The sequence below is a fragment of the Nicotiana sylvestris genome, chromosome 3 (genome assembly GCF_000393655.2).
Source record: "Nicotiana sylvestris chromosome 3, ASM39365v2, whole genome shotgun sequence".
NCBI classification, from domain to species: Eukaryota; Viridiplantae; Streptophyta; class Magnoliopsida; order Solanales; family Solanaceae; genus Nicotiana; species Nicotiana sylvestris.
The window spans coordinates 165,898,504-165,970,592 of record NC_091059.1 but is presented as its reverse complement, the minus strand read 5'-3'; the positions used below and the strand labels follow the sequence as shown (position 1 = coordinate 165,970,592).

Sequence of the window (72,089 nt, the reverse complement as noted above, 5' to 3'; positions counted from 1 at the left end):
TGTGCTTGTGTCCGTAGCTTATAGCGCTATATGTCTCCCCAGAGATGGTATTATGCACTTAGCCTACTTGTGACCGACATTCGGTATTTTGTTGTAGTGAGCAATCTAGCCCGGTGTGTATCTCCTTATGTGAATTTTATATGTGGATCGGGTGGCACGCCGCCATGGGTATGTTGTTTGGATCGGGTTGCGTGCCGTAACAGTGTGATGTTGAGTACAGTTTTCTAGATGTTATTTTTGTATTCCTTGTTTCCTGTTTTCTAAGGAAAGTCCATATTAATGCATGAGTTAAGTAGTTCCTTCCAGAGTTCGTTTTCCTTGTGTCACGTTCGAGTTCATAGCGTATTGGCACATTGTGGCATCATATGAGACTTTTGATCATGTCCGGGGTGGCTTATCGCCTGAGCGGTTCGTGCTGGGTGAGACGAGATTATTGGATCTAGGATTAGTGCAGTTGGATTATATGAAGTATATTAAAGATCAAGACCATTATTTAGTTCAAAATGAGGTGATGGCTCTTGTCAGGAGTATATAACCAATGAATTGTTGATTCGGCAGTTGGTTATGAATTTCTACACATCTCTTCTGTCGTGGCGGTATTGTAAGAGTTAGAGCAAGAGCTATGTATGTCATGAGGTGCAATGGGAGCATCAGATTCATGGAATTTCGACTAAATGGATCAGAGAATGTTATTGTGGTCCTGTGAGTAAAGTGGTGCAAGGTGTGAATTCAGCTAAGGTATGCAGTCATGTTTTGGTGCTACGTGTAGTTATTGATTCGGTGAGCGTATGTTGGAACAAGCCTGGCAGAGAATTTCGGATGTTGGAATTGGGCTCTAAGGCTTATTTACCTAAGTGAAAAATGGTATATTCATATTGATCGATCTAGGGTGTCCAGCTGAGGTGGGGTAGCACGGGTAGGTGCTCGAGGTGTTAAACAGTGATTTCGGGCAACTCCAGCGCAGTTATTAGCACGTTCGAGGACGAACGTATGTTTAAGTGGGAGAGAATGCAACGACCCGATCGGTCGTTTTGGGATCTAGCACGTCGTTTAGCAATTTGAGGCCATGAGAAGCTTCACTTCAGGTATTATGACTTGTGCGCACGGTCGGAATTGAATTCAGGGAAGTTTGGAGTTGATTTGGAAAGAGAATTCTCATTTCGGAAGCTTTAAGTTGAAAGAATTGACTAAGGTTGGATTTTTGAGTAAACGATCTCGGAATCAGGATTCGAAGGTTCCAGTAGGTTCGTATGATGATTTCGGACGTGGGCATATGCTGGGATCGGTTTTTGGATGACCCAGGAGTGTTTTGGAGCCTATTATGGAAGTTAGCATTTTGGAAGAAATTTCATAAGTTTGGGTTGAAGTACATTTCAGTGTTATCGATGTCCGTTTGGGATTCCGAGTCTGGGAGTAGCTCCGTATGGTGATTCTGGAGTTGGGGGCACGATCGGAAGTGAATTTGGAGGTCCGTATGACATTTTGGAGTCATTTGGCTAAAGATAGAAATTTGAAGGTTTTTGGGAAGTTTGACCGAGAGTTGACTTTTTGATATCGGGGTCGGATTCCGATTCCAAAAGTTGGAGTAGGTCCGTAATGGAGAATATGACTTGTGTGCAAAATTTGAGGTCAATCGGATGTGATTTGATGGGTTTAAACACCGAAAGTAGAATTTTGAAATTTTAGAGTTCATTAAGCTTTAATTGGAGTGCGATTTATGGTTTTAGCATTGTTTGATATGATTTGAGGCCTCGAGCAAGTCTGTAATGTGTTTTGGGACTAGTCGGTATGATTGGTTGGGATTGTTACGCCCCGCAATATTATGTCGATATTTCTTTCTGCAGTACTATATTACGGTGATGTTACACTTCACAGTATTAAATTACGACGATGTTGAACCCTGTAGTATTGTACGCTGAATTTGTCGTAAGGTAATTGATATCAGTCCAAGAAAAAGATTATTTGGAGATTATAAGGATGATATTTCAAACAAGTGATGAGTAAATTCATGAAGGTGAGAGGGGAAGCAAGTCAAAGAAAATAAAGTTTCGCCCAAGTTTGGCATGTTGAGATGAAATACCGGCCAAGCATTAATACCCGATATTTACGGACTAGTACTATACAAGGTACCATATGACCATGATAGTAGAATGTATAAAGTGTATTAAAAATAAGTAGAATTTTAAGTAATTTGAGACAATTCTTAATTATCGGGTAACGAAATACTACTTAATTAAATTAATTGAATACTTTGGATAAATATCAAAATAAAAAAACGTGGCAGCTAAGAAAAGAGAATCGAATGACTTTTGATTTAGGTTCTACATTAACAAGACACTTGGACTATTTATTTAACCTACAAAAACGTTGAAGGCTTATATTAGTCATCTTTACCCATTGTTTATTTTTCTATTAATATAACATCTGAGTCCCCACACCTAGATTTCATGAAAGGTAGGTTGCACCACCTCATAATAGGAAATAAATAAATGATGGAAAGAAAGATATAAAACAGTACGAGGAAAAGAACAAATAAATGTCATACATGGTATATTTATGCTCATTTTGGCATCAAAATTCCATTTTGAAGATGATTTCAAAAGTTCATATCAGATTTTCATAGTACAATAAGCAACGGCAATTCTTAGGTTGGTAAAGAAATTCATACGAAACTATACTGCGTAATAACAATGAGATTTTGCAATTCTAAGGGAGTAAGGCGCAACCTTTTCCAAGAATATCATACAGATTTTCCCATACTCCAGGTATGTTAAGGTTAAGCTCTTCTTTCATTTGGCATGATCTTGTCATTACATTCATATCCCGGAATTTACGTATATTTTGCTAGTCTCGCAAATTATGTATATTTTCATAGTGTTGTAAGTTATAATATTCTCCTTATCGGGACTTCATATTCAGTCGAATGTTTCCTTCTTCCAGTCAAGAGAGCAGAGAAGTTTATATATACAGTATTAAAAGTATTTTCATTACCATCGAGCTATAATCAATGGGAAGGCCCCTATTGGGCAACCTCTGATCAGATGGTAAGTTATATACCGATCCTACTGTGGTCGAGTATGTCTGGGTGAGCCCAGTTGGTCGAGGTACAGAGCCTAGTATGGCCGAGCGCTTATGAGGCGCCTACTATGGCAAAGCAGTTATATATATACCGAGCCTACTGTGGTCGAGCGCTTATGAGCGAGCCCAGTTGGTCGTGATACAGAGCCTAGTATGGCCGAGTGCTTATGAGCGAGCCTACTACGGCAGAGCAGATATATATGTATACCGATCCTTATAGGGCCGGACAACTATTTTACTTACTATATTGAGAGAATTGAGTCAGTATCAGCAGGTAAGCATATCTTCAGATTATCTTTGACTTCCAGCTACTTTCAGTTATTATATTATTAGTTAAGTTTCAGCTTTTAGTATATTGCCTTACATACTCAGTACATTATTTCATACTGACGTTCCTTTTCTGGGGGCGTTGCATTTCATGCGTGCAGGTCAGACAGACAGATGAGTAGGCCTCTTCAATAAGTGTTGCCCAAGTTTAGCTTGATCGGTAAGCTCCATACCTTTCGGAGTTTCGGGTCTAGAGCCTTATGTACATCTTGTATATATATGTATATATGTTATGAGTAGGTCAGGGAGATGTTCCGATCATAGTATATCCATCAGTAGAGGCTTGTAGACATATCCTGTCAGTTAGTGCAATATGTTGGGCTTGCAGTCCTTGTATGTTTATTTGGTTGGTTTGTCAGCTGTAATAGTTATGATGGCCTTGTCGGCCTAGTTTTATATTGACATTTAGTCAGCATTCGCAGTTATCTTGCAATGTGGCCCATGGACAAATTATGACATCATATGGTCAGAGTCCCTTAGTTGCAAGTTGGTACACAAGGATAAGTGAGGCACTGAGTGCCGGTCTCGCCCCCAGGTTCGGGGCATGACAAAAGTGGTATCAGAGCAGTTCTGTCCTAGGGAGTATACAAGCTGTGTCTAGTAGTGTCTTGTTTATGGGTGTGTCGTGCACCACACTTATAAGCAGGAGGCTACAGGGCATTTAGGACTGTCACTCTTTCTTCTTACTCCAGATCGTGTGGTAGAGCTCAGTTGTAAGAACGAAATTTTCTAAACTCTATCTTATTCGTAATACGACGATGCCTATACTTAGAAAGATGGTTTGTAAGGGATTGAATGTGGATGTGAAAGAGTTGAGTTAGAAGAACCCGGTGATCTTCTGGAAGTGGAGCCTTAAGGCAAGAATATCTATCCACCTTTATGGTGAAAGGCAATTAGAGATTCAGAAGGTAAATACAAGTTTCAACAAGTAAAGGAACCAAGGTGAAAGAGGGTATGAGGTACCCAGCTAATGAAGATTATCCTTGTTTACCATTTAGGAAGAGAGAGATATAAGCATTTTGGGTTACATTCAACAGTAACAGTGGTATGTATCATTGACCACACCGATCTAAGTTATGCTCTATGGGAGCTAACAAATATGGTTTAAGAGAAAGAAATAATAGCAGGTCCGGATGGGGTTAGAGTAACCAAAATGATGAATGGATGATTTGCGTTAGTTGATATTTCCAAAGGATATTACAAAGGTACTAATAGATCTCCTTGTGAGACACCCATGTGATGCACTCTAGAATATTACAATTAGATATGAATACTAGCATGATAAAAAAAATCTTAAGACAGGCATTGAAAGCCTGAAAGGGATAAATATTACCTTAGTGTGATTCTTGTCCCTAGTAGATCAAGGACGTTGAGCAACCCGAAGAGCCGATGAATGAAGCAAGGAGAGCTAAAAGCGAACGAATGTCTTTGTTGAAGTTTTCACAAGAAAGAGATAGGCAGGAGTATTAGCAAAGGAATGAGAAGAGAGATAAGGAAGAATTACGAGTGAGATGTGATACATGGACGACAACAGTATTACTGGATCCATAGTCAGGTGAAGGAAGAGATAAGAGGTGATAGGCCCTAAGACAACAAAAGAGTATAGGCCATAAAGTATCCTCATTTCGAGAAATAATTTCGTGACCCGAACGTGATGTCCAGATGGAAAAGTTAGACCCCAGAGTAATAGAAATCAGTATGGACTGGTGAATAAGATAAAATAAACATTGAATTAGGAACCGAGTGATTTGATGATAGTCAGCATCATGAGAATTTCAGATTGCATTCTGGCAATAATAGAATGGACAACAAAAGAAGATCCATGATGAATTAAGAACATGGTCATTCAGGGAGACGCTTCCCTAAAGCAAGCAATATGAGCAAAGTTAAGTTTAAGGGACTATATGTGCCAGTTACACTACGTGTTGTCACCATCGTGAGTGAGGAAATTTGTCATCCTTTTTACAGGAGAATTGTCGCAAGGCGAGTAAGGATCATTGATGTTGTGAAACGACGCCAAGGATGAAGAGGGAAAACATCTATAGGTAGATCCTCATGGCTTCAGCTTTTAGTACACCTCTAAAGGGGGAATATGGAGTGATGTGACATTAAGTCAGAATTAAGTGGTTCTAGTGACTATGGAATGGTAAATGAAGTAAAGGTTCCTACTCGAGCTATTATTAATAAATAAGGAGCCAGTGCGAGACGTAAGTTAAGACAAAGGAAGTAACCCAAGAAAGATTAAACATTGATATGAGAATGGGCTAACGAGTAGTTAGTAATTGGTCAGGAAGATCCTAGTTATGGCTAAATAGGAGGTTACAAACGAGTCATCAAATCGTGTAAGATAAACATAGTAGAACCCAACATGGAGAATTCAACCTCGAAGAATATCATTATAATACTTGAAGTATATTCAAACAAGCGTCGGGGTAGTTAAAAGTACCGTATGAGTGTTGCGGGGATAAAGAAAGTGACACTGGGAAGGCAGTTAAAATATTAGTTCAAAAGCAACTATACAAGCACAAGGGCATGGAAGTAAGCAACTACGGATGATTATAGGCAAGTAAGGACATCAAAAAGGTCCATAATAAGCTCACAGCTTTACGGGAGTCAAGGGTTCTCCCTAAGTACTACAACAAAAGACTAGCTGAGGAAATAAGGAAGAAGGCTTCAACCTAAGCACAATGACCTATAGAGAAAATGGTTGTTTAACAACAGTTTCACAACAATATTGTAAGCACTCCAAAAGAAAGTGGCACCTATCGTGGCTAATGAATGGGAAGTAAGAATTAAAAGTAATATTCGAGATCATATGAGTTGTATGAAAACTCTGGCAAGTGCGGGCGCTAAGATAAGCTAAGTACGGATGCAACAATGGGCAGAAAGACCAGGAAAAGTAATTGCACACGTTTAAAGAAAGCTGAGATAGAACGAAAGAATTATTTGATCAATGATCTAGAGTTAGTACGTTATGGATACACTCAAGATTTTGGAGCATTATGTTTGTTGACAATCATACAGCCATAGAAGACTCCAGTATAAATTAAAAGAAAGAATTGAGACCAGGGCATAGACAAAGGATTGAATTGTTAAAAGATTGTATCAAGGATATTCCATAATGCCCATGAAAGGCTAAGGTAATAACTAATACCATGAGCCACGAATCGGAAGATAGCTTAAGCCTACGTAAATACTGATCAGAAGGAAGAGGAAACTAAAGAATTACATCACCTAAGTGAATCAAGAGTCTGACTATTGGACCTAGGAAAAAATTATAGAAGTTGTGCTTGAGAACATGACAGAATCGCTATTTGTATCAGACGTTCAAGAGAAATAACACAACAACCATAATCTATAAGGGCTCTACAAGGAAGCCAGTTAGAAGAAGTACCAACCTCATAAGAAGTCAGTACGAAGCTCCCACCGGATTGTGTGTGTACCAGAGGTTCGAGTATTATAATAGAGCTTCAAGTTATGGACGTGAATTACACCTAGATGGAAGGGAGGTTATGAAAGAGATAGAAGATATGATACGAGATTTTAAGTAAGTAAGGTAAAAGTGAACAACGTATGAGATACTAAAATGTAGAAAGTTGTGAATAGTCAATACTTCGGATAGAAGGTTATAAGCACGGGGATTCAAAATCCAGGAATGATAGCGGCATTGTTAGTGGCATATCTTCCAACCTATGGTTTCTACATATCAAGAGGTATAGTTAAAAGAGTATAAAAGAGTTAGAGACGAGGTGACGTCTCGCTTGATATTCCAGAATAACATAAGGAAATCTATGGTGCCAGCAAGTTGAAGAAAGGTTGCAAGTAGTATAAATGGATATGTGTAGGTTGCAAAATAAAGTATGGTAGAGCGACAAGATGGTAGGAAGACATGAGTATGGATAAGAAAGGTCGAGTGAGAAGGTGATGAGAATGGATAAGCCCTCAGGATTAAGTCCACAAAAATGAGAGAAAGTTGATGGGTTCTCTAAATTATATAAAGCTCAGTATAGCCTGAATGAGCTCAAAGGATCATATGACTAGTAGCATTTAGAAGAAATAGAATACTGCCCTGGTAGTACAATGTGGGGGTGATTGTGATAGATAAAGGATGACGTTTGGACCTTCGATTGAGTAATAACTTGAAGAGGATTTAATGAATTGTACGGGTTAAGATACCCACGTAAGTGAATCACATTGGGATACTATAAAATACAGTTATTGAAGTACATTATCGCCGCTAAGTGGATCAGGAAAATCACTTCAAATATTCCTCGATGCAACATAAGCCCTAGTGGCAAGGAAATATGTAAGAGATTTCAAGTTATCAGTGGTATATTGTAGATCAATATTAAGGTGAATCAACAATAAATGAACAAAAGTTACAAAGTATGAGACGAGATTAGGTCGTCATACTTAAGATGATCAGTAACGAGGAAGCATTAAAGGACTTAGATTTATACATATGGGATAAGCAACGAGGGTAAACTGGAATTTGGTAGTAGACCTTAGCAACAATAAATCAAAGTAAGAGTTATGGTATAGTATGAACCACCTAGATAAGGTAAAAATCACGCGGTTAGATAATCGGTTCTATGAAACAAAATGTTGCAATAATCATAATTTCAACAAAATACCAAGCAAAGAACTTTAGTATGCCTACAAATGCCCAGAGGGGCATTTCATTAAGCTCTGTATATGTTTGCGAAGTGAAGTTTAATGATTGGCTAGAAGCTAGAGGAAAAAGGGGAGAAGAGTCGCATAGGCGCAATTACAAGGTCAATGTCATACAGGCTGCATATTAAAAGGTAGCAACAGTTATGAGATTGGAAGGAATTCGATCACAAGTCATGGCGTGGGAAAGAGGCCTAAAGGGGGGAATGTTCTGGCCTTTGAAAATTAATCAAAGAACAGTTGCCAAAATGGAAAAGAGAATATTAAAGTATTCGCAATGAGCTTTAGGTAATGAGAATAATAAGTGCACCAATCAACATTCGAGGACAAATGTTCTAAAGAGGGGAATAATGTTACGCCCCGCAATATTATGTCGATATTTCGTTCTGCAGTACTATATTACGGTGATGTTACGCTTCACAGTATTAAATTACGATGATGTTGAACCCTGTAGTATTGTACGCTGAATTTGTCGTAAGGTAATTGATATCAGTCCAAGAAAAAGATTATTTGGAGATTATAAGGATGATATTTCAAACAAGTGATGAGTAAATTCGTGAAGGTGAGAGGGGAAGCAAGTCAAAGAAAATAAAGTTTCGTCCAAGTTTGGCATGTTGGGATAAAATACTGGCCGAGCATTAATACTCGATATTTACGGACTAGTACCATACAAGGTACCATATGACGATGATAGTAAAATATATAAAGTGTATTAAAAATAAGTATAATTTTAAGTAATTTTGAGACAATTCTTAATTATCGTGTAACAAAATACTACCTAATTAAATTAATTGAATACTTTGGATAAGTATCAAAATAAAAAAAATGTGGCAGCTAAGTAAAGAGAATTGAATGACTCTTGATTTAGGTTCTACATTAACAAGACACTTGGACTATTTATTTAACCCATAAAAACGTTGAAGGCTTATATTAGTCATCTTTACCCATTGTTTGTTTTTCTATTAATATAACATCTGAATCCCCACACCTAGATTTCATGAAAGGTAGGTTGCACTACCTCATAATAGGAAATAAATAAATGATGGAAAGAAAGATATAAAATAGTACGAGGAAAACAAATAAAGGTCATACATGGTACATACCATTATGCTCATTTTGGCATTAAAATTCCATTTTGAAGATGATTTCAAAAGTTCATATTAGATTTTCATAGTACAATAAGCAACGGCAATTCTTAGGTTGGTAAAGAAATTCATACGAAACTACAATGCGTAATAACAATGGGATTTTGCAATTCTAAGGGAGTACGGTGCAACCTTTTCCAAGAATATCATACGGATTATACCATACTCTAGGTATGTTAAGGCTAAGCTCTTATTTCATTTGGCATGATCTCGTCATTACATTCATATCCCGAAATTTACGTATATTTTGCTAGTCTCGCAAATTACGTATATTTTCCTAGTGTTGTAAGTTATAATATTCTCATTATCTAGACTTCATATTCAGTCGAGTGTTTCCTTCTTCCAGTCAAGAGAGCAGAGAAGTTTATATATACAGTATTAAAAGTATTTTCATTACCATCGAGCTATAATCGATGGGCAGACTCCTATTGGGCAACCTCTGATCAGATGGTAAGTTATATACCGAGCCTACTGTGGCCGAGCGCATATGAGCGAGCCCAGTTGGTCGAGATACAGAGCCTAGTATGGCCGAGCGCTTATGAGCAAGCCTACTACAGTAGAGCAGTTATATATATACCGAGCCTACTGTGGTCGAGCGCTTATGAGCGAGCCTAGTTGGTCGAGATACAGAGCCTAGTATGGCCGAGCGCTTATGAGCGAGCCTACTATGGCAGAGCAGATATATATGTATACCGAGCCTTATAGGGCCGGACAACTATTTTACTTACTATATTGAGAGAATTGAGTCAGTATCAGCATGTAAACATATCTTCAGATTATCTTTGACTTCCAGCTACTTGCAGTTATTATATTATCAGTTCAGTTTCAGCTTTCAGTATATTGCCATACATACTCAGTACATTATTTCGTACTGACGTCCCTTTTCTGGGGGCGTTGCATTTCATGCGTGCAGGTCAGACAGACAGACGATTAGGCCTCTTCAATAAGTGTTGCCCAAGTTCAGCTTGATTAGTAAGCTCCATGCCTTTCGGAGTTTCGGGTCTAGAGCCTTATATACATCTTGTATATATATGTATATATGTTATGAGTAGGTCAGGGAGCTGTTCCGATCATAGTATATCCATCAGTAGAGGCTTATAGACATATCCTGTCAGTTAGTGCAATATGTTGGGCTTGCAAGCCTTGTATATTTTCCACTTGGTTTTAACTGATATTTGAGAGCATTTGAGGAGGGATTCCATCATCATCGAAGAGGTAAGTAATTTCTACACATCATAAGTTAAATACATAGATTATGGGTAGATTAACATGTGGAAATTAGTGAAAATCAAGGATTTTAGATGAAAAATCTAGAATTTGGTAAAAATAAGATTTAACCACGAAATTTGTTAGGGAATGGAGTAAAAATCATATATTCTTGATCCTTAGGTTATGGGTAACAATTTTCTTCAAAAATTTCCGGAATCTGGGCACGTGGGCCCGGGGATGAATTTTAGGAACCTTGCATTTATGGTTGGAAAATTAGTTTAATAATTAGAATATGAAATTTTGAGCATGTATTGACTAGTTCTTACCCTATTTGAATAGTTTTGGATCGTTCGGCTCCAATTTGGAGGTTTGTGCGCATTCTTGAATCGGAATATAGTCTTCGGAGAGTTCGTGCGTAACTACTATTATGCTTTAGTCCGGGTAGTTTAGGGCCCAAAAACATGCTTTCTTGAAATACTTGTAACCTTGTTGACAAACTTAAAATGCTTAAAACATATTGAATGCGTAAATAAATTTCTAAAGAAGGCTAGATATCATTTCTTGACTTTTTAAAGAGAAATTTGCCTTTTCCTGAAAATATTTGCTCCTTGATGAATTATTGATTGATTTGTTTGAATGTGTTTATCTATTGTGGAATGGGCTGAATGCCTCGGTAGATTAAATAGATGAATTTATGGTTCGCGTCATTTGACCCTCTGGCAGTGCACAGTTTAAATATTGTTGGATCGGGCCGTACGACCTCGGCATGATTTGCGCATGCTTGTATTTCTTGCCTTGAAATTTATTGATATTGATATTTGCTCTCCCCAACTTGAGATAATGATTAATTAATAGATTATGAATTCAGAGATTTTAATATAAAAAGGAACTTTTACCTGTTCGTGACTTATTTGAAATTACTGTCGTTCTTAATAAATCCATGATTATTCGCATTAATAATATATTACTATTGGACCACTAGTAAGTATCGAAGTTGACCTCTCATCTTTACTTCTTCGAGATTAGACGGGATACTCATTGGGAACACGTTGTTTTCGTACTCATACTACACTTGCTATGCATTTTTGTTGCACAGGTTTATGTGTGGCTAGTGACTTAGTGGCATAGTTGCATGGTTGATACGGAGACTTACGTGAGTTGCATTTATTGAGACTTCCGTAGCCAGCAGAGCCTCCTTCAGAGTACAACAACAACAACAACAACAACGACCCAGTATAATCCCACAAGTGGGGTCTGGGGAGGGTAATATGTACGCAGATTTTACCCCTACCCCGAAGGGTAGAAAGGCTGTTTCCAGGAGACCCTCGGCTCAAGAAAGCAACAAGAGACGATATATTAGTACCATAAAATGCATAATAAAATAACTGCAATATAAGAGATATGAAATACAGAATACAAAATACGAAATACGAAATAGATGGCTGGTATAGTAAAAACTAGCAGGTAAAGCCCTGCATCAATAGACGACCAATGGCATTAGTCTAACTCCTAACTGGCTAGTCTCACTTTATTGTGCTGTAGAGATATTCACAACTTTTCCCTAACCTACAACCTTAATGCTCGACCTCCATAATTCCCTATCAAGGGTCATGTCCTCAGTAATCCTAAGTCGTGCCATGTCCTGTCTGATCATCTCTCCCCAATACTTCTTAGGTCGCCCTCTACCTCTCTGCGTGCCCACTACATCTAGTCGCTCACACCTCCTCACCGGTGCATCAGTGCTCCTCCTCTGAATGTGCCCGAACCATCTGAGTCTTACTTCCTGCATCTTGTCCTCCTTCAGAGTATTGTACTATATTTTCATTCTGTTCACTTGTATTCCGGACAGTTACTATATTTTATTTCATTCCCTAGTAATTGCTCATGTACTTGTGACACCGGGTTCTGTGATGATTATGGGTTATCTCGTATTAACTTCTTAACATTTATATTTTACTTGAAATGATTGTCTTTTACTATTGAAATTAAAGGAAAATCATAGTTTTCAAAATTATTAAAACGAGAATTTAATTAAAGTATTTTGGTTGGCTTGCCTGGCAGCGTTATCCGGCGCCATCACGACCCTTAGTGGATATTGGGTCGTGACATCTTTTATGCCTAAATGTATCATGATTAGAGGTAACTTCACTACTTCTGTTGTGAGACTTGCATTTTAATTGCAAAAGATAACCTCCATTTTCCCCCTTAATAAAAAGCCTCCATTTTCGCTTGGCCACAGATTGCCATTTTGAGAAAGTTGTATCGTAAAATTTTCTAATTCATTTATTTTAAAAGCTAAAAGTTCCGGCTCCTTCGTTTAAAATTACGTAGCTGCTTGCTTTTATGCCTGCGTATATTTTTGCGTCTTGAAAACCCATATTTTAATATCTAAAAAGTTAGTAGAGGTCAATTGACCAGGAACTAATTGTGTCATCACCTGTTGACAATGGCACATTAGTTTTTACAAAGCATTTTTAACTAGACTGCAGAAACATGATAATATTTTTAACTATTTATCCCAACCCAGATTTCTCTTAGGCATTCTTTCAAACTCTTTATATGTCTAATTGAAAAATCTAGATTTCAGATAAATACAAAACAACCCAACAACCTATTATCAAAAGATAAACTTGTGGATGATCCAAACACTAATGATATAGACTCACCCTAGCCAAGCTTCAAATCAAGGTATAGATTCATCAAGAAGATAAAAGTTAAAGGAGGAGAAGTTGAAAAGAAGATAGGAAGCCAGTCTCAGAAGAATTTTCAAGAAGGAAGGAAGAAGAAATGTCGAGAAGGAAGAAGAATTGCTAAGAAGGAGCAGAGCAAGTACATGTTGCATTCTGGTCATGAAAGTAGCAAATTGTTCTTGCATCTTCTTTTCCACTTCTAGTTGGATCCTCTTCTCTACTTTTACATTCACGAGTTCACGCTCCTCTGCCAACTTCCTGGACAACTCGTGTTCCAACTTCCTTTGCAACTCAAGTTCCATATTCCTTTGCAACTCAGCAACCATTTGTTCACGTTCTTCCTACAACTTCCGACCCATGCCGGCTTGCATCTCTTGACGCATAATTTTCATAGCAAAAGATACACTGGACTCTATGTTTGCCTGATCTGCGTGACTCTTTTTTGGGAGGCTTATTTCTATACCCTTTTCCACGAAATAGGATTTCTCTACAAGATAGTTCCAGAGAAAATATATATAAGCAAATATATAAATAACAAATATGCATATGTGATAATGAGGGAATAATATATTTTCACTGCAGATTCCTATACTTCTACAAAAGACCTTGTACCACAAGCATGCTTAGTTATTTGCTTTTCTCATTTTTTTGTTCCTCTCACTTACAACCTGCAGTAAGTCAACAGATTAATAAACAACCATTGCAAGATGGGTATGGAGCCATTCGGTTGGTAGAATCTTCAAGTATTAAGTTACCTTAAAATTCGGACTTCCAAAATATTGTATTAGGTATTTCCAGTCCTCAAGTTCAATATCTTCATGTCGATGAGACAATCTTTCTTCATTAGTATTGTATTTAGAATAGTGAATGCTAAGTCGAGCTTTTCAGTTCTTTTCATTTCTTAAAACAACACATAAAAAGGAAAGGACTGATTAAAATAGAGAAACTATTAATTCATATATTAGAGCATTAAAATTAGTTAATTAATTAAAATATTAGAATAAATCACTAATTTTATTTCACTGTTGATTCTATTATGAAATTACAACTTTAAACATCATGAACAAATTACATTCAGTCTGATAAGGACACAAATACATGGAACTTTTTAAAGTAAGATGCAAATATAAAGCTACAAGCATCACAAACTAATATCATTGTAAGTCTAATAACTACAAACATACAAAGAACTTTTAAAAATAAGATATAGACATAAAATTTCAAGCATCAAGAACTAATTCATTGTTAGTTTATAAGGAGAAATAAAGAGAATTTTCAAAACATAATGTAGACGTCTATATAATCAGTCTTTTGTTTCATAGTCTTTATAGTGTCCTCCCCATCATCATCATCAAATAACTCTTCTTTGCTATCTTCACTCTCGGATATATTTATATGATTGTCGTTAATGAAATCATCTTCCTTATTGTGTATATTGTTTTGAAAAAAACAGTAATTCGAGGAAGAATTGAAGCAACTTAGTCATATAGATTAACCACATTAAACTATAAAGTGTGTTATGATAGGAAAAAAAAGGGGGTCATTCCTTCCTGGTCCTAATTAGTTATATCAACAAAGATTATGGTAATCATGTTCTTGCACTACATCGATAGTTATTGTTAAATTAAAAGCAAGAACATCAGTTTAGAGAATCACTAAGAAAAAAGTTTCTCTGAAGTAAAACGTAAATTAGAGTAATAAAAGCAGTAAAAAAATTTGGAAAATTAATTTAACACACATGCCAAAAACTGATTTTTACGATGCGAACACAAATTAGTACACTATCAACCACAAGTCATTTTCACACACCTAAAGTGGAAACAATGTAGCAGAAATAATAAAAAAAGATACTTAACTGGTTTCACAAATAAATTGCAAATATAAAATGCTCTCGTTTGAACACAATAAGGGAAAGACACAAGGTAAGCCTCTTATTCTTAGAATAAACAATAAGAGAAAGACACTTCCGGTTGTCACTTTAATTTTTATAAAAACTCAAATCTTTAATCTAACATAAGAGTCTCTTGCCAAAGTTCCATTCTCCTCAAATCTTCACGTAATGCCAATGGAATACAGGGTAAGCCTCTTTATACAATATTAAGAAAGAGCTCTACAATTAGCAATTATCATTCGACGTTGAATCTCCTATAGGATAGTTAACTGAAAAGTTGCAACAGTACTAATGGCATAAATGTTTATCTAAGGAAAAACAAACTAAAAAACTGAGATAATAGATAAATAGGATCCTTGCTCAAAAAATTCTACCAAGTCATCTCCTATTTTTCCTACTCTAAACTCCTTTTTTTTAATAAAATAATTGGCTTCATTGATTTTATCAAGAAGATGCAAATATTACAAGAAGCAGCAAAAGTATAGAAGCTTCAAAAAGCAAAAAACATCACTTGTTAACTTACTACATATATGCTATCTTAGATACAAAGAGCTAACAAAATTCAAAAAGGTTTTGGGGGATTCTATAGGGGAAACATTTGCCCAACTAAATAAAAACATAAGGCATTTAGCTTTTAGGGTGTGGTTAGGAGTTGATAGTTCATCTCAACTCCTTTTCTAGATGACAAACAAGCATATTACATTCAAATTGTTGTTTAAGTGGACAAATACATGCATTTACCAAAGAAGTATTATGTTTTCTTATAACCTTACAGTAACATATATATGCCTTATTAAATTTAAAAGTGTGTATGCACTGATTTAGGCACATAGTCATAAAAGAAAAAAAATAAGCATGGAATACCAACATACAATAGGTCTCTCAAGAAGAAGCTTTTAACTTACCCAAAAAAGAGATAGGTGAGAGTCCTTTCAAGACAACACCAAATAGGTTCAAATGAGTCTTTTTGTATGATTTTGTTTTTGTATTCCTGTAGATTATCAAATGGTTCAGAGAAATTCGAGATGAAATCTGCGAATACAAATGTACAATCACTGAAATAATAATAATCTCTATCTGCATGTTGAAAATTTTACCTTATAGAATACAAAATCCTTATTAAAAAATCCCAAACATAAATTTACATATAAACTAATATGAGTTTTCAGTTAAACATATGCACAAAACTCAGAAAAGTAGCCGAGATTAGGGAAAGCATTAGGTCACCAACAACTTGAGATTAGGGAGAGAAATCGGATGTGCGATTCTTCCTCCACAAAAGTCCATTATGCACTTCACTTTTTTTCCTAAAAGAAAAAGGGAAAAATTAGGGATTTGACCACAAACTTGATAAATGAGATTCACATCTTGATTTGAGAGATTTAGAGCTGGGTAAAATTTAAGCAGAGAAGGGATTCTAGAGAGAGGGAGAAGGGATTTTAGAGAGAGGAAGGAGAGATTTGAGAGAGAGACAGAGGTGTTTGAGCGTCTCTGTTTTGTGTCATTTAATTAGGAAGACTTTTATTTATTTTATTTTGTTATTTTCAATTAAAATATAAGGGGTCTAGCAGCGACCCAGTCGTTGCAATAGGACTTTAGCGGCGACAACTTAAAAGTCGCCACAAATAATATGGAGCAAATATTTTAGTTTGAGCGGGACCGGAAATGTCTGCCACATTAGAGGTGACCTCAGAAAAGTCGCTGCTAAATAACCGCTATATGTTGCCGCTAAAATTCCAATTTCTTGTAGTGCTAAGATATGCTCTATTGAATGTTCTGTTATAAGTTTTCATAACTCATCATATTATGTTCTCTTGAGTTCTAAAGCATCATTTTAAAGTCCTGCAATCTTACTTAGATTTTCTTTGTTCATCATACTATATCCTTTGAGTTCTATTATGGCACACTTAGTGTTGTTATTACAGTCTCCATGTTTAACATGTCATGCTTTTTAGCCCTGTTATTTTGAATTTGGGATGTTGTTAGATAGTTTAGCTAGGCTATGTATGAAATGCATAGGATGACCCTACCTCACTAAGTTAAGATTTATGGAATTTAAGTATAAAAATGCTTTCATGAATGTTAATGGATCCTCATTATGAGTGTTTTACATTCATATCTGATTGTCAACTTGTAGGCAGCCCTACTGGAATGGTTTCTCCCTTGAACATCAGTAGGGTCTGACATGATCAGTCTACTTCCCGTAAACCAGAATATAGTTGTGCCCTCTTAATAGTTTGAATATGACTCCACCATATTTAACCACTCCACTAATTCTGTGTAGCTGATTTGAGTTTGTTAAGTGTGACATCTCCCTCTCCATAACCCCCCCCCCCCAAATGATACTATCAACCTTTCTCCAATATTTGGGACTTATTTGATTTTGTGAAGTCATAATCTCAATTGAAGTCCCTGTATGTGTGTTAGTTTTGGAATGAACTTTGTTTATCCTCCATGGCTTCACATTTTTGAGTACTGTATTCAAACTTTGTGTTTTCCTTTGTTGTTCTGGATTGAACCTGATGCAGAGGAGAGTTTTACTATTACTTGGTTGGATACAATAACCTATTTATGTCATAATCTGAATCTGTGTTAATGATCCAAGTGATTCATTGATGCCATTAGACTAAGTACATGTTCTTCTGTGATCAATGTTAAGGTCTATGTATGCTCAAGCTGCATGTCTAAATTTTGTGCTCTTGATCTATCCTTAGATTTGACCCCAAGTGTTTAATTCTTTAGCAGCAACATTATAGAGTTCCTTCCTTTACGTATGTTTGGAACCTTGGCTTTCAGAATTATTTAATGTGGGTTCCATTCACTTAGTATTGAAAATATGGTTATAAAAAGTAAAACTATTTCTGTGTCCTTATTCTGCCAAGGGGAAGTATACTTTTGTGGCAGGGTATATTATGGTAGTTGGTTTATATTGGAAGAGCCTCATTGGCACTTAAACCTATGGGGGAAAATGAGTCGTTAGTGGTTAGGGGTATTTGGGAGCCGAGTTTAGCTCTAGGTTTGGGCTGTTCTCACCAGCACAAGCATTTCCCTTGGCCTTGAGACCCTTGGAAACTTTTAAGGGCCGGGGGATTCAAGGGGGCATTGACCTTGAGTGGAACTCTCTCCTTAGCCTTTATTCATTGATATTTGTTATTTTCTTTGGGTTTAGTGTTTAATGACACGAAAGGTTCTCAATGTATATTATTTATGATATATAACTGCCACATTGATATAAGTTCTCATAGTAGTTGAGCATTGATAGTCTGTTATATTTTGCTCCAATCATTTACCTATGTGTTTTCATGTATGATTGATGTATAAAATAGGTATCTAATGGCATTCTCTTTCTTTTTTAACATGTACATTTATTCGGGCATGCTGAATTCTTGAGAAACTCAGGCTCAAGGCCAGCATTGCTATATTTTTGGAAACTCGAAGTCAGCTACTGTCGTCCCTATTACTGTTGGGCCTGCCTCTTTGAGGCACAAATACCAGAGTCCAATCCTCTCCTTTAACTCCTTTATTTTTTACTGTTTCATTGCCTTAGCCTTACTGCCTTGTCGCATTTTGTTGTTGTTTTATTTCACATGTATACAACAATTATAAATTGGATTGAATGATTTACTTTATATCTTAAACCATATAAAACTTAGGCAAGACTTAAATAACATAGGATTAAAAGAAGAATTAGTTAGTAATTAAATTTGTGTTCGCTATATAAGTTGTTTATATCATTAAATTACTATGCTTTCGCTAACTTTTTTCTTAAAGGATTTTGAAGTCCTCAAAGCTTAGTAAGAAATGGCAGCTCCACTTTCAAAAAGAAAAAAAAGAGATTTGAAACACAAGCTTTATCTTCAAAAGGAAAATCAAGTCATTTTGAAACAAAGGTATTGTCACCCAAAAAGATTTTCAAACAGCCCTCTTCAAATGCTTAAAAGTCAAGGTACATCTGAGGCTCACATTCATAGCATTTCGCTAGAGTAATATACACCTCCATGCTTCTTAAAAGACAAAATATTTTCTAACTTAGCTCTTCTTTTCACATATTTTTAGATAAACATCATATATACCTTTATACTTTTTTAAAATATATATGCACTGACATCATTTTTTCTAAGACTCTTCTTTAAATCCATTTTTTAAAAACCACCTAGGAATTATGCCCTAATATATGGTAAGCTTTAGAACACTAGGCATAGTATAAATAATTGATTCCAAATCTAATCTAAATCCTATGGAGCTAACTCAGGTAAATTTTAAGGGGTGCCTAACACCTTTTTCTTAGAAGAGCAAGAACCCTTATCCATAATCTCACCGGTAAAAAGACTAATAAAGAATATGACCTTAGTAGTTAAATAGGTATCCTATTATACCTTTAAATATTAGGTGGCAACTCTCTTTCATCAATAACAGAGAAAACACAAGTAGAATCTTGTTTTGACTAAGTGCAAATAGGGTGCAACAACTTGGCAACACTTCTAGGTATTTCACACTCAGGTTCTGACCTTAGAAGACTTAGACCAAATTTGACATTTAGATTTATTTGTGCATTGCCTTAATTATAGATAAAATTGCAATTACATGCTTACCTGTCTTATTTGCTCTTTATATTTATTATCAAGCTTACAATTGCTACACTCTTATCTGTTATTACTTTACATACACCATCATCACATCTTTTTCTATCGATTCTTGGCCATAAACTATCATACACAATGACACAGGAGGGTTATCTTTCACACCCCTCCGAACCTTCTTTTCAAAACTCTCTAGTTTCAGAGAATGGATTTGTCAAGTCAACTGACATAACTTATCGCAACCTTCAAACCAATTCAAAAGTACGAAATGCTCTATTCTAGAAAGCATAGGTAATACTACATAAACCTTATATGAGTCGACCCTTGGCATTGACACACAATTAGGAAAGCCACCCTAATGTCAACGGGTCATGTACCCAATAACATGACTTCTGTGGAAAGACAAACAAACCTGATACGACACTTAAAGATCAGAAGCAAACACTTACCAAACACTTTTCTTTTACCCATCTCAGAAAATGGAAATCAACAAAAAGATCCATGAGATTAACATGGTGATAGGAGCCACACAAATTGAAGTAGTGGTGGAAGAACATTCGCTGGGAACACGAAGGTGAGATTTGCAAATACCTAGGGGCACTAATCGCTTGGCTGAACATCCAACAAATAGGGTGCTCACTCGCATGCTGATAAAGTTTTGGGATCTAGCTAAGGTAGTGTTCAATTTTGCCGATCGTGAGTTAGTACCGACATTGGAAAAAGTTACTAGTTTCACGGAACTGTTGTTTAATGGAAGTAAGCTGATACTGCCAGTTACTATGCCCGGTTATCAGTTCTTAGATGCTTTAGGCCTGGCCAAAAGTCAGGGTCTGAGAAATATCGAGGACAGATGGGTGAGCCTCAACCGGCTATTTGATAGATTTGGAAACTAGGAAAGCTATGAGTGGTATTCAAGAGAGTTTCAATGTGACAAACGATGTGGGAGAGTTTCAATCCTATCACATTCTTATTGGTACTGTTGCAATCATTGGTCTTCCCGTAGAGGAGGGGTCGAGTTAACATCAACTTTACTCATGGTTTTGGCGAACTTCTGTGGCAACCTTCAAGCTATTTTGGTGCCGATGTTGCTAGTTGAGATGTTGAGGGCTTTGTACGCATGTGCACAAGGGTATGATTTCTTTAAGGGTTGTAACTTGTTGCTTCAGATATGGACTACTAAACATTCTTCCAGTGAGAGGCCACCATTTACTACTTTATGGGCATCAGCAACATGATCTGTAGCCACAATGAGAGGATAATACATTGGGTCTCCCCATATGGGCAAGAAGAGTGGAGGGAAATGTTGACCAATCTGAGTGGAGAATGGATCAATTGGAAGTTATCATGGTTACGTGGAAGAGCAATCTTAATGACTCCCCAGAAATACTTTATTAAGCTTATCGGACTTGAGTTCATTCAACTATATTCACCTCTACGGGTACTTAGACAATTCAGGATGATCCAAGATGTGCCTTTGTGGACAAGGACTGCGTTGTACGAGCATTAGTACAACGGACAAATTCCAATCCCCAAGATCAGAAGGCTCCAAGAAGAGTGGAACGACCTGGTCAAAATGCCAATAGGTAAAAACTCGTGGTGCACTCCTGAGTATTATGTCTGGATCAATGAGGAAGACGAGTTGGACCGACCAAGCAGAGAGGGTATAGCCTGGCTAAAGGAAGCAGTGGATGGTTTGCAAATTTACCATGAGATCCTGCCATATTACCTAGTGACTACTTCAATGCACTGTATAGTGGCCCCAGGATCTATCGATCACATGTTGCCACATGCTGAAGACGATGACCAGGTAGTAGAGCGCATCCAAATAGAGTCTAGTACAGAGCTAGAAGAGGATCCAGAGAAGGAGTCGGAGTTCAACAATGACGAGGAGGAGTTTGAAGAAGACCCAAAGGAGGATCCGAAAGAAGTGCTAGAAGAAGAAGAAGAGATGGGAAACGACTCCGAGGATGGTTATTAGAGTTGGTTGATTTCCCCTTCTTTCCCACTTTGTACCCTATCCCTAGTTTTCATTTACTTTCCAAAAGGGCAAGTTGTCCAAGCCCATGCAGTTCTATGACATAGTGATGTAATCTTCGTTCTTACTTATCTCAGTCCAAATTATCAATGAAAACAAACTTGCTTTGGATACAAATGTGTCAAGTCTAATTTTTTGTGAAATATTCGCGATTTAGGCCTACCTCCCACAATGACAGGTCCCCACGAATTCTAGAAAATGTGTTAGCCTTAATGCGTGAATTAATTGCTCTATGTGATTTCCTGCTTGTATAAATGAAAAAACTGACTCCTGTTTCTTTTCTTTTATTTTTCTTTCGTCATATTTTTCTTTTGCTTTATTATTACCCCCAAAAGAAAAGTTGGTTTGTGCCAACCTAAAAATGGTAGAACCAACGTACAATCTAACATCAAAGGGAAAGATGTCAGCTATAGAAAACCCGACTGAACATGCTCTGGTTCATAGCCGACAGCCCGGAGCAATCGGGGGAGAAGGACGATACTAGGAATGATGAACACGTGGACAAGATGGCCTAGGACAACACTTCCTCAACCACCTCATTTCCATTATTTGGATTCAATTCCTGACCATTTTCTTTCCACATCATGCCAAAACAACAGCACCCCAACTTCAGTTCTTACCACTCAAGTCATACCTCCAGTAACCCCCGCAAACCTACCAAATCCTCATATACACACTCCCTACGTACCACAGTATGTTCAGACACAATAAAACCCGCCTATTACTACTAATGCAACTCACACCCTCCTCATGAAGGAGTAATTTTTACCACTCACCAGCACATACCGCCACTCATGAACGATATGTTCCCCCTATATATGACATTTCTAAACCTACCTTTACAGCACCTATCATGGTCAGGGTGCCTTATGAGATTGACCAAGATGCCGAGATAGAGAGGGAGACTAGGTGTAAGGAAGAGGAGTCAGTATATTTACAGCTGCAAATCTTGAGAAAGCAAATGAAGAACCTCCAAGTTGCCCGACAAAGTGAAAGTTTTAACTATGAGGATCTGTTTATTCATCCGGATGTGGATATGCCAGCAGGGTATATGCCTCCAAAGTTTGATATGTTCGAAGGGACGGGTGATCTCCGCACACATTTGAGGGTATATTATGACAAGTTAGTCAGAGTGGGGAGGAATGAAAAGCTAAGGATGAAGTTATTTATAAGGATCCTGACGAGAGAAGCACTCACCTGGTATACTCGACAGGATCCGTGAAACTGGAGAACTTGGCAAGATATGGCAGAGGACTTCATGAATTGCTTTCGATTCAACACAGAGATCACTCCCGATAGGTTCGCATTGGTGAACCTGCAGAAAAAACCATACGAATCATTCCATGAATATGCACATCGGTGGAGGTCAGAGGTCATGAAGGTGCAACCTCCGCTGGATGACAATGAATTAACCAAGTATTTCATTAGAGCCCAAGAAGGGATATACTTTGAAAAGCTGATGGGAATGATGGGACGAAATTCCCCGAGCTGGTCGAGATGGGAGATTTCTTAGAGGAGGGCATAAATCCGGTAAAGTGCAATCCATGGCAGCACTGCAAGCATCCAGCAAGGCCATTCAATCAGGGTCAATCAGTAGCGGAAAAATGAAGAAAGAGGAGGTCTCAGCAATCGTCCCTTACTATCACCCAACCCACATCACGGAAACATTTTATATTCCCCAAAAAATCATTCACCACCACCCTCTTACGCTCTAGTCTATAATACCCAGCCGTATTATCATTCTCAACCACAATACAACCCACCTCAAGCCAACAACAACATGAACCCACAACGACCATATGCTCATGTCCAAACCACTACTCACCAAAACCGACCCATTTATGCATCACGCCCTCATCCTAATTTTGAAAAGAGTGGTCCTAGAAATTATACACCGATTGTTGAGTCTCTGGCCCAATTGTTCGAGAGATTGAGAAAAGCAGGATTGATACTTCCAGTAGAAAGAAGGGTTCTTGAGTATCCCTCCAAGTATTTTGATAAAACTAAAAGGTGCGTGTACAATTCCAATATACCTGGGCATGATACTAAAGATATTTTTATGCTGAAAAATGAGATTTAAACACTAATCAAGAGAAGATCCATTATATGCACTCTGGCGCTGCCTAATATGAATCGCAATTCGCTGCCAAATCACCGAAACCATGGAGTTAACATGATCACATTGGACGAAGAATATAACCTCAAGGGAACGATTATTACTAAAGGAAATGCAAAAGATCCTAGGATCCATCCTCAATGGGATCCAATGATTACAGAACAAGTGAGACCTATAGTGACAATTCATACTTATCAGTGATAGTCTGTCGTTGCTATAGGAGACGAAGAGAGTGGGGAATACAAAACTGTCCCATGGCTATACCAGCAGAAGGGGAAGGCCAAAATGACTGACTCTGTCGCGGCCTATGGTATGACTAGGTCTAAGAGATGCTATGCTCCTAAAGATGCCAATCGAGGGAACTTGGGAAGAGAACAAATTCAAAGAAGGAACATATCAGACCAGAAGTCATCGAGTTATGGAAGAGAATGTCGACTAAAGAGTACTCTGTGGAGGAGCAGCTGAAGAAAACTCTAGCACAAATATTTATCATGGACTTGTGAATGAGCTTTAATAGTCCTAAGGACCTCCTATTGAAAGTACTAAGCAGTGTAAGTGTGGTAAGTAACACCACCATTGAGGTGTTGGCTGGGACAATTGAGAAAATGGTCGAAGAAAATATAATCACTTTCAGAAGAGGCGAACTTCCTATCGAAGGCGTAGATCACAAAAAAAAATTTCATATCACTGTCAAAATATGGGGACAAAGTGATGTCCCGAGTTCTGGTCGATAGAAGGTCAGGAGTCAACATCTATCCACTCTCTACCTTACGAGAGCTAAAACTTTATCTGAGGGAATCAAAGTAAGCCACGTGAGGGTAAGAGCCTTTGATGATTCGCAAAAGGATGTCATTAGAGAAATTTATTTGACCTTGCAGATCGGGTCGGTCGAATTTCCCATACTGTTTCAAGTAATGGATATCTTTTCTTCCTATAACTTACATTAGGAAGGCCCTGGATACACATGGCAGGGGTCATAGCATCCAATTTACACCAATGCATGAAATTTTAGTGGGGGTGTCAAGAGATCGTGGTCCACAGCGAGTTGGGTCGACGTCCATATTTAGAGCATGTTGTTCCATTCATTGAAGGGCTAGACAGAGTTGCTTTCTATGTAGTAGAAATCATGCAGACTACCAAAATGGAAGAGACTGAACAAAACTTAGGAATTCAATTGCCGTATAGATCCAAGATGGCCATGAGAGAGATGATGAAATATGGATACAAGCCAGGAACAGGGCTGGGAGCCAGGTCGGGCGGGATCATAGAGCCAATTGAACCTAATGGGCAGAAAGGAAGGGTCGGCATAGGATATCAGCCTCTGGTGGGGAAAGCTCATACTGTTAGCTCCGGGAAAAAGGTTTTTGTGCCAGAGCATGTTTCAAATCCGGTTTAGTGTTTAGTTTCAGAAGATGATATCATCGATGAGATGGGAAATCTGTTTGTGAATATGATCGAAGAATGATGTAAAGGGACTAACATCAAGACACCGACTATCAGGGATGTCGAACCAGGAGAAGAGCTACAAAACTGGGATGCCAATCTATCTTTCGTTTGGCGGGGGTCTTGGTAGTATGGAATTGTAAAAAATTTCTTTTAAAAAGCACACGGTCAATTGAGGCATGCACCGTATCTGCACCCTTTTTATCATTTGCCTCTTTTCAATGCTTAAGTTGTTCATATTTTGATGATATAAAAGAATCATTTTCTCAAACATTGCAACTTTAATTACCGCTTCATTTATATTTAGCTTTTCTTTTCAGTAATCCAAATGCTAAAAACCCGCGGTCGGCGATTGTGACATGTAATGAAATCGCCGAGCGCAATGACCCATATTACGATGAGTATGACTAGAGTATGATGCCATACAATCTCCCTCAGGAAATCAAATAACTGGAGAGTCAAAACAAGCCCAACCTCAAAGAAACGAAAACGGCCAACCTTGGAACTAAAGAAGACGTGAAAGAAACGAGAATCTCCATTCATCTAGAACCCGAGCAGAAGGAAAAACTAGTGGAACTCCTCCGACAGTACATCGATATTTTTATATGGTCATATGATGACTTACTAGGATTAAGCAACTGTCTCGCATCGAATGCCCACTGATCCTACCAGATCGTCGATCAAGCAGAAACCCAGAAAGTTCAAACTTGATTTAAGTCTGAGGATAAAGGAAGAAGTGACCAAACAGATTGAGGCGAATGTGGTAAGGGTCACCAATGAACTGTAGTCATTTGTGGATTGTTTCACCGGGTATCACCAAATCTTGACGCACGAGGAAGACGCAGAGAAGACAACCTTCACCATACCTTGGGGTGTCTACTACTATATGTTCATGATGTTCGGTCTCAAGAACGCCTTTGCCACCTACATGAGGGCCATGATGACCCTTTTTCACGACATGATTCATAAGAAGATTGAAGTGTATGTGGTCATCATCATCAAGTCTCAGAAGAGTTCAGAAGCACTTGAACGATTTGAAGAAATTTTTCGAGTACCTGCAAAGGTACAATTTGAAGTTGAACCGGGCAAAATATGCGTTCGGATTCCTTACTGGAAAACTATTGGGCTTCATTGTAAGCAGGAAGGGAATAGAACTGGATCCATCAAAAATCAAGGCCATTCAGGAATTGCCACCACCGAAGAGTAAGAAAGATGTAATGAGTTTACTGGGTATATTTGAATTACATCAGTCACTTCATAGCCTAGTCCATGATAATGTTTGAACCCATTTTCAAGTTGTTGAAAAAGGATGCGGCAACAAAATGGACAAAAGAGTGCCAGAAAGCCTTCAATAAAATCAAAGAATATCTATCAAATCCACCAGTGCTGCCCCCCCACCCCCGAACTTGGAAAGCCATTATTACTATATTTGTCAGTGTTGGATAATGCCTTCGGTTGTGTATTGGGACAGCATAATGAAACTGGGAAAAAGGAGCAGGCCATCTACTACTTAAGTAAGAAGTTGGACGCCATGCAAGGCCAAGTATACTTTGATAGAACGCATTTGTTGCGCTCTAACTTGGATTTCCCATAAACTAAGGCATTAAATGTCAGCATACACTACGCATCTGATATATCGTCTCGACCCACTAAAGTATATCTTCCAGAAGTCGATGCCTACCGAAAATCTAGCTAAATGGCAAATTCTCCTCAGCAAATTTAACATTGTGTACATAACTCACAAGGCTATCAAAGGGAAAGCTTTAGTCGACTACCTCACAGAGAATTCGGTGTATGGGGATTATGAGACACTTACTACGTATTTTCTCGATGAAGAAATATTATTTGCTGGAGAAGATATTATAGAATCATACCCTGGATGGAGAATGTGTTTCGATGGAGCAGCAAACTTCAGAGGAGTCAAAATTGGGGCAGTCCTGATTCCGAAATCTGGATAGCACTATCCAACATTGGAAAAGATAAGATTCCCATGTACAATAATATGGCTGAATACGAAGCATGCATCATTGGGAACATAATAGCAGTCGACATGAACGTCAAAGAACTTTTGGTCATAGGGAATACCAATCTATTGATACACCAAGTCCAAGGGGAATGGTCCACCAAGAATGTCAAGATACTTCCGTACCTACACTACGTGAAGGAGCTATGCAAGAAGTTTATAAAGATTGAGTTCAAGCACGTCCCAGGATTCAGAACGAGTTTACTAATGCCCTTGCAACTCTATCATCTATGATTTTCCATCCAGACAAGAACTACATCGACCCTATCGAGGTAGAGATCAGGGATCAACATGCTTATTGCTTCCATATAAATGGAGAACCATATGGTAAACCATGGTATCGCGACATCAGGAAATTCCTTACAACCAGAGAATACTTGTAGAATGCTACTAATTGTCGAAAATGAGCCCTTAGGAGGTTGTCAAACCACTTTTTCCTCAACGAGGAAGTCCTATATAGGAGGACCCCAGATTTAGGTTTGTTGAGATGTGTAGACGCTACCGAGGCAACCAGGTTATTGGAAGAAATACATGCAGGAACGTGCGAACCCCACATGAATGGGTTCACACTAGCCAGGAAGATCTTGAGAGCTGGATACTATTGGATAACTATGGAAAACGATAGTATCTGCTATGTGCAGAAGTGTCACCAGTGCCAGATTCAAGGGGATTTCATTCGGGTTCCACCGAATGAGTTAAACGTAATGGTTTTACCCTGGCCGTTCGTCGCTTGGGGTATGGACGTGATTGGACCTATAAAGTCTGCCACATCAAACAGACATCATTTCATCATGGTAACTATCAACTATTTCACTAAATGGGTCGAAGCATCTGCTTACAAAGTCGTCAGAAAGAAGGTAGTAACAGATTTCATCCGGAACAACATCGTTTGTAAATTTGGAATATTGGAGTCTATCATCACTGGCAATGCCGCTAACCTCAACATTGACATCACGAGAGAAATCTGCGAGAAGTTCAAAATCATCCACCGCAATTCCATGGCCTACAAACCATAAATAATTGGGGCAGTTGAGGCAGCCAACAAAAATATCAAAAGGATCTTATGAAATATAGGGGACAATCACAGGCCATGGCATGAGAAAAAATCTATCGCCTTACTGGGTTATCAGACCACCATGAGAACATCTACTGGAGAAACATCGTACATGTTGGTATATGGCACTGAAGTTGTGATACCCGCAGAGGTCAAAATACCATCTTTAAGGGTCATTCAAGAGGCAAAATTGGACAATACATAGTGGATACAGGTCAGACAGGAGCAACCCATGCTCATCGACGAGAAAAGAATGGATGCAGTATGCCATGGTTAGCTATATAAGAACATGATGACCAATTCATTTAACAAGAGAGTGAAGCCTCGCCAGTTCACACCGGGGCAGTTGGTCCTGAAGAAAATCTTTCCCTATCAAGAGGAAGCCAAAGGAAAGATCGCACAAAACTGGAAAGGTCTTTATGTGGTTCATCGAGCACTGTCTAGTGGAGCTCTAATCTTGGCAGAAATGGATGGAGAATCAACACGCAGCCCATCAACTCAGATGCAATCAAGAGATACTATGTTTAAAGATAAATAAAGTTAGGTTTTGTTGTAACAAAACTACTTTCAACTTGACTTCCCATGGAGGGATACGTAGGCAACCCATGTAGGGTTAAATTTTTCTCTCCCCCCCCCCCATAATAAAAAACAAATATCACTTTTGTATGTTGCTCCAAAACTATGTCGACTTGATTTCCTTGAGAAGGAATACGTAGGCAATCGTTATCAAATTCAGTCGTCTTTTGTAATTAAACTACGTTCTGACCTGATTCCATTTGGATACATAGGCAGTCTGAGTCAAACTCGACCATCTCATTCTTAATCGCATCATTTTGCATCTGTTGTAATTAAACTACATCTTGACTTGATTCCATTTGGATATTAAGGCTGCTTGAGGCAAGCTCGGCCATCTTCATCATATTTTATCATAATCCATGAACTACGTTCAGACCTGATTCCGTTTTGGATAGGTAGGTAACCTGAAAGGGTTCGTCATAACCTTAGGAAAATCTTTGTAATGCATTAGTTTTGAATTAGGACACAGTCGCAACGGCGAGCAACCACGTCGTCATAAGCATCACGGAAGATCGACATCAACAGGAAGAAGTTTTCAAGAAGATACGTTCGCGTGTGGAGAACTTTTTGTAACATGTCAAAATTTAGAATGAGGACATTTGCCTTAAAAACAAAGTATTTTTAAAATGTTTTATAAGAAATACAGTAATTTGTTCCATCTACCAAACTTTGCAGCGCAACCCTATCAAAGGCCGGGGCAAACCATATTATGATCGACACAAACCAACTTCCCCACCCCCACTAATAATTTTTCTTTGAGTACAGGGTCAATAGGAAGCAAGGAAGCACTGGGACCACACTGGGGCAAATGGAGGATCCGCCACTTGCCTATGACTATCTCTCTTTCTCCTTTACTTGAACTTTTCTGGTACAACTAAAGCTAATCTTTGAATCCTTTGCAGGTACCTCGGAGTCAGACCGCTGATACGAAAAAAAATTGTACATAGTAAACCGCCTGCTCAACTAATCGGAGCACCTTGTACAAACGAGTCATCGGCTTCACCAATTGAAGTCCTATATATAGCAAACTATTAGCTCAACTATCCATAGCACCTTGTACAAACGAGCTGTTAGCTTCACCAATTGAAGTCCTGTATATAGCAAATCGTTAGCTCAATCAATCAGAGCGCCCTATACAAATCGAACTCGGCTTTGCAAATCGGATCCTGGTATATAGCAAACTGCTCATCTCGCCAACAAAACAATTCGCATCGCTACTCTATCACAACAGATGCTAAAATAGACAGTTACAAACCTCGTCACCAACATCTTGCGAATCGATGGTTGCAACTTAGATTCGCAGTCAAAAGTATCTCTTGATCATGCTTTTCTTTTCTGTTGATATTTCTTTGAATGTGTTGACATTTTGCTCATGTAGCTTCAAGCATGATTGCAGTCTTAGTCAATCACTCCCAAGCAGAGATTACTTTACTTTTCAGTGCAAAGCTCTCCTAACAAATGGAGACGCACTCTACAAATCAAGCTCTCCCAACAAGCGGAGACATTTCTCAATGTAAAGCTCTCCCAACAAGTAGAGACACACTCTATAAATCAAGCTCTACTAACTAGTGGAGACAATTTTCAAATGCTCTGACATCTGCGGAACAGTACATAGCTTGGCTAACAAATCGAGTCAAGAACAAGTATCGCATCATCTCGATCCCAAATAACGGCTATGTCATGACCCAAAATCCAACTAGTTGTGATGACACCTATCCCAACCCGCTAGGTAAGCCAATTAACAATAATTCAATTCAAATGAAATTTACTAAGAAAATAAGTGATGAAATAACTGAACTTTAATACATTTCCCAAGGACTAGTAGTACAAATCATGAGCTTCTAAGATTCAGAATTTACAACTAGTATGAAATAAATACATCATCTGTTTGAAATATACATGAACAGATTAAAATTTTAAAGCTACCCAAAACAAGAGGCAACTATGACTGGAATGCAAGTACATCTTCAATTCCAGCTCCCGCCATACAAAGCAACATCAACATCCAAAATCTACACGCAAGGTGCAGAAGTGTAGTATGAGTACAACCAACCCTATGTACCCAATAAGTATTCTAACTAACCCCGGCGAGGTAATAAAAGAAAGAACAATTGATGCTACTCTCTAACACCCATGCAGTTCATAATTTTTGACAAGTATAGAACAAATATATAATCAAATCAGGGAATCTCAGGTAAAACCATTTTGATACTCACAATTCTCTATTTTCAAGTATTCTGCTCAGTCAACAATCCAACATATAAGGAGGACACACAAGTAAATCAAGTAGACAGTCAAGAAAATATCAAGTAAATGAGATGCCATAATCAACTATCAGTCTATTACGGTGCGCAACCCGATCCAAATATAGTAACCAGCTCTCCCAGAGCTTAGATCAATGAGGAACCCGTCAGTTCCTCACAATCCGCGTGTACACCATTAAGAGAGAATAATAAGAGGGTGACTCTAGGGGGATGTATCCGTATCCACACGTTGTACGGACAACTCACGTGTCACACGGACAACTCACGTGCTAATAATAACAACTGCATGGACAACTCACTTGTTTCACGAACAACTCACGTGCTATAATATCAACCGTGCAGACAACTCACGTACTATAATATCAATATCTGGATCCACACGTACAACTCACGTGCTAATAATATAAATATATGGATCTGCATGGATAAATCATGTGCTGAATGGACAACTCACGTACTAATAATACAAAATATCTGGATCCGCACGGACAACTCAAGTGTTGCACAGACAACTCACGTGCTATAAATATCTGGATCTGTACGAACAACTCACGTGTTGTACGGACAACTCACGTGCTAATAATATAAATCCGTCCAATGTGGTCACGGGCACAATATTATAATCCGCCCGGCATGATCACAGGCACCCAGTCCAAATCATATCACATAGAAGCAAGTTTACAATAATACATGTAAACAATGGATAAATATTAGATTTTATGCTCCTGGACTGGTATTATAACATGCTAAAGTGTAGGCATGTGCAATGTGTGCTATCATAACTCAAATCGGTAAGTTATCATAGAAATAGTAATTTAAAAGTTTATTCATGGAATTAGCCTCTTCGTAACCTCAGGGATGACTCAAATAGTTCACAACAATGGTATAAATATGATAAACATTATAGCTTTAAGCTTAACAGTCAACTCTAGGCATATCATAGCCTAAGCATTTTCCTCGAGCATGAATAAATACCTCGGTGCTCGCACATAGGCTCAAACCCCACACATATACGCACTCATAGCGCGTAGCTATCACAAATAATTCAGGCAACTAGTGCCTCAATCAAGTTTAGATAGGATTCTTACCTCGAACAAGCCGAATCCAATCCAAGCCAAACATTATTCTAGAAATTCCATCCCACGTATATCAACCTCTGAACAGCTCAAAACTAGCCAAAAGCAACTCAAAAGCATCAATTAATGCCTAAGAAAATAATTCCAAATGATAATGTTCGAATCTATAATTAAAATCCTGAAGCCAACCAAAAATTCAAACACGGGACCGCACATCGAAACCCGACAAAACTCACAAAATCCGATAGCCCATTCAATTACGAGTCTACCATACTAATTTCACTCAAATCTGACTCTGAATCAATGTTCAAAACTCAAAAAAATATTTTATGAAATTATAGACAATCCTTCCGATTTCTCTTTAAAAATCAATAATCATACGCCGAAAACGAAGATTAATTCATGAAATATAATCACAAACGAGCCAAGAACGCTTACCTCAACCGAGCTCCAAAATCCAAAAATGTGAGATAAACGACCAACCTTCGAAATATATAATCTGCCCAGGCTTGTTCGCACCTACAATCAAATGAGCCACTTCTACGTCGTTGCTTTTGCGACCAAAATGCCCCTTTTGTGGAGAAGGACTAGAAACTCGCCCATCGCACCTGCGGAAAAAGCTCCGCTTCTGCGCAAACGCAGGTGCAAACCAAAAGCACACTTCTGTGCTCGCCTTTGCTTCTGCGCCCACACGCATCGCATCTGCGCCTTCGCAGATGCGAAGAAAACTCTGCATTTGCGGACTCCTGCCCCCAACACACTTCCTGCTTCTGCAATGCCACTGCCACTTTTACGGTTCCGCACCTGCACCGATAGCTCCGCAGGTGCGGTCACATCAGAACCCCTACCAAACCAGCCATAGCCAAAATAATCTAAAACGATTCGAACCTCGTTCGAAACTCATCCGAGCCCCTCGGGACCCCGTCCAAAAATACCAACAAGTTCCGAAACATAATACGGACCTACTCGATGCCTCAAATCACACATAACAACATCGAAACAACAAATCGTACCTCAAATCAAACTTAATGAACTTTCAATCTTTCAACTTCCAAAACTCGTGTCGAACCTTATCAAATCAACTCGAAATGAACTCAAATTTTGCACACAGTCCCAAATAACATAAAGAAGCTATTCAAATTCCTATAACCATAATCCGAATCTGATATCGTCAAGTCAAATCCCCGGTCCTTATAAACATTTCAAACCTTCAATTTTTTAACTTTCACCAATTAGTGCCAAAACCTTCTAGAAATATCCAAATGAAATTTTGGGCTTATATCCTAGTCCAAAATCGCCATTCGGACTAAAGGAAACCATCAAAATGCAAATCTGAGGTCAAATACTCGAAAGTCCAACTTGGTCAACTCTTCCAACTTAAAGCTTCAAACATGAATTCCATCTTTCCAAACTAATTATGAATCACCCGAAAACCAAAACCGATGATACACACAAGTCATAATACATCATATGGAGCTACTCATGTCCTCAAACCACTGAGCAAACTGTAAGTGCTCAAAACGACCGGTCGGGTCATTACATTCTCCCGCACTTAAACATACGTTCATCCTCGAACGTGCAAAGAGTCGTTCCAAAGCCATCAAATTGTCGTGTAACCTTACCATGTACATACCCGGGGGTGATTCTATGTTACCTTCTTCGATATAGTCTTGACAACACAACATAATTAAAAATCAATAATTTAGCCTTAGCCCATAAACCTTGGAACCTAATTTCTAACATCCTCCAATATTCTTTTACAGACCTGAATCTCACATCTACACACTATATAAGTCTGAACAAGATGTATCAAGCCATAACCATAACCCAAGATGTAACCACATGATATACCACACAACTCGCATACTTGTAGCAATAACTTCTAATCACCGTAGCTGCTTAAAAACAAACCCGATACCGGTGGTAAATCTCATATCAAATAAAACCTTGTTCAAAACCTTTGTACACTGCCGATGATGAAAGAAACACGCAGAAACTCATAACCACTCATCAAATCAACAAGTCAGGGAGCTCTCCCTCCTTTGACAGGAACTATAGCCAATTTCGTAGCCAACTTTCAATATTATCCTTCCAAACATACCGTCATAGAATTCGATAGCAATCACTTCAGGCCCGATCTTTTCAATGACAAGCTACTCTACTGACGTGCCACACCAATACTACCTAGAGCCACAAACTGTGCAATCCGTGCACCAATAGCAATAATTCAAAAGTGTTCAAACATGGAAAATGACTCAAATGATAGAACCATCCCACAAGCTCAACAAGCACCACCACAACCGCAATGCTACGAAACCATTATACATAATAGAACCAAAACACACGAATCTAACACAAAGGATCATATCCTAACATAGCCCCGTTGCAATCCACAACCCATCCAAATACCAGTCCAGATGAAATACCTCAAGCCACCATGCTCAAAATCAACAACTACATGAAATTAGACATCAAATACACGAAGTGCATGATCATAACCATGGAAAAGAAAATTAGCACAATATACCACAGCCCGGAGAAAACATAACCAAGGTCCAATCAACCATTCAACACCCCAATAACCATCTCACCCAAATTCCGCTACAAGGCTCGAACAGAACCACATCATTTGTGCATATAATGAACAAATCAAAACCCCTAGTAGCATAGAAGACTAACACATAGAACATATCAGAACACAAACAAGCTCAACTCTAACCAAATGACACACCTTTCAGCAATACCAGTGTTGAGTCAACAAATCTGACCTGGTGTAGAATACACATCCTCATTGGGCTTACAAATGGGCCCCCAACTCAACTTCGCTCATTCCCTAACGGATAAATAGCCCTCCAAAAGCCCATAAGGACCTAAACATATTACATACTACCATCTGGCTAACTTTGGACACATCTTTCACAGTCTGAAACCCCAAAACAATCTACTTTTGAGAACTTCTAGTCTCCAAATTCATAAAACACCTGAATCACCATAGTCCATCCCAACTCCACCACTCGAATCACTAGAACATCTTTCATACACAATCATCCCATGAGAAATAATACAAAAATTCTTTAGCGCCACATCGCAAAAATCTAAATATCAGCAGTCGATCAACCAGGAGAGTACCGCAATACCAATGAAGCATTCGTAAGTCAAAACTCAATGCGCCTTCTGACTGTACACTCTACCCAGGTAATGTCAACGAGTGCCAACATCTAAAATAGTTTGTGCTTCACAAACCCATGACCTTCCTTTTGAAACTAAATCATGTAATATGCAAATCCCAATCTCACATCACGTGCCGCCTCTAGTAGGCCATTATACAAATATACGAGAACCTCATTATCACTCTGATCCACAAGCAAACTACATACTTCAATAGCCATGAACCTTTCACATGATCCCATCCCGTAGAAAATCAAAATATGCAACATGCTCCTCACGCTGGTAGGAAATATCCATCCAACCGTGGTAGAAATCGTCGGGAACACTTTGAAATCCATTTGCAAATAACCAAACTATCTTATTTCTTCGAGTTCCTTTCGAATTACCTTCAATTTGACACCTTTTGCTTGCCAGAACACCATAATCCTTATCCAAAGTTCACCGCAAGAAATCATATCATAAAATCACACCGCCCTAAGGTCGATAAGCCGATGCATTCCCTCTTAAGCACCCTAAAAGTACCACAACCGAGACACCCACTTAGAAAAGACCTTCTATGAATTTAAAATTGTTCTTTTTTTACTTTATCATACTGAAATGCAGAATCTACAGTGATATAGAAATATCGCAAGTCCCGACACCACCCCATGCAAATCTCAAATTCTAGCCATATACAAATACGGAAAAATTCTCAAATAGTACATATACATCTTGAGTCCACTAGATTCTTCTTGGGAGTCATCCACTCTGCTCAAATCTCAATTGTACCGCCCAAACGGGGTCGAAAAACCTGTGCCCCGTTGGCGCGAAAACACCCGAAAAAGTAATCCACACCTTAATGCAACCAAGTGAATTCCTATTTAATGCGCACTACATCCGTCACGAATATCAACTCCAATCTTCCCATGATTTTGATATACCCATAAAGTTTAATACACTATGTATCTAGAAATTTCCTTGCTTAAGTCATCCTCAAACCAGCCTTTGCAAGTCATAATTGATCCACAAGTATGCCTCAGACTGAAACCAATACAACATGTAACCATGCAATCAAATCGTCGTTAGCAGACTCTTCCACTTGGTTCAAAGCCATAGATCAAAACACTCGATAACTCACAATGCCCAGACTCTATTATTGTCATAATACCACAGTGAGATTTAACTAAATCCTTCATAATCTCATGTAACACAAACCATATAATATCCCAAATCATCTGCTAAGCTCACATTCATCTTTGTGACGGTCAGGTCAAATTTCTCAACCAAACCAAACTCAAATCGCAACACCTATACCCAATGGTAGAAAATAAAGCTTCCACACAACATCATAAGGATCACACATCCGTAGATTACCCCATAGGTGATAACCCACATATTTAGTCTCAAGCTGACATCTCTCTATACCCTTTCACAGCTACCACTACTATGCAATCACTTAATCATTCTGAGTCTGAACTCATCAACAAGACATGAGAAACTAATGTGTTCCATAATTAAACAATGTAAAAGATCCTTCAATACACTCATAACTTGAGACTATATGTCAAATCAAGATAGATATCAAGTACCCAATAGCAAACTCTTGGGTCACAAGTAAACTTGTTCGTCACATTCAACCCATCTAGAAACATCCCGTGGTCATATCATACTCATCATATAGCCATTCAACCACTCATCGAGCCACAAATTTCACTCATAAGAACACTACTGGACATATGACTCCAAAAGTACAAGTTCATATGACTGAAACTACCGAGCCTACACTACGGTCAAATCCTGGACTCAAGTCCTCCATACTGGTCCATCACCAAAATACAAAAAACACATCTCGTATCTCGGTCATAGAATCACAAGTCGTTGATGCACAGCTGATACCGAGCGCTCAGATACGCATATGAGTGAGTGGAAGGAATTTCAAAGCGATACACTTCAAGCTGATCAATGTTGCACGATAAGGAAAGATATATGGAAAGTTTATCCTAAATGCCCTGTAGCCTCTCGAAGATAGGTATGGACGTCATTATACTGATTTGCAAGATTCTACTACACACTTGCTCATGACTCGTAGAACCTGTGAACCTAGAGTTTTGATATCAACTTGTCACGATGCAAAATCCAACTAGTCTTGATGGTACCTAACCCAGCCTGCTAGGTAATCTAATTAACAATAATCTATTTCAAATGAAATTTACTGAGAAAATAAGTGATGAAATAATTGAACTTTAATACATTTCCTAAGCACTGGTAGTATAAATCATGAGCTTCTAAGATTCAAAATTTATAACTTGTATGAAATAAATACATCATCTGTTTGAAATATACATGAACAAATTAAAATTTTAAAGCTACACCTTTGCAATTCATAATTTTTGACAAGTATAGAACAAATATATGATCAAATCAAGGAATCTCAGGTAAAACCGCTTTGATACTCACAGTTCTCTGTTTTTAAGTATTCTGATTAGTCAACAATCCAGCATATAAGGAGGACACATAAGTAAATTAGGTAGACAGTCAAGGAAATTGCTAGTAAAATTGAGATGCCATAATCAACTATCAGTACATTGCAGCGCGCAACCCGATCCAAACATAGTAACCAGCTCTCCCAAAGCTCACATCAATCAGCAACCCGTCGGTTCCTCACAATTTGCGTGTATACCATCAAGAGAGAAACATGAGAGGGTGACTCTAGGGGAATGGATACATATCCACACATTGCAAGGATAACTCACGTGCCACACGGACAACTCACATGCCATACGAACAACTCATATGCTAATAATATCAACTGTACGGAAAACTCACGTGCTATAATATCAGATGCGCGGATAACTCATGTGATGCATGAACAACTCACGTGCTATAATATCAATATCTGGATCCGCATGGACAACTCATGTGCTAATAATATAAATATCTAGATCCACACGGACAACTCACGTGCTGCACGGATAACTCACGTGCTAATAATATAAATATCTAGATCTACACGAACAACTCACGTGCTAATAATATAAATATCTAGATCCGCACGGACAACTCACGTGCTAATAATATAAAACCGACTGGCGTGGTCACATGCATAATATCATAATCCGGCATGGTCACAGGCACCCAATCCATATCATGTCATACAGAAGAAAGTATATAAGAACACATGTAAACAATGGATAAATATCAAATTTCATGCTCCTAGACTAGTATAATAACATGCTAAAGTGTAGGCATGTGCAATGTGTGCTATCATAGCTCAAATCGGTAAGTTATCACAGAAGTAGTAATTTACAAGTTTATTTAGGGAATTAACCTGTTCGTAACCTCAAGTATGACTTAAATAGTTCACAATAATAGTACAAATACGAGAAACATTATAGCTTTAAGCTTAACAGTCAACTCTAGGCATATCATAGCCTAAGCATTTTCCCCGAGCATGAATAAATACCTCGGTACTCGCACCTGGGCTAAAACCCCACACATATATGCACTCATAGCGCGTAGCTATCACAAATAATTCAGGCAACTAGTTCCTCAACCAAGTTTAGATAGGATTCTTACCTCAAAAAAGCTGAATCCAATATCAAGTAAGCCAAACATTATTCTAGAAATTCCATCCCGCGCGTTCAACATCCGAATGGCTCAAAACTAGCCAAAAGAAACTCAAATACATCAATTAATACCTAGGGAAACAATTTCAAATGATAATGGACGAATCTATAATTAAAAATCCAAAGTCTACTAAAAATTCAAATTCAGGCCCGCATTTTGGAACCCGATGAAACTCACAAATTCCGACTACCCATTCAATTACGAGTTAGCCATACTAATTTCATTCAAATCTGACTCTGAATCGATGTTCAAAACTTGAAAATTTTAATTTATGAAATTATAGACAATTCCTCCGATGTTTCTTTTTAAAAATCAATAATCATACCCGAAAATGAATATTAATTCATGAAATGTATTCACAAGAGAGCCAAGAATGCTTACCCAATTCCATGTGGTGAAATTCCTCTCTAAAGTCGCCCAACCAAGCTTCAAAATCCCAAAATATGAAATAAACGGCCAACCTTCGAAATATAGAATTTGCCCAGGCATGTTCGCACCTGCGATCAAATGAACCACTTTTGTGTCATCGCTTTTGCATCTAAAATGCTGCGGAGAAGGAATGGAAACTCGCTCATCGCACATGCAGAAAAAGGTCCACTTCTGCGCAAACACAGGGGCGAACCAAGAGCACACTTCTGCACTAGCCTTCACTTTTACGCCCACACGCATCGCATCTGCGCCTTCACAGATACGAAGAATACTCCACATTTGCGGACTCCTGCCCCAAGAAAACCCTCCACTTTTGCCATTCCACTACCGCTTTTGCGGCTCTGCACCTGCGCCCATAGTTCCACAGGTGTGATCACACCAGAACCCCTACCAAACCAGCCTTAGCTAAAATAATCCAAAGCGATCTGAACCTCATCTGAAACTCATCCGAGCCCCTCGGGACCCCGTCTAAACATACCAACAAGTCCTGAAATATAATAAGGACCTACTCAAGGCCTCAAACCACACATAACAACATCGAAACGATGAATCATACCTCAAATCAAACTTAATGAACTTTGAATCTTTCAACTTCCAAAACTCAAGCCAAACTTTATCAAATCAACTCGGAATGAACTCAAATTTTGCACACAGGTCCCAAATAACATAATGAAGCTATTCAAATTTCCAAAACTACAATCTGAACCCAATATTATCAAAGTCAAATCCTCGGTCAACCTTATAAACATTTCAAACCTTTAAATTTTCAACTTTCGCCAATTAGTGCCGAAATCTTCTAGAAATATCCAAATGAAATTTTGAGCATATGCTCGAGTCCAAAATCACCATCCGGACCTAACGGAACCATCAAAACTCAAATCCGAGGTCAAATACTCAAAAGTCAAACTTGATCAACTCTTCCAACTTAAAGCTTCAAACATGAATTCCATACTTCCAAGCTAATTCCAAATCACCCAAAAATCAAAACCGATGATACACACAAGTCATAATACATCATACTGTGCTACTCATGCCCTCAAACCATCGAGCAAAGTGCAAGCGCTCAAAACAACAGGTCGAGTTATTATAGGCTCACCGGTAGCCAAGAATCATCATTCCTGCATCATCTACATCACATCTTAATATAATTTGCATTTAAATATATGGGTATGCATGTATTTCATTTGTTTTGAAGGAACAAACATCACAACGTAGAACTCTTTTCTAAGAAGCAGACCAAACTATAATGCTATGAGGGATAGCAAACTCATTAGGCCAAGGATCCAAGTTCAAGGACAAAACGACTACTGAAACTCAAATTTTCAAATCCTTCAAATTAAGCCAAAAAATTCAAGATATCATGAGTACCCAATCCTTTGTCTCGTCGTATTGTCATAATACAATACTGGGGCAGTTTCTGCAAATGTCGCTTCCTAAAAAAATCTTCACTCCAAAACTACATGAGGCCTGATCCTCGTTAAGCCTGAGGTATGTAAGAAATTCAAAGCTAGAATTCGGCTCCAATTTTCCAAAATCTTCCCGAAGTTTTCCTTAACTCTACCTAAATCATGTAATCCATAATCGTTGTACCATTCCCGCAATGCATACCTGAAGTTAGGACAAAATTGATTGTCTTTGGCTCAATTTCTTTGCCCGAAATCTCTTTCATCGTCTCCGGTCAAAGAGGGGCAGGTGTTGACTGCCAATTTTGACCCTCTCTTTTAAAATAAATTTATTTATACTTAATAATTTATAATAAATATTTTGAAAGTATTTTCTACTAATAAATACATATCTTTACGAATTAATTAAGTATTAGTTTTGAAATTAATTACTTCATATTAGTATTATGTAATTACAAATATATTTACTATTTTAAGATTATTAAAATAATTTTTATACACATCACATAGGTCTTACAATTAATTAATTTATTAATCCTTAATTTCTAGTTAATTAGACTACTATGTTAATAATTTAAAATTAATGCTAAAAATGAAGTAGTCATAAATAATTAATCACAGTAATTAGTAATGTGTATAATAATAATAATAATAATTGTACTATATTTTATTGAAAATTATTAAGCTTATTTAAATTAATTATAAAAGGATCAAAAGAGGCTAAAGACTATAATTGTAATTCTCAATCAAACAAAAATTAGTCATTCTTTAAATCAAAAACAGCCCAATACCCAAGCCCAATCTGGAAATACTCAGTCCAAGTCCACCCCTCCCTTTTCACTATGGCAATCCATGCCCTCACATTTGAACCAATCATAGTGTGTCACGTTATCACTTTCAAACACTCACACAAGAAACATACTTAATCTGGACCTTTGATCCAAATGATTAACTGTCCATAATTAAACTATTTTTTCCATCAGTGATTTATCTTTGCTGTTGGATTGAAAGAGATCCAACAGTTGCCCATTTTTTTCATAAATTTTTTTATCTCCGAAATATCGGAGCCGTTGGTCACAATGATCCAACCCTAATCATTCTTCTCCAAGACAAGCCACCCTTCTTTCCCAAAACTCTCTCTTTTCCCTCATCTTCAACCTCCATCAGTTATGGAACCTTGCACAAATCGGTGCAAGGTCACAAGATTTCCCTGCAAAGCATCCTTCCTTGCTTCCTCATCCACAAATCCCGCTGGCTTTCCTTTTTGTTCTTCGAATCTGAAACACCATAACATGGGCAGTAAAATCGAAGCACCATTTTCATTTTATTCTAAAATCTAACTGACAAAATCAAATCGCCTCATCCCTAGGCTGTGAAGTTTGAGGTCTTATTTTATTTTTTCTTACCGATTGGATTCTAAAATCCCAATTCGAAACCCTAGACTAATCGGTGCAAGGTCAAGTCCTTAGGATTTTTGCGCTTTGTCAAATTAGTGACATGCATGACCATTTTACAGTATCATTATCACTATTCTTGGTTCAGAGGTCAATCGCAGAGACCTCTGGACATTGGGCCTTTATCTGGTGATTTTATTCTCAACGGAAAATCCTCCTCTCTCATGTAAAAGCTTCATCATTTCTCCCTCTGTCTTTTTATATTTTTCCCAATCTTGCGCACATCATCTACCACCCATCACTTTCCACTATCCTAGTTTGAATCTAAAACCCTAAGAAATTAAATGGCGCTATAAATAGAGCCTTGATTGCTCTCACCTAACAACACTTACAAGTACCAACCAGACCTATCTAGCTTACAGAAATCAAAATCTTATACGATTAGAAGCCTACTCTTTATTTTCTAATTAATTATATTCTCTCTTATTTCCGAGTTCTTTCACTGCTCAATAGCTTGAAACCTTGATCCTCACACGGCTAAGCTAAAATCCTGTTTGGTTTGTTGTTCAATAGGAGGTCGGTATATTTCCACTTTCTCTTTAATTGTTTCATTTAAAATCCTAAGCATATTATTGTTCTCTTGGTTAACTATTTAGTCTATCATGTTTGCTTAGCCTTTAATCATTTGTTTCTGTTCGTTATGATGACCTATGATAGATTGTTGTATCTGCTTAATGTTAACTAAGTAGCTGTGTAGTTTTAGTAACTCAGACTTTGCTGATTAACTTGCTGATTTTTACATTTGCATAAAACATCAGACGTTGCTCTAATATTCTGTTATAGACTTCATATCATATTCTGAGTCTTGTTTACATTTTTGAGCTCTATTAATATTACTGTAGCTCTTGTAATCAACATGTGGCATTGTGAATTTTGTTAATATTTTGTTACAACTCTTATGGTTTTTATGTTGCCTTTTGAGTTTGTCTCACTAAGTGCTCTGTTGTAATTTTGGTCATCAAGTTATATCCTAAGATTTGCTCTACTGAATGTTCTATTATAAGCCTTCATAACTCATCATATTATGGTCTCCTGAGTTTTGTCCCGCTGTAGTCTGTAGCATCCTTCTAAAGTCTTGTAATCTTACTTAGATTTTCTTTGTTCATCATTTCATATCTTTTAAGGTCTATTATGTCATACTTAGTGTTGTTATTACAGTTTCCATATTTAACATGCCATACTTTTTAGCCCTGTCATTCTGAATTTGGGATGTTGTTAGATGGTTTAACTAGGGTATGTATGAAATGCATAGGATGACCCTGCCTCACTAAGTTAAGATTTATGGAATGTGAGTATAAAAAATGCTTTCATGAATGTTAATGGATCCTTATTATGAGTGTTTTACACTCATATCTGATTGTCAGCTTGTAGACAACCCTACTGGGATGGTTTCTTCCTTGAACATCAGTAATGTCTATCATTATCAGTCTATTTCCTATGAACCAGACTATAGTTGTGCCCTGTTAATAGTCTGAATATGACTCCACCATGTTTAACCACTCCATTAATTATTTGTAGCTAATTTGAGTTTGTTAAGTGTGATATCTCCTTCTCCTTAACCCCCTCTCCCAATGATACTATCAACCATTATCCAATGTTTGGGACTTATTTGATCTTGTGAAGTCATAATCTCAAGTGAAGTTCTTGTATGTGTGGAAGTTTTGGAATGAACTTTGTTTGTCCTCCATGGCTTCACATTTTTTGAGTATTGTATTCAGATTATGTGTTTCCCTTTGTTGTTCTGGATTGAACCTGATGCAGACGAAAGTTTTACCGTTACTTGGTTAGATACGATAGCCTACTTGTGTCATTATATGAATCTGTGTTAATGATCTCAAGTGATTTAAGTGATGCCATTAGCCTAAGTACATGTTCTTCTGTGATCAATGTTAAAGTCTATATATCCTCAAGCTACATGTCTAAATTGTGTGCTATTTATCTATCATTAAATGTGACCCCAAGTGTTTGGTTCTTTAGCAACAACATTATGGAGTTCCAGCCTCTATGTATGTGTGGAACCTTGTCCTTTAGAATTGTTTAATGTGTGTTTCATTCACTTAGTATTGGAAATATGGTTATAAAAAGTGAAAATATTTTTGTGTCCTTATTCTGCAAGAGGAAGTATACTTTTGTGGTAGGGTGTATTATGGTACTTGGTTTACATTGGAATCATTGGCACTTAAACCTATGGGGAAAAATGAGTCGTTAGTGGTTAGGGTTATTTGGGAGCTGATCTTAGCTCTAGGTTGGGCTGCTCTCTCCAGCACAAGCATTGCCCTGGGCCTTGAGACCCTTGGGAACTTTAAAGTGTAGGGGGATTCAAAAGGGGCATCGACCTTGAGTGAAATTCTCTCCTTAGACCTTAATTCATTGACATTTGTTATTCTCTTTGGGTTTAGTATTTAATGACAACGAAAAGTTCTCAATGTAAATTATCTACCATATATAACTGCCATATTGGTATAAGTTCTCATAGTAGTTGAGCATTAATATTCTATTATATTTTGCTCCAATCATTTACCTATGTGTTTTCATGTATGGTTGATGTACAAAATAGGTATCTAATGACCTTCTCTTTCTTTTTTGGAACATGTACATTTGTTTGGATCTGTTGAGTTCTTGAGGAACTCAGGACCAAGGCCAGCATTGCTATATTTCTGGAAACTCGAAGTCAGATGTCACCGTCCCTATTATTGTTGGGCCTACCTCTTTGAGGCTCTAATACCAGAGTCCAATCCTCTCCTTTAACTCTTTTACTATTTACTGCTTCGTTGCCTTAGCCTTACTGCCTTGTCACATTTTGCTGTTGTTTTATCTCACATATATACAACAATTGTAAATTGGATTGAATACTTTACCTTATATCTTAAACCATATAAAACTTAGGCTAAGACTTAAATAACATAGGATTAAAAGAAGAATTAGTTAGTTATTAATCTCCCGTTCGCTAATTATAAGTTATTTATATCATTAAATTACTATGTTTTCGCTAACTTTTTTCTTAAGAATTTTGAAGCCCTCAAAGCTTAGTAAGAAACGGCAGCTCCGCTTTCAAAAAGAAAAAATTAGATTGAAACACAAGCTTTAGCTTCAAAAGGGAAATCAAGTCATTTCGAAAAAAGATGATGTCACCCAAAAAGATTTTCAAACAGCCCTTTTAAATGTTTAAAAGCCAAGGTATATCTTAGACTCACTTTCATATCATTTCGTTAGAGTCATATACACATCCATGCTTCTTAAAAGGCAAAACGTCTTCTAACTTAGTTCTTCTTTTCACATGTTTTCATATAAACATCATATATACTTTTACGCTCTTTTAATACATATATGCACTGACATCATTTTTTGTAAGACTCCTCTTTAAATCCATTTTTTGAAAACAACTTAGGAATTATGTATATGGTAAGCTTTAGAACACTATGCATAGTATAAATAATTGATTCCAAATCTAGTCTAAGTCCTATAAAGCTACCTCAGGTAGATTTTAAGGAGTGTCTAACACCTTCCCCTTAGAAGAACAAGAACCATTACCCATATCTCACTGAGTAGAAGACTAATAAAGGATATGACCTTAGTAGTTAAATAGGTACCCTATTATACCTTTAAATATTAGGTGGCGATTCTCATTCATCAACAACAAAGAAACTACAAGTTGAATCTTATTTTGACTAAGTGCAAAATTGGGTGCAACACTCATACCATAGGTTAGGATCCCTCTAACTGGGTTAAATCTCATCAGCCTCGGGAATCATGCTTTCTTAATGTTCCTCATCGCCGATACCAGTTCCACCATGCTGACATTGAAATTATATTCAGACAGTCTGGGGTAGGTGAAATCCTGGGAAACTAACTTCTCTTTATCCTGCAACGATCTATTATTCTGGCCACGGTTGGCTCTCTTATCGGTAGCGAACCTACCACAGACCGAAAACCTATACCACATCATTTAGCCCTTTCGTAGGCAAAAACTGACCTTTAGTATATCGTTGATCTGCGTCAAAATCATCCTTTAACTTTTCCTTATCCTTGATTTGTAGAGGTTGTGGACATCTGCCCATGTCATTGCCTGCAACTCGACAATACTTTCTTTCAATTTTCGGGAAGTGTCAGAGCTCCTCAGGTTCAACCCCTTAGTAAGTGCCTCAGCTACCCATTCATCTGGCACGGCCGGTAGCAACATCCTTTCCTTCTTAAATCTGGTCACAAACTCTCACAGCAGTTCAGACTCTTCTTACACAATTCTAAATATGTTGGTCTTTCGGGCATGCACCTTCCTAGACCCAGCATGGGCATTGATAAAAGAATCCGCGAGCATCTCGAAGGAATCTAATGAGTGCTCGGGTAAAAGTGAATACCACGCCAGGGGCCTCTTCGTGAGGGTCTCCCCGAATATCTTCAGTAAAACGGACTCAATCTCGTACGGAGCTAAGTTGTTCCCTTCCACCGTCATTGTATAGGTAGTGATGTGCTCCTGGGGATCCAAGGTCCCGTTGTATTTTGGCACGTATGTCATTTTGAACCGCTTCGGGATTAACTCTAGTGTCATGCTTGGTTCGAATGGCAGCTGGGTGTATTTCTTTGAGTTCGGTCCTTTCAACACCGACGGTGCACTCAAAATTTGATCCATTCGGGCATTTATTTCTGTCATAAACCGCATGAGTTCGATCTTAAAAGGATCATTTTCGTTATTGTTACCAGATCTATTGTTGTCCCCCTCCCCTGGCTTTGTCGAAACCGACCTTACCCCTAGGGGCGTTGTTGTCAACCCTTTGTGTTGTTTGGTTTGTAGGAGCACCGAGTGGAACTAGACCTCTTTCATCCACATTGTTGGTAGCACCCGACAATGATTGCCTCAACTCTGTCATGACTTGATCTTGTCGCGAGAGATGGACCATAATAGCCTTTTTTTTTCCTCAGGATTCTCACTATTTTTGCAACGTGCTCGTCTTCAACATCATTAGGGGTTGCCTCTCGAACATATCGTAGATATTGCGTTCCATGGACCGGCGTGGCTTCCCCCCCCCCCTCCGTTGTAGGTATTGCTGAACGAATCTTCGTGTTGAGGCGGATTTCCTTGGGCCTCAATGTGTGCGTGATGTTGACATCGTTATTTGCCCTTTTTGTACGATTTTTTGCTAAGAAACAAATAATTAAACATGTTAGTAATAGAGACAAGGATTAATTCAATTATGCAACTGTCTAAGCCCCACGGTGGGTGCCAAACTGTTTATCCGTAAAATGATACAATTGAATTTATACGTTGTTTATAGACAAGTGAATCAATTTGCTCCCAAAATGATAAATAAATTAAATAAAAATACAAGACTTAGCATTAAAATCGAGATATGGCAGCAAATAGCTTATTTCCGGGAGTAGAGCTTCTGAGGGCAATAATATAAATATCAATAGATAAGAAATAAAGTATTATTGAGCTCTTGAATAGTACACAGCATAAGCTTGTCAGAAAATTCCTCCCTTTTACAATGGCTGTTGAAGTCACTATTTATAGTTTCACCTAGGGAATAAGGTCCTAGGATCAAGCCCATCTTAAATGACAATTATGGGGGCAATTGAAGAATGTGTAACAGTAGACTATAAATGCCAAAATTCTCTATAACGGATTATGTATTTAATACTGTAGAATATTCTTCTCTAAATGCTATCAGGTGGAAGGCATTCGTTTGTCTTCATTAGCAATATTCCCTTCGGGGGTTTTCCGGTGCCAACTGAAGCTATTGTCCCATGTCTTGGTTTCCACCTGTCTCGCTTTCCGTCTGTCTCTGATTCCATATATCTCCCTATTATACGAGTATTTAATATGAACCGATTTTACCCTATACAATTATACTTCAGGTAATTTTAAGGATCAGAATTTACACATTTAAATTAATAAAAGATTAAACATATATAGACAACAAATAAAGGAAAAATGTCCAAATTTACCTCTCTACTTTCAAATATTGTCTATATCTAACTTCCGTTATACTATTCGGTCAAATTTACCCCTACTGTTATACTATCCAGCAAAATTTATCCATATCACCAGTTGGCCTTTTAAAATTACCCTCCAGTTTGTCAGGTCATTCAGAATCTCCCAAATTATTTTAGTTAAGTCACTTATTCTTCTTCTTGATCCACTATTTTTAAAATAGTTGGCATTTATTTGCTTTCTTAATTGAAAAAAAAAATAAGAGGAAAAAACATTAAAATAATATTGCGATTAGTTAACAAAGCATAATAAATTGAAAAATCTTAATTAGGTAGCTTGTCTAAATTTCAAATGTATTTACAACAACCCAACTTTAATGAATTCGTTGCACCAATGGTATTGAGACTTTGCAAGTATTAGTGATAGAAGTTGAAGTTCCTTAAAGACTTTGCATTGTCGAATTAAACTTTGCTTTAATCACATGCCTACGCATTGCGCATTCTTCAGTTAGTCGACCGAACTCTATACTAACCAAATAATTACAAAATATATTTAAATAAACATGTACATACATGATGAGCAGGCGCATATAATACACAACAAATATACCCAATGGATTCTGCAGTGTGTGTATATGGTTGAAAAATTATAAAAAATTAAATCAATTCCAAACCATTATCACAAGAAGAGAAGTGGGTGCAATATAGTTTAGTACCTTTAGCATTCACATCACTAGTAATTTCTGAAAATAGTGGATTAAGCAGAAGAAGAAGTGATTTAAATAAAAGGGATTTGAGAAATAAAAGGGCGCGGCTTATGATTACTGAGGACATGACCCTTGATAGGGAATTATGGAGGTCGAGCATTAAGGTTGTAGGTTAGGGGAGAGTGTGAATATTTCTACAGCACAATAGAGTGAGACTATCCAGTTATGAGTTAGACTAGGAATGTCATTGGTCGTCTATTGATGCAGGGCTTTACCTTCTAGTTGTACTATACCAGCCATCTATTTCGTATTTCGTATTTCGTATTCTGTATTTCATATTTCATATCTCTTATATATTGTTGTTATTTTTAATACGCATTTTTATGGTACTAATATATCATCTCCTATTGCTTTTTGAGCCGAGGGTCTCCTGGAAACAGCCTCTCTACCCTTCGGGGTAGGGGTAAGGTCTGCGTACATATTACCCTCCCCAGACCCCACTTGTGGGATTATACTGGGTCGTTGTTGTTGGATTTGAGAAATTTTGGGTTACCTAACAGACTGAGGGATGATTATTAAAAGTTTACTGATGGTAGGGGTAAATTTGGTCGGATAGTATAATGGTAGGGATAAATTTGGCTGAATAGTAAATAATATCTAAAAGTAAAGGGGTACATTTGGCCCCTCTCCCATAAACAAAAGGACCAAAACTGAAATAACATAATATTTCAGGGATCACAATACGTATTTTTTCCAAAGGAATAATATGATCCGGGGACCAAAATAGCAATTATTTTGTCCACAGCCAAGTGTCAGCTTTGCTTAGCAAGTTAACATTGAACGCTGACTCCTTTCTTTTTGGAAGCATAACAAAATAGTGTGTACTTTCGAATTACGATGATTGTTTTTTTTATAAGCATCGAATACCGCAACTCCGTTTCGCGTGCAAGTCCAAGGTTAGTCGATCTTACATACAGAATTACTTATATATTTTCTTCAATAAAATCATAAATATAAGCGTAACTTCCGCCAAATTTGTTAACGGTTGCTTCTAATTACAGCAAACCTTTAGCGCCCATTTCTCTCTCGCCCTGCATGAGGAATCGTGTCTCCAATAACTGCTTTGCCTCTCCTTTTTGGCTTTTCCCCCCTATAGAATTGGAGATTCGTCTGAAAAATGGGTTTGTACTGACATTGCAAAATTTGGTGAATTTCTTGTTCTTGTCGGGGGAGAATTTCAGACCAAGAAGGTGAGAAAAAAGGATGATGTTGCTGTTAACGGTGTTTGTTCTTGGAGGGGTAACGGTTCTTGCAGTGGAAGCTGTGGGAATTGTAATATTGATATGGTGTTTTATGAGAAGAGTTTCTCGTCGAGTAGGTAAAGGAAAACCAACTGAAGAGTCCTTGCCTTTTGCTGGGGATATTGATCCCTCTTTCTACAAGAAGCAGGCAGGTATCACTTTTTTTTTGCTTATTTTTTTTATGTTGTTGTTCTCCTAATCTTGGGTCGACATTTGACTATACGCGAAGTTTAAGATATAAAGAAAGAAATTTGAAACTTGTGGTCGAAAAATAGCTAAGACTTTTATAATTATTATGTGTAGAATAAAAAGTTTAAAGATGGATTATTCTCTTCATGTTGTTGTCTGAATTGAGTATTTGGATTATGAATGTAACGAGCAGTATAGGGCTTGAATTGAGGCTCCATTGAGTGGTCACTGGTCATAAAGGTTATTGAATAATTACTAGTCATTATCTCCATCAAAAAGAGTCTGCAGAGTTAAGCCAAGATCGAGGATTCATATAAATGATCCCAACTAGCTCAGGATTAAGGCGTGCTAGTTCGTCTAAAGAACCTAACTTGCAACACAGAAACTGCATATCTTTGGCTCACAATACTTAATTTTTTGAAAATTTTCATTTCTAGGCTTTCTGGTGGAGACCATCTCAATGTTGTACTAGTAATACTTTAAAGTAAAAATTGTGCTTCTCAAAGAGTATTCCAAATATAATCTCGTAAACAGTACAGGTACAGACCATTCTATACACAGCAGGAAGTTCTAAGAATGCCCTCCTGGCAATATAACAGATTCCAACTAGAGTGCAGCACTCTAATCATCCACTACATTAGAAAACAATGAAAAAATCATCGTATAGTTACTACCAAATGAACGTTACACAATTAGTGAAAGGATTAGTATTTAATCAGCAATGATTTGCAGTTAGAATTTATAATTCTGTGCAGATATTTGTCTGGGCACATGTCTGGTCCAAATGCTCATGTTCATTAATATTTTATCATACAGATTGAGTTTTCTTTTCCTATTCAAGCACCATTCCCTCTTTCCTCAATGGACTTGATCAGTTTAACTTATAGTATATTATGAATTTTCTGTCTCCTAGGGGATAGTATGGGTTCTAGAATCTGAAAAAATCCCAAAAGTTTCCAATGGGGACAAAGCTACAAAGCAGCAAAAGGCCCAGAAAGAGATGTTAGAGGTAATACCGGCTCGGAAATTTGGTAAAATCAAGGATCACTCTCTCATTCTAACGGATTCAGATGGTTCCCGTACTGAAATTCCACTCAAAGGTTGCATGGTTTCCGCTGTTTCTGCTTCAAGCTTGTCCTCTAGAAAATGGTAAGTTGGAACATGATTGGCTTTACCATTTTGATTGTGTGTTGTTATGCTAGGCTATGTTGCACGACTCTCCAAAGTGATGCTGCACCCGTGTCGGATCCTCCAAAAATACACTATTTTTGGAGGATCCGACACGCACCCGGTAACATTTTTGGAGAGTCCGAGCAACATAGATGCTAGGTACTTGTGAGTTACTCACCTCGAAGGCTGAAATATCTACAGAGTACTCCTTTGTTCTAGCAATTTTATGAACTCCATTTCAAAATCAAGCAATTTTATCTCAGAATTCCAAGATGTAATCAATATTTTGAACAGGTTTTAAATTCATTAAAAAGGTAGTTTAGGAAAACTTTTTACTTAGAAAATTATCGTGTATATCTTGTAAAAAAAATTTGCCACGCATTAAGTAAAATGCTTCTTTAATTATTTATAGGAAAGGATAAACAACCATAGCTTAGTGCTTCAATTTTGTTACAGGGCAAAAAAATACCCTATTAAAATTGAGAACGGAGCATCTGCTATATATAAAGGAAGTGGTATATTTTACATTTACCTTGAGACGTCTTGGGAGAAGGAATCATGGTGCAAAGCCCTTCGTCTTGCTTCTTGCGAGGATGAAGAAAAACTAAAGTGGTTGGCGAGGTTAAACTTAGAGTTCCGGAATTATCTGACAAGACTAAATGCAGGATATCCTTCATTTATGAAACCATCTTCTAGTTTTGGTGCTGAATTAGTTGATAAATCGAGCAAGCCTGATAGTTCCTCGTCAAAAGTTCGTCAATTTCTGAAAAAAATTGCCAAAAAAACTACCAAGAATGCTCCTGAAAATAAGGCAAGCTGCAGTTCAAAATCAGGTTATGACGAACGTAAGATGAGTGAGAAAACTCATTTGTTCCAAGATCTTGACTTGGCCAGTGGTGTTATGAAGGTTGCTTCAACAAGAAAGCCTCTTGATTTTTGCAATGAGGATGTTACAGCGCCTTCGTCCATTGTATCCTCTACTTGCTCTGTCATTTCTGATGCAGACTCTGATGACAGGGTTTTTTGTGATGAAGGATCCCTTTGTTGGAATTTGTTAATATCACGGTTGTTCTTTGATGCTAAAAGAAATGAGCAGATGAAAAGTTCTTTGCAAGAACGGATTCAGGTTTGTGATATCCTTCTTTTACTTCATTGTGAGATGTAAAGTAACTTATTCGCTGTCATACTAAAAAAACCTTTTTAAGTTGATTAAGGTAGAGATTGACTTGTTTACTTAAGTTGTTTAATGCATTTTACTTTGAAGCTTCATGTGTATATTTTAATGCGATAATGTTTACGATCACTTGAAGAGAACTTTGCTTTGTCTAAATAAGCTATAACTCAGTGTGGTCTTTATTTGTAGAGAACGCTCTCCAATATCCGTAGCCCCAGTTACATAGGTGAAGTAACCTGCGCAGCTGTTGATGTTGGTAACCTCCCTCCCTATATACATGCAATGAGGGTTCTTCCCTCAGACATGAACGAGGTCTGGGCTTTTGAAATTGATGTTCAGTACTCTGGTGGTGCAATATTGGATCTTGAGACAAGGCTTGAAGTTCAGGACCTTGATTTACATGAAGGGGACGATGCAAGTGTAGATTCTAGTGCTGTTGATGATGTCAAATCACACTTGTTAGAAGGTTTTGAGGACTTTGATGAACAATTTATGCACTCGGACGACCACGTGGATAAGATGGACCAAAGAGATAGAGGTGATACACCAGCACGTATGTAGCAAAACCTCTTTATACGCGGTGCATTAAGTTCCCGCTATACGCGGAGTCGGGGGAAGGGCCGGACCACAAGGGTCTATTGTACGCAGCCTTACCTTGCATTCTACAAGAGGCTGTTTCCACGGCTCGAACCCATGACCTCCTGGTCACATGGCAGCAACTTTACCAGTTACGCCAAGGCTCCCCTTCCCTATTGGGAAAATAATTATGTTTTAATCAGTTAGTAATCTGAAGTACATCAATCAGGTGTTTCAAACGCGAGTAGAAGCTCTAATGGCATACCTAGTGGCTCACCTCCTGGATCAAAGTGGAAATCAATTTTACATTCTGTGGCCAAGCAGGTTTCACAGGTTGGTTACAATATTTTGCTTATCTCTAGCAATTCAACCTTGCTTTTCCCTGAAATTGACTTCCTAGCTCTGCTCTGTTTAAATATCTATCTCATTGGTAGATGCCAATAGCTGAAGCAGACTAGAGTATTACGATACTTCTGAACCAATTGCATAATTCTCTGAATAGTGCTCAAGAGGTAATGCACATGAGAAGTAAATTGGTGCTTTTCTCTTAATATATTTGGGTGAAAACGTTAGTTCTCCATTGTTAGGGTATAGCAATATAACTATTTTGTGCTTCTTGAGCTTTTGCACATATTTTCTATAATAATGGCCTCCTTATTTTGCTACTGAAAAAAGGAACTAAAACTCATCATGTCATTCAGTTGGCTTTGATCTTCTCTTTGTTAGTTGATGAGAATAGAACACGGCAGTTAAAATGAGGACGCAAGGTGGGAAATAAAATGTGGTGAAATGGATCACAAATGAAAATGGGATCGACTCATTGTACAATCATGAGACTTGTGCTTCGCTGATGTTTCCCTATTGCAGTAGTGAATGGAAAGTCTTATCTTATATGTCTTCTGTTCATCTGCTGTTTCAAGTGGAAGAAACTTGTCGATTTCTAACCAATTGTATTTTCAACATTCAGGTTCCACTCTCTCTGGGGATTAGGGTTGCATCTCTACGAGGAACATTGAGGTTGTATGTAAAGCCACCACCTTCAGATCAGATATGGTTTGGATTCACATCGATGCCAGATATTGACATCCATTTGAACTCTTCTGTTGGGGATCGTAAGATATCAAGTGGACACCTTTCTTTGTTCCTAATCAGTCGAATTAAGGTTAGTTCGAATGCTAATCTGTTCTATTATTTGAATGTCATTCATCAAGTAAATTGAGGTTGCCAGTCAGCTACACAAGCTTGTGACTGCTGTGAATGCCAAAGGCACAATATACGTAAAAATGGGCTGAAATTTAGGAGACAATTGTTCATTCACCACTCCCGACCAAAAATCTCATACAAGAGAGTGATATTCCCCATCTTTTATTCTTCTCCTATTTCTTTCAACTTAAAGCACCATAACAGCTGTTTGGCTATAACTGGCACAATCGAAATATCCACCTCAAAAGATCTACAAGTTGATAATTGTCTAGGTAAAAATTTAAATTGGTCTCAGATAGATAATTACAGTTTTACACTACTGCATTTCTTCTCTATATTGTCGTGATTTGCATGTTTGCTTGGAGCTGAGGGTCTACTGGAAACGGCCTCTATACCTGCACAAGATAGGGGTAAGGCTGCATACAGCCGTACACACTACCCTCCCCACACCCCAACTTGTGGAATTATACTAGGTTTGTTATTGTTGTCGTTCAGAGAACTACAAGTTACTTCGAGTTACGGAAAGCATAGGAGAGTAATCCAATTACTTTATTTTAGCTAGGAGAGAGGATGATGGCACTTTATATGCACCAATAGAGTGTGCAGCCTGCAGGTAGAATACACCAAGTGTGGTTAACCATTCTTTTATTTTTAGTTCCTTTTACTTTTACCTTTCTGTAGCACCTATGATTTCAAATGACTGGAAATTTTTGCACCATGTTGACTACTATAGAAAAACCAACTTAATGGAGGAATCAATTCCCAGATTCTACACCAATGGACATGTCAGCAATGTTTCCATATATATTGTTCTTTTTTCATAAATTTGGATATACTCTGAAAACATTGGTGAAATTTTCTTTGAGGTTGAGCTGGTGCTTTTTACAACTGATGCAGGCTGCTATCCGTGAAACTGTCGTACTTCCACACTGTGAGAATGTATGCATCCCTTGGATGATAGCAGAAAAGGATGACTGGGTTCCCGTAAAAGATGCTCCATATATATGGATTAATAACAAATCTGCAGGTAATGCCAACAAACCAGAAGCGCGGATCTCCCATCCTGGGGACACAACACAAGTAGCTGAAGCAGATAGGAGAAGTGATGCTGAAAGAGGACTTAACGGAGGTGGATGGGCTAGTAAAAAAAGCAAGTCACTGGATCCCCACATATTCTGTTCAGTTCCTAGGGGTAAGCCTAGTTTCAATAGCAGAAGCCTCACTAGCAGTCCAGAAAGAAAGCACGTAAATCCCAAAAAACTTCACGGAGATGCACAACAAGGCAGGTTGTCCGATCCACAGTCATATTTATCAGTTCATAAGAGCCAATCTTCATCAGATTTTCATGTCCCCTTGCTGAAGCACGATGAAGAACAGAGAGAGACTCATCGCATGAGCTCAGAGAGCATGTCACCTTCTCATCTAGAAGAACACAATCATTTTACAGAAGATGATATGAAACCAAAAAGAACAGGGACAAGGGCTAGGATGCATGGTTTGCGGAAAAAAATGGGGGAAAAACTTGAAGAGAAGAAGCGTCACATAGAAGAGAAGGGGAGACACTTAGTGGAAAGGATGAGAAGCCACAAGGAATATTCCTAAATTTGCAGTTTCCTCAGCTCAGTTTGATTGCACAAGGGAAAACATAGGTCTGTGTTTTTAAAGGGCTATTTTGTTAGGCTATACACAAAGTTTCAGTTGCACCAATTCAAGAGCTCATGACCATGTGAAACAGCTTGAGGAAAGTAAGGTTCCATAGTCAAGGGCCCTGATCCTGTTGGACAAAGTTCTCATTTCAGTTGTAAAACTAAAAGTAAAATCCCAATAGGAACCCATTTCAACCACAGAGTCACATACAAGTTTACTTGCTTTAAACTCTTGATCAGAAAAATGCTAATGATTCCGGCTGTCCACATTTGCTGTTAGTCGATACAAGGAGGTCGTCAAAGAAGCACGTAACAATGGAAAAGCAAGATTATCATTTTCTTTTTGTTTAGCAATAAGCGTAGCACTTCCATGTTGCACGTTCATAAATATTGAGTTTTCGGTATCGCATATGCTAATTGCTAAGGTAATAAATGGCTCGTGCCAAAGTAGAGAATTGCAAAACCAACCAAAGAACTGAAACAGGATGATCTGAAAAAATTAGGAGAATACGACTATACATAATGCAAAGAGGCGCCATTTTTTTAACTTCATTCAAAAAGATAAAACCTGGAAAAGGTTAAAACTGGAAATAATCAACACTATCCTTGCGAATTATATTAACTTTTGCTAACTACATAACAATCAAAAAGCTTTTAAGTGAAAGAAAACAAAAACGGCTTTAAGCAAACCGCTATGGCAATTTAGATTTAGGGAACTTCTTACCCTCTTCGCATATGACAAAAATGAAAATTATAGCTGAGATATACTTCTCGCCAGCTAACAAACTCAATACCAAACCATCACACCGTTTTACTGCATCAATACAGTTCTAACTCACTCAAACTAGTTGTCGAGTAATTCACATTGCAGAACCGATTGGTAGAACTTTTGCCCACCCCTACGATTATCCAAAAGCTTGATCACAAAAAAAGGTTCTCAAGAAACGTTAACTGGAAAGACATGCTACAAATGATTAAAAATAATTTAGTACATCACCAAATCCAAAATTTTATAACTTGCATTGTGAACAAAACCGTCTGTCATAGAAACTCACATTATCTAATCTTAATCAAAAAGAACTTTCTAAAGGAAGCAGGTCTCATTCCCAGCCAGTAGGAGCTGGAGCAGGGATCACTTCTGCTCCAGGAACTTGAGCAACTTGAGCAGGAGGAGCAGCTGCAGCGTCCCAACCTCCCTCTACCGCTGAAAAACATGACAATATGGAGTTATAATAGAAGAAAAAGTACATAAAATCAGCAGATACTGGCATAAGAGATCTCAAACTAAGAGAATCTCAGAAACTCAGACATCAATCAGATTCCCATAAAAAGCAGACAAATTAAAACATTGGAAAACAAAAAGTAAGATAAAGAATACAAAGCCACGTCTTCCCAAAGCACCTGTGACCAATAGATTTAAAAAACTAATACCACAAAACATGACACTAACCTCCATCTCCAGACCAGCCACTAGCAACTGCAGGAACAGCAGGTGCGCCATCTGCAGCCCATTGAGCATCAGGGATTTGGTTGCTAGACCAATCACCACCAAGGGCAGCACCACCGTACTCTGCATAATCTGCAATGGCAGGTGCTTCCTCTTCTTGCTGCTCCTTTGCCTCTTCAGGCTCTCTGTAGAAGAAGAGATCCACCTACAGCAGAAAGAAATTAAATATGAGAAAAATAGATGTTTAACCACAACAAAATACAAAAATAATGCAAATGGAACTTGAATTTTAACTTCAGAAGAGCAATTAAAACCAGTACACTAGCTAGGAATTTTTGATGAGAGAATAGAAGTGCTTCCAGTTAGTCCTTACCATGACATCCCACTTGTGTCCCTGAGGAATGCTACCGCGCATCTGCAGTACCATCCTTCCTAAGAGCCAGAAAAGAACACCGATACTGTGCTTCCCTTTGTTATTGGCAGGGATACCAATGTCAACATAGCGCATCGGTGAATCAGTGTCACAGAAAGCAATAGTAGGGATGTTCCCAAGTGCAGCTTCCTTGATAGGCTGCAAGCAAAGGACTCAAGCTTGTTATAAATAGTCAACACGCCAAAAGGAAACAAGTGATGTTACAGAAATTAATATCAACCTGGTGATCAGTTCTTGGGTCAGTGAGAATGAGGAGTCGGGGCTCACTGTATGAAGTCTGAAGCTGGTTGGTAAAAGTACCGGGAGTGTGACGGCCAGCAATGGCATTTGCGCCAGTGTATTGAGCAAACTTCAAGACAGCTCTCTGGCCATAGGGCCTGGCTGATTGCACAATTATGTCCTTTGGATTCTCAATAGCAACAATAACCCTCGCAGCCATTTGCAGCTTCTCCCATGTCTTTCCAAGGTTAATAATGTAGATACCTAAGAAATAAAGATCAGTCAAAGATATATAGAGAGATTGATAAACAAAGTGAATAAATCACTTTGCTAATACCATGATTATGAAGTCTAATTAATCTTTTAATCTTAATAAATGAATAAACAGATATTAGTATCGCAAGTGATCTAAGATAGCATTACAAAATAATTTCATTCTGTGTCATTTAATCACGCAAGCTATCTTTCTAGAAATGAAAATCATCATAGTATAGTCCATAAACAAAAATAAATATAAATAATAAGCAGATTGCAACGCCCATTGATGGCCAGAATGTGCTAGTACTCTAAGGTCAAAGTATTCGTTTTCCGAGCATAACTAAGAAAAACCATATCGCTTACTATCAAGCCGAATATTTTTTACTTCATTCAGGCATAGGTACTAGTTTCCTCCAGGTATATGGATCTAATATTTTTCTTCAAACCGCTAAATAAGTACTATTATCCTAATTCACAAATGTAGCAGCTTAACCAAGTGTATCTCAATAACCAAATCCTCTGATACACCAAAAAAATATTGGAGAATTATACCTTATGCAAACACCAACTGTTTAGATATAGATAAAAGGTAGCGATTAAACCTCGTTGATCTAGATAGACTGAAAAAGAGAATATTATATAACGGAGGTAAAGAGTATTACCGTCGTTGCGGCGCTTGAAGACGTAACGCTCCATTTGGAAGTCGCAGTTCTTAGTGCCGAGGTGGACTTCAGCAGCCAACATCATCTGTATGTCAGCCTCCTTCGTCGTCAGTGTTCTTACTTCATGTGTAGCCGCCATTGTTACTGCTTGCTCTCTTCTCTCCCTTTGCTTTTTCCTCTGCTTCTAGGGTTTCACTACGGCAATAGAGAGACTCGTCTGAGAACGTAGTGACGTTAAAAAGGCTCTTTGTTTGGGCTTGGCTTTCAGGCTTTCCCGATGGGCCTGGGCTTTGCTGCCTTCTGTACCCTGGTTATTCGACTCTCACTGGTAATTGCTTGTTTTTTTTTTTTAAGAAAGAATTAACTTAAGGGTCTATTTGGAAAGCCACTAGGTAATTAGAATGATGTAATTACCAAGATAGTAATTGCATAACTTAGTAATTACAGTATTATAATTACGATGATCTTTTTGTTTCCAATAATATAATTACAAATGTACTGTTTGATTGCACTAGTGCAAGTACACAATTAGATTAAATTTTAAATGAAATAATTATCAAAACTAAAATTTTAATATAATAAATATATACCTATAAATAATTTCTTATAATTCCAAATGATATTAGATTTGCTATTTAAGAAGCATATTTTTTTCTTGAATATACAATAATTAGTAATCATATATTATACTACTAATATTGTAAAAGTAATTGATATCTATATATTTCAAATTAATAATATTTAGCTTAATTAGTTATAAAAACTAAAACATACATTTTTTAAGAACGACATAGAATATACATTTGATAAAATAAATCATATTTATAAATATAATGTCATAACATTATTCAAATATTTGACAAAACTAATCTATCAATTATAACTAAAAAAATAAATAACATGCAATGTGAAATAACAAGCCAACACTACTAAAATAAGTAAATTAGAATCATAAATTTAACACAATTTTAAAATTAAAAAAAATAGTTTAACATATAATTCCAACATAATAAAAATAAGTTCCAATACAACTTAAGATTAGGCAATATAATAAGTTTATAACCTCATTCAACAACGAAAGTCTACTTTAATGACATCAGTCATTGTATGTCAAGTTTGTTAATGACTCATTATTTCTAACATTAGAAGGTATAGTTTCAAAAACTAGAATAATAACGTAGTTACACTAAATGAAGAAAATAAAATAAATAAGAAATAAATACACGAGTAATTACATGGAATCACAAGAAGTAAAGGTAGAGAAATAAAAGATAAATAATATACAAAGAAAAATGTATTTTAAAATTAAAAACTAAAAAAAAAATTAAAGTAATGGAGAGAAAAATTTTATAAAGAAAATAAATTAAAATACAGACAAAATATAAATAAATGAAAAAGTAATCTTGTAATTACACAATGTAATTACCATCAATTCTCATCTCCCCCATGAGAATTGGAGAGTGTAATTACACATCTCCAATTACACCAAATTCTATGCTGACCAAATAATTACTTGAATAGACAAACATGCCAAAGTGTGTAATTACACCCAAATCCAATTCCTAGTAGCTTTCCAAACAAGCCCTAAATAGCTATTCACGCAATCATTTAAATTAAAAATATTAAGTGTTTATAATAATATATAATTAGTGTATAACCTATTAAAAAATTAGAAGATGAAAGGACTTTCTAGTTAGACGCGTGAAATTGGCTAAGCATTTTATTAAAACAAATATAGACCTAAATGGATGGTTTTCCTAAATAGATGGTTTTGTGTCTATTATCTGTTATTCCTCTTGAGTTGAAACCTAAATTCCATAAATTCTAGCAATTAAAGAAATACTTTGGAACTCATAAGGGATTTACTTGTCTATATATTATTTCGTTCGATCTTTTAGGTCTTGGCTTCACCTTGATGGTGGCCACCACACCCTTAAAGTCTATAGATAGACTTTTGGAATCCTGACGTATTTGCTTACCTGAACATAATTTTTTTTTATGAAAAGAAGAAATATGGTTCATTTCACAAAATAAAAAACCTTTTTTACAAGGTACAAATAAAAAATTGCCAATTATTTATGTAAAAATATCCTGGGACCCATTGGCAACTTTTCAGCCATGCCTTTAAAAAATAGCTATTGTCCTGGAGTTTAAAAACTTTACAACTGAAATCCCAGAATAATATCATGGAGTTTCGCTGGTGAAGTTTGAAACTCCAGAATAGTGGTTATTTTTTACTTAAAGGGGTTGAAAGGTAACTAGTTGTAAATGACAATTTAGGAGCACTAAATCACGAACTCTATTTCATAGAGGTTTTCCTAATAAAATAACACATTACTCAGTGGATAATAAGTAACAATTCGAATCCTATAATCACGAGCTTTATTCCTTACGTCTCTGTTGTCACGACTCGGATTTTCACTCTTGGGAGTCGTGATGGCGCCTACTAATGTGAGCTAGGCAAGTCAATCCTTAACGACTTACTTCATTAACAATTACTTCTTTTAACAATTATCAATGATAACATGAAAGCAACGGAATTAAATAATTATGCGGAAGACTTAAATTAAAGAAGACGAAACAATAATGCGAGAATCAACATATGCCTCTACCCAAGAGCTGGTGTCACATTACTCACGAACTTCTAAAAGTACTAAATACAATCGTTTGAAAGAAAATATAAACTGTTTGTCTCGAGTACATGAGATAACAGACTGAAATAAAAGATAGAGGAGACGTCGGGCCTGCAGACGCTTGCAAGGCTACCTCGGTATCTCACTGGACTGAAGGCTGGCTCCCGCGCTACTGCTGCTGTCCAAGATCTGGATCTGTGCAAAAGAGCACAGAGTGTAGCATCAGCACAACCGACCCCATGTGCTGGTAAGTGTCTAGCCTAACCCCGGCGAGGTAGTGATGAGGCTAGGACTAGACTCCAGATAAACCTCTGCAGTTATACGATATATGGCGGAAAAGTAAACAAGTAATAAGCAGTTAAAGTTGGGGAAGGGAAACATGCTTCGGGGATAACAGTTAAAAGAAAATAACAGGGAATAATAAGGAAGCTAGCAATATAACTTCTATCACAAATGAAGAAAATAATGGCAACTTTCACTTTCAGTTTCCTCTTGTTCCAGGCGTGCAACCCGATCTCATTCCTCATATCTCGTGGTAGGCGTACTACCCGCTCCCATTTCATCATTTCTCGTGGTAGGCGTACCACCCGCTCCCATTTCATTATCTCTTGTGGTAGGTGTCACACCTCTTTTTTACACAACATCCCGGAGGAGGGCATATGTAAAGAGAGTTTTTCCAATCAAAGGACAACCGAAACAGGATTCTTTATTAATTTCAGAGTCGCCACTTGGGAATTTTATGGCGTCCCAAGTCACCGGTTTTATCCGTTTAACATTCTGCGAACCAGAAATCTGAGTAAGGAATTCTATTAATCCGGGAGAAGGTGTTAGACATTCCCGAATTTCTTGGTTCTAGCACGGTCGCTTAACAATCTATACTTGGCCTAATTATCTTGATTTACTAAATATATTTTTTGAATTTTATTGCATAATTTTAAATTTATTACCGCTTTTAGTTAGACTGTTTATAATTATAGAACTGTCTTGAAACGAATCACGCGTATGTATATTCGTTTTTTATATATAAAGAATCGTGTCACGCGTACGTATACACAATGAGGTTAATAACATATTTTTATTTTATATTTTTTTAAAAAAAATGAATTTTGGCCGAAGTTGTGCGTGATTAAAACAAAACTACGAACATTCGTCACTCTTGTATGATTAAATATTGAGTTGCGCACCTCGGACTACAGGAGATTTGATAACCTCCGAAAACCCCCTTTTTATTAAGAAGATTTGCTCGAAGTTGCGCGAACGCATACTCCGAATTGTCTTTAGAAATGTAATCATGTCACGCGAACGTGTCCACAATTACACAATAATATTCTTAATGGCAACATAAATTTTTCTACAAATATTTATTATGTCCGTCTATATTAAATATGAAAGCCATGGGAAATTTCTGAACGGAGTGCCTCTAGATTTACAGAGAATCAAGATTTATTAGGTGTTGACCACATGTTATATGGTTTAAATGTGTGAATTATACGCCTCAAAACTATTCAAATTAGAAGATTTAATGAGATAAAGAAAAAAAAAATAATGTGCAACTAAAATTACAATTTTATCGTGAATACAATATCCGTAATTCGTTTATGCGCTTTAGTGCTTGACAATTATATGCACAAGTTATTTATTATCTTACTAGGCTTAGGACTAAGTGTGTGTGTTAAAAAAAAACTTGCCAAGTGAATTACTTGTAAAACTAGGAAGAAATTAGTTGATAAGCATACCAATTGTTTCAAAGAATTTCCATTATTCTACTCGGAGCAAATTCTACTTTGTATATTTTTTACTTAAAATACCGCAATCAGTACTCATAAATCCAATCTTCTTCTACACAACTTGTTTTTAGTCCAAAGTTCTAATTATTCTGTTAATTTGCTTACGATGATTGAGTTTGGGACAGATAAAATCAAACCAATTTTTATCTCGGCTTATGCAAGCTATTTACAAATACTAAATCTATACTTTGTAATAATATTGACATTATTTTTATATACTATTTTTTATAAGAAAATGAGCTAATCGCATTCCTAAAATAAATGGGTCATTTACTGTTAAGAAAGGAAACTAATTTACAAATTGAAATAAATTGACACTACATATACCGCAAATACACATCTGAACCTTTCGGAATATTCCAATATCTTAATCGTAATGGATTATATCAATTCACCCCTCACTTATGGTTATCCCCATGGCTGTTATCATACCATATTACATATAAACAAGAATACTTATATCAACTAGAATTAAACAAAATCAGGCTTGGCGAAATTTACTAGTGTGGTTCCTTGATATTTCCGTGTTACCAAGCGCTTAGTTAACAAGGTCTAAATACGAAATTTAATTAATAGTCAACTTTCTACCAAGTCCCCCGTCTCGACAATTCGAAGATAACTATAACTAATGAGATTTAGAAATAAATAGAATTATTGCAAGGCTCATACTAATTTCAAAAGAGGCTGATTGACTAATAGCTCCCATGTCAAGCATAAGATATATTAGCTAACTAAAAAAAACTGAAACTTAACAAATGAATTTAAATGGATAGAAGACATATTTGAAATTCCAGATTTCATTTCTCTGCAATATTGAAACTTTGCAATAACATGAGTCTAAATATATACTTGGAAATGAGGGTAAAAGAGGTAATATTCAGCAGTAGCAGCAACAAAACCCAACAGCAGAAAAATAGGAAGATCAACGAAATTAACAGCAGCACATACACAACAATACAACAGATTGAACAGCCCACAAAAATCCGTAAAAACCAGACAAAACAATAACAGGAATCTCAGGAAATTCCAGATTCAAACCAAACAATATCACCAAACAAACCCGGACAGATGCGAGAAAACAATATTTTAGATTTTTTAAACTAAGGAAATGTAACCTGAAACTCTTAATCTCGAAAATCAGCCTTAACACTCTAACTTCTAATGTAAAGTTCTATTTTTTTTTTTACTTTTCTGTTCTTAAAATCAGTCTGCTTTCTTTCTCTTTTTCTCTCTCTGTTTTTCTTTTTCCTTTTTTCTTAAAATCCAGTCCCTTCTTTTCTCTCTAATCTCCCCTTCAGAATCTGTTCCTAACACCCCCTTTTATACAAATTGTTCCCCCCTCCTCCAGCCTACTGCCTGGACCCTTTTTCCCTTTTTAAAATCAGAAATTTCCCACTTCTCTGATTTTTTCACTTTTAGTTCCACTAAGAAAGTTTTTTTCCCTTATTTTCAGCCCCCCTCCCCCCATTCCCTTTTGTTCCCCATTAGTGTATTAATTAATACCCCACTTAACAAAACACTAACATTAAACTATTATACTAACTGTTTCATTCCCAAATTACCCCTGAAAGTTATAAAATTACTGGCCTACACACTCCCTTTCAACCTGCATTGAACCTCTCCAACCTATTCAAATCCAACCACTAACTGAATTCAATTAACTACAACAGCTATAACCAATTCAATTTGAACTCAAATGACCATTCAAACCGGGATGGATTTAAATCAGATCAAATGGCATCAACATAAGAACAATGATCCAGGGTAGCCAATGACCAATAACTTCAGTTCAAGGAACTGAATATACCAACAGGCTCAATTCTAAGTTCAAATATAACAATGAACTCATTTTAGTACAACTTCAGAACATGAACGAGGCAAGAGGGGAAACATACAGGAATGAACCATAACTTAGACTATTATCAGGCTAATCTTAACATTCAAATGTCCCAGACTAATCGACAACACTTATTTGATCGATTACACAAATTATAGCATATAACAATTATAGCAAACATAAACAAGTGAAAGAATTGGACAAAATAAAAAGTCTACTGAAGATGAGCAGAATTAACTGATAGAAGATGGAAAATTAATAAAACTACACTAAACAGATACATAGATAAACAAAAATCATAAATATAGAATAAAAGAAAAAGGAAAATACCTCAGAACCTCAGAAATATTCTGACCCAGGCTCGAACTTGAATTTGGACACTTTGAGGTCGAATAGACTTTAATCGGAGTATTCTCAATTAAGAATACCTCGATTAAGGTCTATTAGACCCCAATCTTTTATTTAATTTTGGACAGATTCCATGATTTGGAATTTTAGGGTTCTTGAGGGTCCGATTTGGGGCTCGATCATTTCTGGTCAGATTCGAACCAAACCAAGTATGGTTTGGTTACGAGTGAGGTCAGGAGAGTGACTGGTGTGACTTTGGGGTACATTAGGGTAGTTTTAGGTTTTCCTCGAATGAAGATTCGAGCAGTGCCAAGAAGATTCGACTTAAACTACTATCGGATTCATGACGAGGATGGTCAAGAGAAACTATGATGTTGATTTGGAAGCCATCGGAAAAGGTTGGGTTTTCAGGCCAAGTTTTGATCGAAGATTCGAGACGTTGGGTCCTGATTCGAGGGATATAGGTTACAGATTTGGAACTGGGAGGTCGAGGGGAAGCTATGGTGTAAAGATGGGGTCGTTTGGACCACCGGAACCGCCGTGAGGCGATTTCTGGTGGGCGGTGCACGGTGGTTGACGGTGGGGATATGTTTGGTCTCTGAAGATTAGAGACGAAGGTGAGAAAAGGGGGTATGGCTTTGGGGGGTGGGGTAAGGATTTAGGCTTATATAGTGGGGTGGGGATTTGATATATGCCGTTGGATCTGATGGGATCAATGGTCTGGATTGATCGAGTAAGTAGAACGACGTCGCTTTGTTTATCCTTAAGACCGGATCAGTTTTGGATGGGAACGGGTCGGGTGTGGAAGAATTGATCTGGGGCATTGATCAAGTGAAATCAACGAACCAGATTGAGAATGATGAAACGACGTCGTTTAATTTAGCTGCAGGTGGACTGGATTTGGGACGGGTATGGGATGGTTTTGGACGGGTTTAAAGGTGTATTTTGTTTGGGCTTTGAAACTTTTGGCCCAAATCCGGGTCTTCTAATTTTTCCTTTCTTTTTATTTTCTAAATTTTTCTAAAATCAACAACCAAATTAACTTATTAGAATACTAATTATCCTTTAATAACATTTATTACATACAACTAAATGTCAATTAACAATGAAACCAACATAATTTATCAGTGCTAAAAATGCAAAAGTTCCTATTTTTCTATGATTTTCCGTTTTGTAAAACAAACCTGTTAATTCCTAAATTGTAAAACTAAATCCTAAATGCACATGTAACACATATTACATTATATATATATATATATATATATATATATATATATATATATATATATTTTGTATTTTTAATGCATTAATAAAACTACACATGCACACATACCTATGCAAACAAACAGGAAAACCGCGCAATATTTCCTCAAAATAACACATAATTAAAGAAAAGACCTAATTTCGGGAGTTATTTTGGAGTAATTCGTATGAGGCAAAAATCGCGTGCTCACAGCTGCCCCTCTTTGTCCGGAAACACGAAGAGTTTTCGTGCAAAGATAAAGTGAGTGGATACGAGCGATTTTTGCCCGTTGGAACACTCCGTGGGAAGCATTTTTTGAAAGATTTGACTGAACCTCTGCTTCAAAGGTTTCCTACATATCCTTGGCTATAAAGGAATCAGGTCAATGTAGTTCGGAAAGTTTTGGTAGCTGGGACTACCATGGGACTGTAATGTTACTGTTGTTGCATGCTGCTTTTACTGCTTGCTGACCTCCTTATTACACCCTGCCTAAAGAAAAACAAAAAGCTAGACTAGATCATGGTATATGAATTACAAAATCTTATCAGATCATGCTCTTGTGTCTCTTGTTGCTTTGATGTCTTGGTGACTCCTTTGATATCTTTTGCTTCTAATTTGTCTTGTATTCTTCTTTGACTACCGATCTTGAACTGCTTATTTCCTTTTCGCATTGTTTTCCGTCGAGTCTTGTACTTCCTTCCTCTGCTTGGGATTCTTGTTGTTTCCTACTGGGGATTCCGGTTGGATTCCTCTGCTTTATTGACTCTAAGTGTATTCCTTTATTATATGGGCGGGCTCCTGACTTCAACCAGCATTGTCAAAAATAAATCGTCATTCTGTTCTTCAGGGGGGCTCCTAACCTTGACAACATCTTTTGAAAATAAATTGTCATTCCTCTCTTCAGGCGGGCTCCTGACCTCGAACTTTGAATTGTATTCCCTTGTTCTCCAGGTGGACTCCTGATTGCTGATACTTCAACTGTCCTTCCTTGTTCTCCAGGTGGACGTCTGATTGCTGATACTTCAGCTGTTCTTCCTTGTTCTCCAGGTGGACGCCTGATTGCTGATACTTCAACTGTTCTTCCTTGTTTTCCAGGTGGATGCCTGATTGCTGATATTTCAACTGTTCTTCCTTGTTCTCCAGGTGGATGCCTGATTGCTGATACTTCAACTGTTCTTCCTTGTTCTCCAGGTGGACGCCTGATTGCTGATTTTTCCCCTGTTCTTCCTTGTTCTCCAAGTGGACGCCTGATTGCTGATACTTCAACTGTTCTTCCTTGTTCTCCAGGTGGACGCCTGATTGCTGATATTTCAACTGTTCTTCCTTGTTCTCCAGGTGGACGCCTGATTGTTGATACTTCAACTGTTCTTCCTTGTTCTCCAGGTGGACGCCTGATTGCTGATACTTCAACTGTTCTTCCTTGTTCTCCAGGTGGACGCCTGATTGCTGATACTTCCCCTGTTCTTCCTTGTTCTCCAGGTGGACGCCTGATTGCTGACACTTCAACTGTTCTTCCTTGTTCTCCAGGTGGACGCCTGATTGCTGATACTTCCCATGTTCTTCCTTGTTCTCCAGGTGGATGCCTGATTGCTGATACTTCCCCTGTTCTTCCTTGTTCTCCAGGTGGACGCCTGATTGCAACAAAATAGACAAAAGCAAAGGAAACTTTCTGTCCCAGTTTGGTAGTTGGGAACAGCTATTAAATCATATTACCAACTATTACTAAAATTTGAAAGTTATGTCCCATTATCCAGGAGGTCCTGACAACTCTTTAACTAAACGACAATTTTAAATACAAGCTATATCTTTTAAAAGCATGACTTCTACTAAATCTCGTTATCCAACCCAATTTTAAACTATGTCCCATTATCCAGGAGGGTCCTGAAAACTTTTCGCAAACTTTTACGCCAACCTACATTCCCTTTGGTGCTTATTTGTCCTATATTTATTTACTTATGATTGTTTTAAGGTTTAACCTATGTCCCATTTCCCAGGAGGGTCCTGAAAATTTATACAACCAAACCTGCATGGTACTTGCTTCCCTCACCGGGTGCTTCCTGAAACAAATGTTGTCTTTGCCCCTATTTCAAATCAAAGAAAATCTTGTCATTTTAAGGCGTGGTGGTTAGTTGTGGCATTCTTGCTGGGGGTGGTTTTCTCTTTGCCCTGCTTTAATTCATTAGACTGCCTTGAAGCAGTTGAAAGGACTGTTTTGTCCTCATAATTGATCCTTAACCGCAGGATCCCCAACTGTTGTTTTCACTTATAACCCTTCCAATCGTAACCATATGTCTCTCATGACATTACTGAACTATTTCACCGATTTAACTTTGCTTTCACCCATATCTTATTTTCATCATATTACCTCCCGCATATCATGGCCGTACTTTGCATTGTGCAATTTTGAATCTTGGTAATATACCTTGACATTCCTTTTTATTTGTTGGAACAAAACTTACCTCAAAAGAGCTTTAGATGAGTAAAAATTATTAGCAACGAAACACGGCGACTTTGAAAATTAAGAATAAAAAGAAAGTCCAAATTTGGATGACTGTTTGGAGATAAGAATAAGGAACTTATCTGATTGGAGTCACTGGAACCAATGATCATGGTATGCATTTTGGATTAATCAGCCCAGTCTATTTAACCAATCTCCTCTTCAGTTGTTTTGCTTTGTTCTCCAAAATTTTCACAACCCAATTTTATTAACTTACGGACCTTGTTCGACTTGCAGTGTTCTAAAGGGTTTTCACCGACAAACCTCTCTCATTTGTTTATTCCTTAATTCCTTATTGCCTTATGGTGCCTGCGAAGGTTTTCACCGATAAGACTCTCTCATTTTACTTTCTCTCAGCTTTCGTCATCTCATGGTGCCCGTGAAGGTTTTCACCTATAAGACTCTCTCATTTTCATCGCTTTTTCCTATTTGGACTAGAGTGTTATTCTGATATGAATCTCCTCCATTTGCTCGACTCGGCATTTCTCTAAGATTGATCGAAAGGTCTTTGGATGTGGTTGGAAAAAAAGGGTATCAAAGGTTTAAAACAATTTGATATGAGTTTAAAATTACAACTCTTGGAATCACATTTCTTATTACAAATACAACCTCTGCCCCCAGTTTATTGCCTGGGGATCTTTTGATATTTTACTTTACCATGTTGTACTATGCACATTATGTACATTATGCACATTATGCCCCCTATGACCGAGCCGTGAGGCGCCTACGTATCCTCTTTGAGGAATCAGGCCAAACATAGTTCACACTTAATTTCCTTGTTTATATATTTTTCCTTTTTCTCTTTTTTTTTTGTTATTGATTCCAAAAGAGGGATATGAAATAAACAAATGTGGCTCAAAAGGGGAAACAAAGGGTGCAGTGTTTAGATAGCAGGATAAATTGCCTTCCCCATTCCAATCTTCGAAATAATGCCAAATACAAATAGAGAAAAATCATGCGTAATATCTCTTTACTGCATCAGAATTGATAGCCATGTTTATATATTTTCCTTCAATATCTGTTAAACATAATGCACCATTGGACAATACTCTGGTCACAATGAAAGATCCTTGCCAATTCGGGGCAAACTTGCCCTTTGCTTCAACCTGATGTGGAAAAATATGTTTCAGCACTTGCTGACCCACTTCAAACTTTTGGGGACGCACCTTTTTATTGTATGCTCTTGCTATTCTTCTTTGATACAACTGGCCATGACATACTGCTGCCAATCGTTTTTCATCAATCAAGTTCAACTGCTCCAAATGGGTTTTGACCTATTCATCATCATCAATCTTAGCTTCGGCGACGATCCGAAGGGAAGTGATTTCGACTTCTGTAGGAATTACCGCTTCGGTGCCATATACCAACAAGTAAGGAGTTGCTCCTACCGAAGTGTGAACGGTAGTACGATATCCCAACAACGCAAATGGTAATTTTTCATGCCATTGTCTTGAACCTTCTACCATTTTCCAAAGTATCTTCTTTATGTTTTTGTTGGCTGCCTCGACTGCTCCATTCGCCTTGGGCCAATATGGGGTAGAATTGCGATGTATAATCTTAATCTGTTGACATACCTCTCTCATTAAGTTACTGTTAAGATTAGCACCGTTATCTGTGATGATCACCTTTGGGATTTCGAATCGACAGATGATATTTGAGTGAACAAAATCGACCACAGCTTTCTTGGTCACCGATTTGAATGTTTTGGCCTCAACCCATTTGGTGAAATAATCAATGGCTACCAGAATGAACCTGTGCCCATTGGATGCTGCCGGCTCAATTGGTCTAATAATATCCATGCCCCAAGTGACGAAGGGCCATGATGCCGACATTGTGTGCAATTCGGATGGTGGAGAATGAATCAAATCTCTGTGTATCTGGCATTGATGACATTTGAGCACAAAACTGATACAATCTCGCTCCATGGTAAACCAATAGTAACCAGCTCGGAGAATTTTCTTTGCCAACACATATCCGCTCATGTGGGGTCCGCAAACTCCCGAATGTACTTCAGACATGACAGCCGTAGCTTGTCTAGCATCTATGCATCTTAATAATCCAAGGTCTGGTGTTATTTTATACAAAACTCCTCCACTTAAGAAGAATCCATTTGCCAACCGTCTAATGGTTCTCTTTTGATCCCCTGTGGCTTGTGCTGGATATATCCCCATTCTGATATACTCCTTGATGTCGTGGAACCATGGTTCACCATCAAATTCTTCTTCAATCATGTTGCAGTAAGCGTGCTGATCGTGGACTTGAATATGCAGTGGATCCACATAAGCTTTGTCCAGATGGTGCAACATTGATGCCAGGGTAGCCAATGCATCGGCGACCTCATTATGGATCCTTGGAATATGCCTGAACTCCACTGATCGAAGCCGTTGAAAAAGATCATGTAAACATTGTCGGTATGGTATGAGCTTCAAGTCTCGCGTTTCCCATTCTCCTTGAATTTGATGTACCAGAAGATCCGAGTTTCCCAAGACCAGGATTTCCTGGATATCCATGTCTGCAGCTAGCCTTAGCCCCAAAATACAAGCTTCATACTCAGCCATATTATTGGTGCAATAAAATCAAAGTTGAGCCGTAA

At 37.6% G+C, this 72,089-nt stretch overlaps 2 protein-coding genes and 1 long non-coding RNA gene across 7 annotated transcripts; 1 reads left to right on the top strand and 2 right to left on the bottom strand.

Annotated features, from left to right (window-relative positions):
- Positions 1-12,954: 12,954 nt before the first annotated feature.
- Positions 12,955-16,491, bottom strand: LOC104237407 (uncharacterized). 3 transcript variants are annotated; one of them, XR_713619.2, is made up of 3 exons: positions 16,239-16,491; positions 15,917-16,002; positions 12,955-13,607 (listed from the first exon to the last, which is right to left on the bottom strand). It is a non-coding gene; the product is annotated as an uncharacterized lncRNA (long non-coding RNA). The 3 variants fall into 3 exon arrangements; XR_713618.2 differs by having other exon boundaries at positions 16,243-16,491; XR_713621.2 differs by lacking the exon at positions 16,239-16,491 and adding an exon at positions 16,109-16,145.
- Positions 16,492-49,744: 33,253 nt separating this feature from the next.
- LOC104237408 (uncharacterized) lies at positions 49,745-56,399 on the top strand. 3 transcript variants are annotated; one of them, XM_009791561.2, is made up of 8 exons: positions 49,745-49,829; positions 49,935-50,322; positions 51,277-51,512; positions 51,990-52,659; positions 52,897-53,245; positions 53,513-53,616; positions 54,251-54,445; positions 55,384-56,399. In XM_009791561.2, exons 2-8 carry the CDS (start codon positions 50,137-50,139, stop codon positions 56,086-56,088), a joined length of 2,445 nt encoding a protein of 814 aa, XP_009789863.1. In that variant the 5' UTR covers positions 49,745-49,829; positions 49,935-50,136; the 3' UTR covers positions 56,089-56,399. The 3 variants fall into 3 exon arrangements, with proteins under 3 accessions (XP_009789863.1, XP_009789861.1, XP_009789864.1); XM_009791559.2 differs by having other exon boundaries at positions 52,897-53,260; XM_009791562.2 differs by lacking the exon at positions 49,745-49,829 and having other exon boundaries at positions 50,238-50,326; positions 52,897-53,260.
- A 680-nt stretch (positions 56,400-57,079) lies between these two features.
- On the bottom strand, positions 57,080-59,384 carry LOC104237409 (small ribosomal subunit protein uS2-like). The gene is made up of 5 exons (XM_009791563.2): positions 59,152-59,384; positions 58,233-58,495; positions 57,953-58,150; positions 57,583-57,784; positions 57,080-57,336 (listed from the first exon to the last, which is right to left on the bottom strand). Exons 1-5 carry the CDS (start codon positions 59,288-59,290, stop codon positions 57,233-57,235), a joined length of 906 nt encoding a protein of 301 aa, XP_009789865.1. The 5' UTR covers positions 59,291-59,384; the 3' UTR covers positions 57,080-57,232.
- Between the last annotated feature and the right edge of the window lie 12,705 nt (positions 59,385-72,089).

What these genes read in the sequence shown, in the direction of transcription:
- LOC104237409 (XM_009791563.2), bottom strand. Translation starts at nt 59,290, where the DNA reads ATGGCGGCTACACATGAAGTAAGAACACTGACGACGAAGGAGGCTGAC. An exon ending in CTTCAAGCGCCGCAACGACG is followed by an intron (nt 58,496 to 59,151) that starts GTAATACTCTTT and finishes TTTATTTCTTAG; the next exon opens with GTATCTACATTATTAACCTT. An exon ending in TGGCTGGTCTGGAGATGGAG is followed by an intron (nt 57,337 to 57,582) that starts GTTAGTGTCATG and finishes CATGTTTTTCAG; the next exon opens with CGGTAGAGGGAGGTTGGGAC.
- LOC104237408 (XM_009791559.2), top strand. Translation starts at nt 50,137, where the DNA reads ATGATGTTGCTGTTAACGGTGTTTGTTCTTGGAGGGGTAACGGTTCTT. An exon ending in AGCTTGTCCTCTAGAAAATG is followed by an intron (nt 51,513 to 51,989) that starts GTAAGTTGGAAC and finishes ATTTTGTTACAG; the next exon opens with GGCAAAAAAATACCCTATTA. An exon ending in TAGAGGTGATACACCAGCAC is followed by an intron (nt 53,261 to 53,512) that starts GTATGTAGCAAA and finishes TACATCAATCAG; the next exon opens with GTGTTTCAAACGCGAGTAGA.